The following is a 60948-nucleotide window of genomic DNA, read 5'->3' as shown; positions in this document are numbered from 1 at the left end:
GTCTCTGGCCTCCCATGTCCCTTGGTGCCTGCAGGCTAGTAGCATAAAAGGCCCCACGCGTCCCACCCATCCCACTTTACACTCGTGTTAAATTCCATTATTAAACGACTTCACGTTTCCAGAATATATGCTATTTTAGCACTCTCTGCCTTGGTGAATCGCGCCTCTGCTCCGACTGCCTTGCTGACGTTCTAATTATTGGTTTTTATTTGTTTTTTAAATATATCTTTATTGATTTCAGAGAAAGGAAAGGAGAGGGAGAGAGAGAGGCAGAAACATCAATGATGAGAGAGTCATTGATCGAGCCCGCAACCCGGGGCTTGTGCCCTGACTGGGAACCGAACCCTGATCGCCTGGACCCCAGGTCGACGCTCAACCGCTGAGCCACGCCCGGCTGGGCTAATTATTGGTTTTTCAAGAAACTAGACTGATGTGTCCCAAGGGACCCATCTTCTTTGGGAAGCTTCCCTTCGTGCCATGTTCTCTCCTCTATCCTTGCTTTACTGTCACTGTGTAGCTTTGATTTGTTTGTAGGTGTCTCCCTGTCCTGGGCCAGACCCTTGAGGCCAGCACAATGCCTACCACACAGTGAATGCTCAATAACTGTACAACTTCTGAAATATTTAAATTACATGAAAATGCTATTATATCTCAAATTTTAAAGTTCAAAGTCCACATCCAAGAGAATCTTATCCAGATGAAACTCAGAAAAGAAAGAGCTCAACACAAGCGCCTCTGGAGTCTCTTTCATGACCAATACTCAGTATTTGCAAGTACTCAGTACAGCAACCTAACAACCAAATGCACAACTGAATGCTGAACAGGATTAGACTTCAAAGCATAGTAACAAAGGACACTGCAATTAGAGAAAATGGAAATGGATTACGTTAGGTGATATTACTGAAATAACGTTCAGCTTCCTAGGGATGGTGATGGCACTGCAGTCAGATAGAATGCCCTTTCTCTTAGGCAGGAAAAGCTTTATGCGGTAACTCACTTTTAAAGGACTCATTTTGTTTTTTTAAATATATCTTTATTGATTTCAGAGAGAAGAAGGGAGAGACAGAGAGAGAGAGAGAGAGAGAGAGAAATATCAATGATGAGAGAGTCATTGACCGGCTGCCTCCTGCACACCCTCGACTGGGGACCGAGCCCGCGGCCCGGGCATGTGCCCTGACCGGGAGTCGAACCGTGATCTCCTGGATCCTGAACCACACCTGGCCGGGCTAAAGGACTCATTTTAAAAGAGCGTAATATACAGAGAGATGCAGCAAATGTGGCAAAGCGATAATTGATCAAAAATGCAAGTATTCTTTGTACTAGTTGAACAGTTGTTCAACTCTGCATATTTGAAAATTTTCAAAATAAAACATTCGGGGGAAATGCTAAGAACACAACCAAAAATAAAATAAATCTTTTGAAATCTGAAAGGCAGTCATCCCTTACAAATTTGCTCTCCTAGGTGGCCAACCATCACAACCGTTCGTTTCTATTTGCCCAAATGGTTATCAGACCGCACTTGAGAACCTTAAGCAAATAAAAGTGTGCTTCCTAACCGGTACATGTAATTCCTCGCCGTCAACCACTGGAGATTTTCACCTGGGAAAACCTGCGGTGGTAAGGAAGCAACCAACATTGGTGGAAGTAGTCTTGCTTTAATCCTTTCAGAATTGCCAGGTCCCTAGCAAGAGCTAGTTTTACTGCTGTGCAGGTGATAAGAATTTAGCTCTTCTCTTAAATGTCTATTATATTCAGAGGGAAATTAAGAAAAAAGCATTTATCACCTTTATTTAAAAGTTAATGAACCTAGGTATGTACCCAAGAGAACTGAAAATATATAGCTACATAAAAACAGGTACGCGGCTGTTCACAGCAGCATTATTCATAGCAGCCAGAAAGTAGAAACAATACAAACGTTCATCAGCTGATGGATAAACAAAATATGGTCTAGCTATGCAATGGGATATTAGTCATGAAAAGGAATTAAGTACTGATAAATGACACGACATGGACGGAAACATTATGCCAAGTTAAAGAAGCCAGATACAAAGGCCACATAATGTATAATTTCATTTATATAAAATATCCAGAATAGGCAAATCCATAGAGACACACAGTTTATTACTGACTGCCTGGGGCTGGGGGCAGAGAGGTCAGGAATAGGGAATGATTTCTAATGGGTACCGGGTTCTCTTTGGGGTGATTAAAATGTTCTGGATTTAGATGCTGGTAAAACTTTGTGAATATACTAAAAACCACTGAATTGTACACTTTAAATGGATGAATACTATGGTATGGGAATTCTATCACAATTGTATATTTTTAAAAAGTTAACAAAAAACAAACAGTTAACAAAACAACAAAAAGTTAACAGTCAGAAGGGGGACCCAGGGCCATGCTGGGTTTGATTGTGCCTTTGGTCTCCAAGTCACCACGGGTCAGAGTAAAGAGGGGCCCCAGACTCTGTCCATTCTCTCCTCCACAGCCCCACAGGAGCGTCTGTGGGGCCAATCGAAGCGTACCCCACGTCCCTGATCACCACCAGGATCCCAGTACAGGGCTCACGCGCATCTCTTCTTCACTGTCCTCCACAGTGCTCACCATCTTTTTATTTATCTCCCTCCAAAACTTGGTTTTGTTCATTGCTTTATCTCACCTGTACCCAAACAGTGTCGAGCTAATAGTAGGTGCTCAATACATTTCTGGTGGGTGAATAAGCTTGGAAGAAAAGTTTACACAGAAGTTTGCACTGAATATGAATTAAAATACGAAGCTCTATTCTTTAAAATATGTGTTTCTCCCATAAGACTTCCCCCTTCATTAAAATATGTATCTAATCTTTAAGAAATCTTGCACAAATGGTATTTTATTATAGATAATCTAATTTAAGATTTGTAAATCTTTATATACTTTAAAACATTCAGGCATCATAAACATAAAAACATCAATATGCAAAATTCAAATTTACAACAAGAAACTTATTTTTGGACTGTGGTTATTGCTGCACTACCTTTATAATTCCTTATTCAGAGTCCAAAAATGTAGGCAAGCCCTAGGAACATAGCAGAAGCATTTCCGCACACTGGTGTCCATAATCTAGTTTGTGCAGAAGTGTTTCCGCTAGATTCAAAGAGCACTCTTTGGAAGAAAGAGGCCAGGACTGGTCATTTGGTTGCCCTTCGGACCTTCTGCAACTCTTCAATGGGCTTCCATTGTTGGTTGATCGTTATAAGCTTAAATAAAAAAGCAAAATAAAATGTTTCATTAGGATCTGTCCTTCATCCTTTCATCCCTTATGGGATTTGTCCACACTCCTCTTTAGAAAAAGCATCACCATAGCATTTGTAATCAAACAATCACCTCCTCTTCGCATCTCTAAAACATGAACAAAACAGTAATATGGGCTGGTTTCTATCGCGCTGTCCCTCCAAAAAGCCCTTGAGTTCCTGAGTATTATAGGATCAGAGAGAAAGGTCTTACACGTTTGCCACACCTTCACTTAACAGGACTAGATTTCAAATTCCCCATGGTTTTATGTGAACTATAAGTTTAAAAAGTGAGTTTGGCCCTGACCAGTGTGGCTCAGTTGGTTGGGCGCTGTCCCATACAGCGAAACAAACGTTGCCAGTTCGATTCCCAGTCAGCGGACATGCCTGGGTCTCAGACTCAATCCCTGGTGGGGGGCTTGCAGGAGGCAGCCCATCAATGTTGATATTTCTCTTTCTCTCCCCCTTCCTCTCTCTAAAAAAACAATTAAAAAAATCTTTTTTTTTTTTTAAAGTCAGTCTGCTCCCTGTGTGTGGATGTATAATGCTCCTAGCACAGAGTGTGGCAAAATTTACAATAATTGAATTGTAATTACTCAATAAAAGTACAAATGATCTAAGTTATACAATAAGGGAAAAGGGACAGAGCTATGAACAGTCCTTGACTCCCAAAGAACTCACATTCAGAGATCCTCATTTACCCTCACAAGATTTCTGTTACCCTAGGACCTAGGAGATGTAGCTGGTTTTTAAAGATCCTAAATGTTGGCCCCACCGGTGTGGCTCAGTGGTTGAGCATTGACCGTCTACCCATGAACCAGGAGGTCAGGGCTCAATTACTGATCAGGGCACATGCTTGGGATTCCGCACGATCCCCAGTAGGGGGCGTGCAGGAGGCAGCCGACCAATCATGGCTCTCTCATCATTGATGTTTCTATCCCTCTCCCTTCCTCTCTCTGAGATCAATACAAATATTTTTTTAAAAAAAGAAATTAAAAAAAAGAGATCCTAAATGTCCTCACCAGGTCAATCTGTGTTATTTGAAAGTTTTGTTTAAAAAAAAATAGCTTTCCTGACAGACCTAAGTAGTGTTCAGTCTAACAGACTAAATGTTTCTTACTTCCAAAATATTTAAAACATAAAAAGTCTTTGCAATCGTCTCAAAAAGATAAGTGAATATTAGCTACTTTCACTTCAAGTGAATGCAACTTCTGTTTTCAGGAACTCCTGTACTGGGTCACAACAGACCTTATATTAACTTTAGATAAACAATGGAAAAAATGAGATAATGTATTACAATAATGATAAAAGTTAATATTTGAGTGCTTACTATGGGCCAGGCATGGTGCTAAACGATTCTATGTATTTTATCTTCTTTAATCCTCTTAATCCTATTATTGTGCCCATTTTATAGATTCTGAGAGCCTCAGAGAGGCCAAGTTGTCTAAACCACCTATGAATAATGGAGCAAGGATAGGAACTAGATCTCTACACTCTATAGCACTCTCTTTAACACTACGCCAAATGGCACCCTAAAAGGGAAAGGCATTAAGTCTATCTTGCTGACAATGATACTAAGGCTTGGGCTAAATGTAAGTCACTTTTTAATTCAACAATACCTTTCTAGGTACACTAGGATCCACATCTTCCCAAGGTTCTGGATGTCTTTTTCGATCAATGCTAAAAGTAAAAGGAAGGTGATTAAATGTTAAAGTAGGTGAATTTAAACCAACTCTGATTTTAATTAGGTCTATAAACGCACTAAGGACAGATCCCTAACTGCATGCTAAGGCTTTCATCTATTAGTCAACTGCAATTGATGGGAGATTCCTTAAAGGAGCTTCACGGTTTAGCTCAAACATTGGGGATTAACTCCTCTGCAGGGTAGGGGGTCTGAATTCCATTTATTGAGCTAGATTGGAGAATGATCTCATAAGCTGAATAGCACCAGGGGTGGAAGTCCAGGGTAAGAGGAAGCAAAAAATGTTCTTGCCCTGGAACCAACAGAAGGGCTGGGCTCAAGCACCGCAGGGCCCTAGGCCCCTCTGCCAGAGCTGCCCTTTGTTGCCCTGCACTGGCCAAACTCAGTTTCAACTTTCTCTCTTCCTCATATTCCAGGATACACAGTATTTTAACTTATTATATCCACAGCTGAGATTAGATTCATTGTAAACAACTAAATCTACAAACTCTACCACATTAGGAAAGATCTTTCTAGTAAACTGAAATTTTAAAATTTCATTAAAAATGATTATCTAAACTGGATGATGTATATCCCAAAGACCAGTTAAGAATTTTAAATGTCAAAACTTAAGTTAAAAAAAAATCAAACTTTACTTTGCTGCAGGAGAAGAGGGGGCCCAATGGATGAGAGGATATTTAGAATTAAGGAACAAACTAATTTTATGAATGTCATAATTTAAGTCCTCTGATATCAGGATGCTTTCTAGCCCTGACTCCACCCTCACAATCTGACGTTCTTGTCCTGGGGGAAATACTAGGAAATTGATATCATACACTTCCTAAACTGAAGGTCATCCTAACATTGCTAAAAACATTTTTATAAATGACGTCTACTTACATCACATCGGATTTTTTAAGGGAATATATAGCAAAAGACGAAGCTCCAGTTGCTGCCAGCGTTATGAACATCACCAAAGGGATAAGCTAACAGAGAACAGGTGAAGGGTAAATATTCCAATGTTTCAGTGTGAAATATCTGAAATATAACACTGCCCGTTCATCTTTAAATATCAAAAATTTTAGTCAAGATTTTCAATTGCTTTCACCACATGTGAGGACACAAAACAAGTCTCTAACAAGTTCAAGAAGGTTGAAATCATATCAAGCATCTTCTCAGACATTTATACCAGGGAACACTATGCAGCTGTAAAGAAGGATTTCTTACTCTTTGAGACAGCATTGGGGGGACCTGGAGAGTATTATGCTAAGTGAAATAAACCAGGCAGGGAAAGACAAGTGTCACGTGATCTCACTCATATGTGGACTCTAATGAACAAAATAAGCCGATGAACAAAATAGATCCAGAGACACAGAAGCACCAAACAGACTGAGGGATCTCAGAGGGAAGGCAGGGGTGGGTGGGTGGGGAGTGATGAACCAAAGAGCTTACAATGTATATATGCATAGCCCATGTGGTGAAGGCCTGCGGGCGGGGTGCAGGGGGAAGGGATCAATGGGGGGAGGGGACATTTGTAATACTTTCAACAGTATAAATAAATATATAAATAAATATATATATATATATTTTCAATTGCTTTAAATACTTACTTCCTTCTTTTTCTTCAGCATTTGGAAAAAGTTCATGGTGACCTCCGTGTAGAATGCCAAACCTAGAGTAGAAAACCCAAGATATTGATCAAAACTTCGGCCGCTAGAACCCACCCTGGAGGGCGTCAGGGGGCGCAGGCACTGGGACAGGCGGCCGGGGGCGCTCCCAGCGCCTTCCCCTCGGGCGGCTCACCTGGGGGCGGGGCGGCGGAGCGGCGCGGCGCGCGGAGGATGCTAACGACCGCGGCGAGGCCGGCCCCGCCCCTTATATACTGACCGCGACCGCGCCCGCGCCGGAAGGACAGGGCCCGGGCGTTCTGGTCACGGGTCCCGCGGGGGACGTGCTGGACCTGACTCGCTTTCCCGGCTCGGCCCCCGGCGCCAGGGCGCCCCCTGCAGGACGCCGGGTGCGGGTGCGGGCGCGCGCGCCCCCTGCCGCTCGCCGCGGTTCTTACCCGCCGCCGGGCGCGAGGCCAGGCTGGGCGTTGGTGCCCCGGGGGCTCCGGGGGGGCTCCGGGGGCCCCGGGCATCCCAGCCGCCTGCAGGGGGTGGAGTGAGCCCCCGCGAGCGCTGACGGCCAAGGCCTGGGCGAAAACCAGCGCCTCTAAAGGAAGCCCGGGAAAGGGGCTGCAGAGCCAGGGCCCCCGGGGTAGGCTCCCCGCCCAGGCCGCTACATTAGAACTAATCCAATCACAGCAAAGCTCCAAATGGGGTACCGCGCACTCGGGGAGACAGTTACGTTGTCACGTTCCTTTCGGAATAATTTCCATGTCTTGATTTTTTTATTTTTATTTTTCCAGTAAAAACGTCAGGGTTGAAGAAGAGCAACCCAAAAGAATGCGCTGGAATGGTTTCCAGAACAGTGCCCATCTCGGAGATGACCCGGCCGCTGGCTCCGTCTGGGGGTCCCTTTTCAGCGCACCCCTAAGCGCGCCTCGCCCTGCACAGAGCGTGCCGGCGGCTGCAAAACCGGGGGAATGATGTCGACAACAGCTCCATCAGAACGGGAGCTGTGTGCGAGACTTGAAGCCAGAATCCCAGAATCTCCTCGGCGTGTTTGCAAGTGTGTCATGTAGGCTCGGAGATGCCCGGGTCGCACCCCCAGGGGGCGGCAGAGGGGCCCTGGGCTCCGAGGCCCGCCTGGCGCTCGACGCCGCTGTTCTTTCCGCGCCCGCTCGTCGGGGCTGCGGTTAGGCTGAGCGCGCAAGCTCGGTTACTTAGTTACTTAAAAACACTTACTTTAAAACTGAAGCTCAAGCTCTGAGTTAAGGTGAAAACGGAAACATCTTAACACTCTCCGGAAAGGGCTGGAGGCAGCTCTCTTTCAACCCCGTTTTACTTCTAGACCTGGGCTTTGCATTCAAACGGGCCTGAGTGTAGAGCCCGGCTCTGCCACGCTTTTCTTAAGCTGACTGACTTCAAGGAAACGACCTAACCTTAATTATTAGTCTCAGTTTGTGTATCTGTAAACTGGGGACAAACCTAGCTCAGGAGAAAGTTGGGGGGGAAATGTGAGAATGTATGTAAAGCACGTGGCATTCTGCCTTGCCTATAGTAGGCATTCAATTAAACAGTAACTATTATTTGCAAAGATTTGTTTGATATAAGGCAGGTCATTCATGTAGCTTCTCGCCCACTTATTCTTTCAAGGGTTCTTACAGTGGAACCTCAGAGCTGTAACTAGAGACATTAGCTGATTGGTTAGATTCACATCAGGTACTTGAGAAAATTTAGAATTAATTCTCTCCGTGTATTGAATAGTTAGAGAAGCCGTTTAGTGCTCCTTCTCCAGGATTTCGAAAGCAACTTTTGTCCGAAGGTTCTAAAAAAAAAAAAAGCTTCGTTTTGTTAATTACAGGTAAGTTTTTCTAGGAAGGGTAGAAGGAAGAGAGGAAGAAACTTAGAATGTATCATGGCCTGAAAATTAAAATTAAAATGTGTAGTCCTTGCCTAGTAAATGACCTTAAACTCAGAACCCTGTTTTGCTGATATCATTTCTTTTCAAAATGCAATACAGTTTGGTAGTAGTCTAGGCATTATTGTGAGAATGGAGGCACTGTAAATTCAAAAGATTAGTAAGACACAAGTCTCTTACTTCAAGGTTTTACAATTTATTGCCCATAAATAATTCTAACCCCGGGCAATTATCTGGTGCCAAAAACAGATTAATTCTGACTAAGGGGGTCTGAGAAAACTTACCAAAGGTGAAGGTATTTATTTGAGCAAATAGACAAACCAACTGTAAAAGGCATTTTGGGAGAAATTAGGGAAACTTTAAATATAGACCAGATATAAAATAATATTAAAGGAGTTTTGTTAATTTTGTTGGGTGTGATAAAGGTATTTTGGTTATGTAAAAAAATAAAACCCCTTTTCAGGACTGAATATATGTAGAAATAGTTAAGGGAGAAATATCATGATGTCTATGATTTACTTTAAAATACTTCGTTAAAAAACAAACGAAGCAAATTTAGTAAAATATTATTCAACCTGGATGTTAGGTATGTGGGAGTTATTCTATTCTACTTTTATGCATGTTTGAAAATGTTCAGAAAATGTTGTAAAAATGCACATATTAGATGTAGTTACAGATATAATGTGCACATATAACCTTTAAGATCTGCTTATTTCTATGGCAGCAATGAGAACTACACCCAGACAGCTACTTTTCCTTTCAGTTAATGCCCAATTGTTGAACTTGTGGGAGATGCAAGGTCAGTATGGAATTTTGTCTTTCCCAGGGTGACCAGCAGGCACAGCTCCCACCTTTCAAACCCCAAAGGAACCCACTCAGGACCCTTCTTCCTCTGTGGCTGCCCCAAGTCCATAGTCACTTGGGGGAGCTTCCCCTCCCCACCCCAATTGCCAGAAACTTCTGGAACCTTCTCTAACTGCTGCAACCCAGGCTTTCAGGGACATGGAGCCATGACCGCTTGGTTTCCACACCAGCAATTTAAATTTAGATTTTCGTCAGTCCAGCTCAGGCTTGATAAGAAAAATATTCTTTTATTAAATACTTTCTGTTGAAATTCTTTCTGCCCATCCTTCAGTGGCTACCTAGTTATGAGGTTTAGCAAATACTGGATTTGCTCAATTTTGGCAGGTCTGTGGGTATCCTACTATATTGTTTAAGGCTGTTAATGTGGCTCAAAAAGTTTGCGCTCACCCTAGTGGGTTTGGCTCAGTGGTTAAAGCGGTGGCCTCCGGACTGAAGGGTCCCGGGTTGGTTTCCGGCCAAGGGCACGTACCTCGGTTGCAGGCTCCATCCCCAGCCCTGGTCAATGTTTCTCTCTCCCTCTCCCTCCCTTCCACTGTCTCTGAAAAGCAATGGAAAAAATATCCTCAGGCGAGGATTAAAAAAAAAAAGTTTGCACTCGAGGTATAGGGAAAGGTATTCATACTTCCCTGGTGCTTAGAAACTGAAGTGTTTGAATCTTCTCACTAATTAAGAATAGCTTTTGGAAGTTGCCAGAGCTGTCCTCAAATCAGATTGAAACTGAGTCAGAGCCAGCAGACTGGTGGTTACCAAAGGGGAGTGAGGTGGGGGAGGGCGGGGCGGGTAAAGGGGACAAATGTACGTGACAGGAGACTAGGCTTCGGTGGGGAGCCGCCATACAGGCGTTGTATTGTAAGGCTGTACACCTGACACTTGTTATAACCAATGTCACCCCAACAAACTTTAACCTTAAAAAATAAATGGGGGGCAAAAACTGAAATCCTTAGTCTGACTTCATTTATTGAGTTTTAATGAGAGAAAACACATGGTTTTTGTCCTCGGGGGGCTTCCAAAGTTCTGATGAGAAGTTATAGTTACAATTTCAAAAGACATTTTCAAATCAAAATTCAGCCTCTCACCAAATGTGGGTACTAGATTTCCAGCCTGACCCCTAGAAACTTTTTCTAGGAAAAAAGGGGCCTACAGCTAGTGTCTGAGTGAAGGGGTTCAGGCTGGGGTGCCTCCAGCCCAGGGATGGCAAGGGCTTAATGGCCGCCTTGTTCTAGAAAATCAACTGAGAGAGAACGTGAATGAAAGCTGTCAGGAGTCTAAGAAATTTTCTAGGTATTTTCCCCACTATTAAAAAGCGAGAGGTCAGGTTGTCAGAATAACTTTATTTTTAAAATTATTTTATTATTTTTTTAATCCTCACCTGAGGATATTTTTTCCATTGCTTTTCAGAGGGAGTGGAAGGGAGACAGAGAGAAACATCGATGTGAGAGACATGGACTGGTTGCCTCCCTCCCGCACGAGCCACGACCAGGGCCAGGGATTGTACCTGCAACCAAGGTGCGTGCCCTTGGCCAGAATCGAACCGGGGACCCTCCAAACCACTGTTTTGGCTGATGCTCTAACCACTGAGCCAAACCGGCCAGGACTAGAATAATTTTAGATGAATTATGTTATACCTATAAATAATTATTCCCCAAATAGGTTTTGCTCAATCAATGAGTCCTGGCTGGTCAGAAATAGAATACTCCCCACCAACATTTATGATTTCATATACAGGGTGTCCCCCCAAAAAATGTATATACACACTTTGAATAATTATAAACGCAGTGTTAATTAAAATACATTTCGCTTTCAAAATTGAGCTATCAGGTGCTTGCTTGCCTGATTTGGGTAGTTCTGCACCATTCTGCAGAAGTAAAGTTTGCCTTGCTGAGTTAAAAAACAAACAAACAAACAAACAAACAAAATCAAGCTATCAGCTGTTAAAGTGTGTATACATTTTTGGGGGACACCCTGTATTTTACGCACTATGCTCTGACCAGACTCTTAACTCCATTTGGTTGTATGCAGTTCACAGCATGACTTGTCTGAGACCCGTGCTCCTAGCTGAACTATTAGTGCCATGCCTGTCTCCTTCACTTATAGCTGAGTGAAGAAAGACTCAGTGAGATGCTTACCAAATATTGTTAGGTGAGAAAAACAAGCTACCTAGCACCATGTCTTATCTATACATGCATAAGGGGCTGGAAGGTTAAATACCCAAGTGTTTTCTTTGTGTTTATCTGTATTTTCTAGCATTCTAAATATTTTTGTAATAATGGAAACTAAAAACTTACATATCATCTATATCCTTAAAAATACTCATAATCACAAAAGGAAAAACAGTAGCTATACAGTGGAGAAACTAGACAATTCCATAAACAAGTGATCAAAATTAATGTGACCAATAATATACAGACACCACGTGCCTCTAGCGGTGATCTCTGAGGACGACGGTACTTATGTACTGCTCCACTGGTAATGCAGAAGCTGAATCTATCACGGTGCGATATCAGACGAACACAGATCAGGAACCATCATTCTGTAAAACAATTTGTACTCTTCAAAAATGTCAAGACCAAGAAAGACTGAGGAACTCTTTCAGATTAAAAGAACCTAAAGAGGAGAGACAGGCCAACTACATGGAGTACAGGATCCTAGATTGGACCCTGTAGTGGGAAAAAAATGACTACCGGCACAAAGGATGAACATCATGGGATGATAGAGTAATATATTGTGTCAATGTTTAATTTCCTGAATTTGATAAGTGCACTGTAGTCATATAAGAAAGTAACCTTATTTGTAAGCAATATACACTTAAGTATTAAGGGGATGAGAGGGAATTAGGTATAATATTGATTCTACCTCAGAGATACTTGGGTTCGGTTCCAGACCACTGCTATAAAGCAAGTATCACAATAACCAGAGTTGTAATCTTTTTGCTGGTGGAGGGTCTTGCCTTCAATTTGTGAAAAAATGCAACATCTTGGGGGCACAATAAAGTGGGGCACAATAAAACGAGGTATGTCTGTTCACCATATGGCAAAATGTTAAAAATTGGTGAATATGGGTTAAGAATATATGAGTTCTTTGTACCATTCTTGCAACTTTTCTGTAAGTATGAAATTATTTCAAAGTAGTTAAAAAAGCAATCAACCAAAACAGAGCAAACAAAAACCACCACTCCCACTACAAAATCAACACACATACATATACTTTTTTCCTAAATTATGGTATTTTAATATACTTTTTAGAAATAAGATGAACCTTAGCTTATCAGCCACAAGTTTGGTTTATTTACAAGAAATAACATATACAAACTCTAAAAGTGAACTTGCAAACTATAGTGCAAGTTCACATTTCAGTTAATCCTTGAGCAGGTATGTAATCTTTAAATATCCTCTAAGTTAAAAAATCCTTGTTTCTGAAATAAGTTTTTATATAAAGTCAAATCCTTGTGACTTAAGGATGGTTTTACAGTCTTAAGTGATTTTAGAAAGTGCTCTTGTTTCACTGTGGTTGCTTCTAGTCCATCTTCTTGCAGAGCCAGCAAGGCAGCCTATGAAAGACAGAAAGAAATAATTCGCTTCATTTTTGTTTTATAATATATAAAGCTTGAATGCAAAAATCTCAGTCTCACTTCACAGAATTCCAAATTCATGACAATAAAAACATTAAACTGCCTTATTGGGCACGTGTGGGAGGCAACCAAAGTGTCTCTCGCACATGGTCTACAAAAATCAATGGAAAAAAATATCAAGTGAGGATTAACAACAAAAAAAAATACAAGAACATTAAGCTAAAAAGTCAGTGATTAAAAGTCCTCTTAGTAGAACTTTTCTTCTACATTAAACTCTGGCCTTAAACGGGAAAAAGGAAAAAGCAAGTTGCAGAATAATATATACATTATGAGCCCATATACGTATTTAAAGATACGTATCTTCCTGACCTCAGACTAGGAGTTTCTAAACAGGTCACAGCACTGACCATAAAGAAACAGATCAAACGCATACTTTATGACCCAGCAATTCTCTGTAGATATATACATACATGAAACAGACACACATACACATGTACACCAATACACATGCACAAGCTTGTTCATAGCAGCATAGTTCATAAGAGCAAAAGGGTAGTAACCCGAACTTCAGGAGTGGTTTCCTTAGGGATAGAGAGTGCGGAGGTCCAAGGGAGGCTTCTGGGGTGTTGATAATATTCTTTCTCAACCCAAGTGGTGGATATACAAGTGATCATTTTATGTTAATTCAATGAACTGTAGCCTTATGATTTGATCTGTGCATTTTTCTGAATGTTATATTTTATAGAAGTTTATGGAAAGAATATATGCACTCCTATGTCCCTTACAGAATTATTTACAACAGCCAAGATATGGAAGCAACCCAAGTGCCCATCAATAGAATGATTGGATAAAAAAGCTATGGTGCATATATACAATGGGATATTACTTAGTCCTAAAAAAGAATGAAATCTTACCTTTTGTGACAGCATGGATGGACTAGAGGGCATTATGCTAAGTGAAATAAGTCAGATAGAGAAAGACAAATACCATACGATTTCACTTATGTTGAATCTAAAGAACAAACAAAATTGATACAGACTCATAGATACAGAGAGTAGACTGATGGCTGCCAGAGGAGAAGGTTGGGGGACTGGGTGAAAAAGGTGAAGTAATTAAAAAGTACAAATTGGTAGTTACAGATTAGTCACAGGGATGTAAAGTACAGCATAAGGAACAGTCAGTAATAAGTATGTGTGGTGCCAGGTGTGTTCTGAAAATTTCAGGGAGACCACTTTGTAAAGTAGCATTGTCTAACCACTATGCTGTACACCTGAAATGAATAGAAAATAATATTGAATGTAAACTGTAATTGAAAAAATAAAAGAATAAAAATAAAATTTACTTAGCCCAGCAGGGCATGGCTCAGCAGCTGAGCATCGACCTATGATCCAAGCGATCAGTGTTCGATTCCCGGTCAGGGCACATGCCCGGGTTTCGGGCTCAATCCCCACTGGGGGGCGTGCACAAGGCAGCCGATCAATGACTCTCTCATCACTGATGTTTCTCTCTCTCTCTCCCTCTCCTTTCCTCTCTCTGAAATCAATATATATTTAAAAATAAATAAATAAAATAAAATTTACTTAAACTAAAAAAACAAAAAAAAACCCGTTTAGGGAAAGGGAAAACTGGACAATGGCTTCTTTTGCCCTCAAAATAAAGTCTAAAGGCCTTAGTTTACAAGGACCTGAGTGATCTGGCTATTGTCCACCTCTTCAATAATGTCATGTCATTTCCTATCTCCAACAGTCTATATATTTTATCCCCTCTGCCTTGAACACTCCCCTCCTTAGCCTGCTAACTCCCCTCATCACCCCCCAATTTCATTTTACACACACCCTCCCTTTATGACATCCAAGTCCAGGTTGGTGTTCTTCCTTGGTGTTTCCATACACAGCACCCTAAACTTCCCCGACTCACTACGTATTTTCAGTTGCCAATTCAGTATTATGATTCACCTCTCTGCACGCTCCCCATCAACCTGTAAGTTCTACAAGGGAAGGGGCTGCATCTGTCTCTTTCACCTCACTGGGTGCCTGCCACACAGACGTCTTTCAGTAAATACCGCCAAGTGAATGAAGATCTGAATAAAGGAAGAAATGTTCTGAACCACAGATTTCTTCACTAATTAACTTACTTCTTTACATAGGTTTCTAAGATCAGCTCCAGAGAAAAAACAGGTTTCTGCTGCTAGGTTTTCTAAAGAAACATCAGGTCCCACTGGCATGTTTTTTGTACAGACTTTCAAAACAGAAAGCCTGCCCTGGAACAAAATATAATTAATATGTTTATAACCCTGTAACATTTATGTTTGACACACACTATGTTAAAACATTTCAAGTTATCGTTTCCTATCATATTACATAGAAAGTACATATACTTAAAAATCAAACAGTAAGAATCACTTCTGAAGAGGTAAGAAAGATTAACTCATCAATGGCTCATATGACAATGGTAATAATAATGACATCATGATAAAATTTTAACATTTTTATAGTTGATTTTTAAAATAGCTAACTATAGGTAGATCTCTTTAAGAGACATGATCAATCTCTCTTTCAGGTACAAATAGTACCACCAGATATGTTTAAAAGTAAATACATGAACTATCAGACACAATTTAAAAATATAATAGACATTTAAAAAATTTTTTCATCCCTTCAAAACTTGACAAAAGCCCAAGGAAGGAAAAAATTCATTCTCTGTCTTTCACCACTCCCGCCAGAGGCCCTGGATGTTAAGGGCAAAGAAATCACTGATTCGTTGGCTGTGGATACATTATGTAATCTCTAAAATCTCAGATTTCTCCACTGTAAAGTAAGGATGTTAACCCCAAAGCCTTTTAACACTTTAGGATTCCTCCATTCTAGTTGCAAAATAATGGCGAATAGACTCAACCAACTCAGTAACTCACTGAAATAACTACCTTACTTTTAGGCTTATGTTTCTCTTAAAATAGGGCCAGAGTCCCAGGAAAAACAGACGGAAATGATGATTTATGAAGAGTCTCCAGGCAGGAAGAATGCAGAACCCATTGTACAGCACACACCACGTACACCCACCTCCCGCTTAGGATTCAGTTCTGCCAGGCTCCTTAGAGTTCAGTCACTTATGTGCTATTGACAACGTTCACCCAGAGTGTGTGCAATGATTACCTTTTCATCTGGAGGTGGGATATAAATAATCTTATCTAATCTTCCAGGCCGTAACAAGGCATCATCTAACACATCGGGTCTATTTGTTGCCGCAACAATCATGACATTTCGATTAAAAATTTCTTGAAACTCCAACTGAGGAAAAATACACGACACAGAATGATGTCAATAAATTGCTAATTATTAAATGTATTTTTAAAATTACAAATCACAAGGTCTACTAGTTTTTAAATAGGGATACTTCTTTCTTGGGTCTAGGATGCTTATACCTCACATCCAGACTACCTTCTTGATAACAAGGTACCCCAGAAACAAATTATTAATCAAAGAGCCACTTGTGCACATGAGGAAGGGAGTGGCCAATAGGGAGGGAGCATCTCTCCATGAAAAGTCTGACTTCATAAAAGAAAACATGTAACTGGTGTCTGAGGCACCTGAGCCTCAGCGAATATTTACATTTAAAAGAATGGCTTGAAAAGATAGAAGCATGTGACAAACGCATGTAGATGTATGGCTATGAAAAGTCTTGGCTCTCGTCCTTAAAGAGGGAGATTTACTTTACTTTTTATTTTTCTTTCCAGAGGCAGAAATATGAACACCTAAGATGCAGGTATTTAAATCCTGGATACAGATATCTAAAAGCAACCAGGGCAAGGCCTTCCACACTAAGCATGCAAAATTGTGTGTGAATAATCATAGTTCCCCAGTAATGTGATCTCTCAAAGCAGTGAGTTCCCTGTATCTGTAAGTACTTTAGCTGAGGCTGGATAAACACCTGCAAGATGCTACAGAATAGTTCCTGCATTATGAGGAGATCTGATTAGAAAACTTCATGGGTCCCTTCAAATTCTAACACCTCTAAGAAGGTGTTAAGATTCTCCTTCCATGGAACAATTTTAAAAGTGGGACGTAAGTAATAATAAGAAAAGAATAACAGATAAGAAAAATTACCTGTCAGGGATTATTTGATTATTTAAGATGCCAAACTCTATCTGGAGAAGACTCAGAAGAGGGGGAAGGAGACTCCCAAAAGTCATTTCAAATTCATTATAACCAAGGAAATCCCTTCCTCAAGGAAACTGGAAATTTTCAGTTACTAAATTTATTGAAAATAATAATGTTTTGCTTCACAAAAAATAAATTTAGCCCAGCTAGTGTAGCTCAGGGGTTGAGCATCGACCTATGATCTAGGAGATCGCGGTTCAATTCCTGGTCAGGGCACATGCCCAGGTTGCGGGCTCAATCCCCAGTATGGGGCATGCAGGAGGTGGCTGCTCAATGACTCTCTCTCATCACTGATGTTTCTATCTCTCTCTCACTCCCTCTCCCTTCCTCTCTCTGAAATCAATAGACATATTAAAAAATTTTTTAATTACATTAATAAATGAATATATAAAGGGATGGACACTGGTTTTTTCAGGATATAGAAATAAAAAGAAACTCCCTTCTCCATTAACAATATGTAAAGTTATATTTCTAAATCTTAGAATAAATAAAACATTCATATATAGCTAACTTATAAAATTTGCCTCACCTTTTCCAGCTAAATCACAATTTTACCAGGTTTGTAAGTATCCTAACAGAGTCCAACTGAAATGATATAATTCTTCCTATGAGATGAATCCAACTCAGGAAAAGCTAGTGTAGATGCATTCTATTTAATGTGGGCCTGGAGTTTTGGTGGAATCTGGCTAATAAATACCTCTTCATTTTTTTTCAGCTCCTTGTATTTACCCTGTTGATCTGATTTACTTCCTCTTCTCTCAATAGTTTTCAGTCCAATACCATCTAATTCATTCAGGAGAACAGAAAGAACACGCTCTTGAACATTACATCCTGTTTTGCTGATTGATCGAGAGCCCAAGATTGAATCAATTTCATCCAAAAACACAATTGCTGGAGTATTTGCTCTTGCTTGTCGAAATACCTTTTGTTAAGAAAATAAAAATATTAAAAATTCAAAAAGCTATATATTATACTGTATTCATGTGAATTTATGTTTTCTACATTACTATTTTTACAATGTAGAAAGAAGAGAAAGATCCTAAATGTCTAAAAATTGGGGAACAAATAAATAAAACTAGAAACAATGCAGTTTTATGTAGGAGTTAAAAATCATGTTTTCAAATAATTTTTAATATTATGGAATTTTAAAAGTGATAATGTTAAGTAAAAAAAAAATCACAATAAAGATACATATATATCGCCTGCTCAAGGAAACAGAAAGACAAAAGAAACTCACTAAAATGTTAATGTAGGTAGAGGGATTATGAAGCATTTCTTATTTATATTTTTCTATATTTTCTAAATTTTCTATAAACAAATATGTATAACTTATCTAATAGGAAAAATAAGCCATTATATTTTTAAAAATAAGGTTTATCCTTAAGGCATGAAATAAAAATTCAAAAGTAAACTTAACTACATGGAGAAAAATAAACAAACAAACCTGAGACAAGAGTTTTTCTGAATCTCCAACAAAAGGTGAAAAGAGATCAGCTCCACTCACTGAAACAAAAGAGCAATGGCAGCTTGTGGCCAGAGCCCTCACCAGGGTGGTCTTAGCACATCCAGGAGGGCCATAGAGGAGAACTCCCTTTGGCTGTGTCAGGCCCATCCTAACAAATTCACGAGGGAATTTCAGAGGCCATTCAATGCTCTGTAAGCACACAAAAAGAGACAGTCCTTTTAGTATAACAATAAAACATCAAATAATTCAGTAAACTTATTTGTTCATTCCACAATTCTCAGGTACCCGTTATGAGCTGGAAATGCAGTCCTTTCCCACACAGCAGCCAGCGATGTTAGAACCTAACTCAGGACATATCACTGGCTTCTTAAATCCTTCAATGACTTGCCATCAGAATTAGAATAAATTCCAATCCAAACCCCTTACTTACCACTGCTTACAAGGTCTTCCATAACCTGACACCCACACCCCAGCTTGTTCCTTCTCAGGGCCTTACCTGCTATTCTCTCTCTGCCTGAACACCCCCTCAAGATCTTTGTGTGGCCACCCCTCATCATTCAGGTCTCAGCTCAGTGTCATTTCCCTGGAGAGGTCTTCCCTAACCACTCTAGTTAAAGCAGACCCTCCTCCTCCTAGTCACTCTATGCTACTGCCCTCTTTTACTTTTGGAGCACTTATTCATGCACTATCTGAAATATTATTTTTCCATGTTGGGTTTGTCATTCTGCTCCTGCTAGAACGTAAGCCAATTTCACCTGTGAATCCCTGGCACCTAGAATGATACCCTCACAAAGCAGGCACTCAATAAATGTTAAATGAAGAGTAAATAAATCTTACCTACCCCTTAGGTAGATAGTTTTATCATCATAATTTTACAGATGTTGAAACTCAGGCTTAGAAAAGTTAAATAATTTGCCCAGGGCTTATTGCTAGTGAGGTGGTAGAACTGAGACTGACCCCAGGCAGTGCAGATCAAGAATATAAGCTTTTAACTACTGATATATTGCCTCTCTCCAAAAAAGGGGTAAGACAAGACCTCTGGATCTTGGCAAGTCATATTTCAGTTGGGGAAACAGGCTTGTAAACTAACAACTAGGCCAGAGAAGGGCATTCCATGAAGAAGAAACAATACATACAGAGAGCCCAGCCTGGCGTGGCTCACTAGTTGAGCACTGACCCATGAACCTGGAGGTCACGGTTGGATTCCTAGTCAGGGCACATGCCAGGGTTGCTGGCTCGATCCCCAGTAGGGGGCGTGTGGGAGGCAGCAGGTCAATGACTCTCTCAGCATTGATGTTTCTCTCTCTCTCCCCCTTCCTGAACTCTCTGAAATCCAAAAAAAATATTTAAAAAATTAAACATACAGAGGGACACAACAACAAAAAAACAGAGAGACACAAAACCAACTAACTCATCCCGCCAACAGTATGCAGGAGCAGAGGGGAGGAAGAGGGAAGCAAGGAGCAATAGAGTTGAAATGGAAAGAAGAGTCAGATCACAATGAGCTTTAAAAGTTTTAGTCAACAATGAGGAAGTGGTATGGACAATGGACTGGAAGGAAATGAAGCTAGAGGTAGGGAAACCAGTTAAAATTCTCTTGTAATGATTCATACTACAAAAATAATAAGGCTGGATGTGTCACAGGCAGTGGAGATGGCAGGGAAGGGATGGATTTGGAACGTAAAATACAATTGTATTTTACACAGGGACGAAGTTCTAAACCCAGATGGGAAGTTATGTGCACACATATGGCCCTGTGCATTCAGAAGACATGTCTGACTTGGGGAAGGCGCGGCTGACTGTCTGCACTGAGGCAGGAAGTCACTGAGGCAGGTGTGGAGGTGGAGCTGATGAGCTGAACTGAACAAGCTGAGTTTTAGATCCCTGGAAGTGTTGGGTAGGCAGGTGGCTAAGTAGTTCTAAAAATCAAAAGAACTGTGTGTACAGGATATAAAGATTTTTGAGTTAACAGTTTTCGGGGGACAGTTGGAGCCTTGGACATCGAGATCATGGACTCACTCACAGAATGCAAAAAGAGGACTCCCAGGAGCTTGGAGCACTAACATTTAAGATATGGAAGAGGAGTGTTCAGGAAGGCAGAAAAGCTTAACATCTCAGAGCTAGAGTTTTCAACAGGAAAGTACAGCTAATCTCTCACATATTTTATGAAGATTAAATGTGACAATGCATGTAAACAAACAGGGTATATTATAAATATGCTTATCCATGGACACAGGGATGTCCAGGTTCACTGTAGATCTATAGCTCCTAGTTAAGATGAATAAACAATAATGGATACTTATAAATCAGGCTTTTGTGTGTGTGGTTAGAGAAACCTAGTTCCTTATGGCAGGATCACTGGAAGGTAAGCTGGCAAAATCAATTTCTGAAACTGCAATGCAGGCAAGAGGATCTGGAGAGTTGTGTCCCTCAGCATCCACTGTGAGAACCAGTATCAAGTAACCATCCAGCCATACAGACTATTTATTATAATGTTGTGCTTTTACCAGTCCTGGAGCAAAGTAAGGCCCACCACCTAAGTATTTTTGTACAGCTCGTGAACTAAATCATTTTTACATTTTTTAATGCTCAGAAAAAAAATCAAAACAATAATATATTTCATGATGAGAAAACTATATGACTTCAGTGTCCTAAAATAGTTTCAACAGAATACAAGTACCCATTACATATTGCCTGTGGCTGCTTTTGTGGTACAACGGCAGTTGAGTGGTTTACAGCAGACTAGCCCACAAAGCCTAAAATATTTACTCTGGCCCTTTACAGAAAAAAGTTTACTGAGCCCTGTTCTAGATTATCAACTCTTTAAAGCAAAAAACAAACAAAAAGAGGATGAGCTAGGGAAGTATGAAAAATAGTATTTAATGCTTATAGAAGTCCAATTAAATAGGGACCGAAAAGTGATCACTGGACTTAAATATTAGGATCAAATTAGTGATGACAGCAAGAGCCATTTCGGCATAGCTTGTTTTCATCATGAATGCATTGCACCTAAATTATAATATTCTACTGGCTTAGGCAGATTATCTGTCTCACCTGTTTTAACTTCAGTTTTACATCTTCAAGGCCACCAATCTGTTCCCAACCAACAGGCTTGATGTCCATCAGCCCAATGACACTTCGAAATGATGAAGGTTGAATCTTTTTAAAAGCTTCAAGAAAGTCTGTTTCATTAATCGTCGGATTCTCCTGATTCTGAAGTACACCCAAAAAAGCAAAATCAAACCAAAAATGAGGTGAGACTTTTTTGCATAATTGGTTTACCCTCTTTTGAATTTATAAATCTATTTTGTTATCACTATAAAGAAATTTATACACATGGTACAAAAAAACCTTAAACCCCTCCCCCCAACATTCATCCCTGAGGATGTCAACAATTTCCTGTATATTTTCCCAGCATGCTTTATAATAAAAGCATGTGTATATCCTTTCAAACACATAACACAAATGGGGGACCACACCATACACATTAATTTGTACTTTATTTTTTTTATGTTTTTATTGATTTCAGAGAGAGGAAAGGAAAGGGAGAGAGACAGAAACATCAATGATGAGAGAGTCATTGATCAGCTGCCTCCTGCACGCCCCCTACTGGGGACGGAGCCTGCAACCGGGGCATGTGCCCTGACGGGGAATAGAACTGGTGACCTCCTGGTTCACAGGTCGAAGCTCAACCACCGAGTCATGCCGGCAGGGCATTAATTTGTGCTTTTTAAAAAACTTATCTCAGGAATCTTTTCATGTCAACTAATATAACTCTACCTCACTCCTTTTTTTCTACCTCACTTTATATAATGCCAGGTACTTTATATAATTTCCTCAAAGCAGAATGACAGGGTTTAAGAGTGTGTAAGTGTACAGTTGTGACAGCTACTACCAAGCTGTCCTCAAAGCTGCACCAATGAAGGCAGAGCTGCTATTCTCTCCACACATCTCTACTGGACATTACCAAACTTTTCAATTTCTCCCAATGTGACGGAGGAAATGGGACTCACTACTGTGTTAATTAAATTTCTTCAATCAAGAGTGAGATAGAGGGAGTAAAGGAATTAGAAAATCACTTTTTGGAACCATCATAGTAAAGGCTTTTTTGAGCAAGAATCATTAATAGAGTCTAATCGAGGGGAAGGAAAGTTGATGAGGAGCAGGATATCTGCATGATCTCAAAGGGTCTCCTCATGGATGTATTAATTGCAAAGCAAAAGACAGCTATACACTGAGAAACTGGACAAAACCTTGACTGGATGATCACATCAGTCACCACTTAGGGGCAGCACCCATAAGGGACTGTGGCCATCTTGTGGCTCCACATGTGACACCCTAAGAAGGACACACTATCACTTCTGTAGTATTCCTAACAGGCACGCATAATCTGAATCTATGAAGCAACGTTAGGCAAACCCAAACTGAGAGGCAGTCTATGAAACCACTGACCTGCATCCTTAAAAATGAAATGTCGATGTCAAATATCTCACCAAAAAAAAAAAGCTATGGAGTGTTCAAGATTAAAAGTAAGTGTAATATATTATTCTGAACTAGATTCTGTACTGAGAGAAAAAAAATAGTTAAAAATATTGAAACCATTACCCAAATCAGTATATGGACTATAGATGTGATAACATTTTGTATCAGTATTAAATTTCTTGAATATAATGATTATACTAACCAACCATACTGTGCTCATGTATGAGAGTATCCTTGCTATGAGGAAATACACATTAAAATATTAAGGGATAATGGGTTATCCATCCTCAAATGATTCAGAAAAAATAACATGTATATACATACATGCATAGAGAAAATGATAAAGCTAATTTGGCAACATGTTAAAAATTGGTGGATTTGGATAAAGGATTTAGCAGGAGTTCCCTGTCTTACAACTCTCCCTAAAGTTTTACTTATTTCAAAATAGAAAGTTAAGAATTGAAAGAGACTAATCTTTAAGGAGAATTTTTCACGTTTATTGGCCGTTTGTAATTTTGGTCATACCTTATTACCCATTTTCTCTTGGACTTTTTGTCTTTTTTTACTGATATGCGAGAGTTCTTTCCCTACAAGGTAACTGCTCTTTCTGTCAAGGGCTAAAAGCATTTTTCCCCAGTCTATCTCATGTCTTATCTTTGCTTATAGTATTGTTTTGCCATTCCAAAATGGTCAAATTAGTAAATCTTTTCCTTTTTGGCTATTAGGTTTTTTTGTTGTTGTTTTCAAATGTTTTTATTGATTTTAGAGAGAGGAAGGGAGAGGGAGAGAGAGATAGAAATATCAATGATGAGAGAGTCATTGATTGGCTGCCTCCTGGCCCGGCTGGCTATTAGGTTTTCTGTTATGCTAAGAAAGTCCATCTTCACGCTAAGATTATATTTTGGAGAATCCTTCTAGCAATTTCCTTAATCATTCTAATGAAGCAAATTTTTTGTTAGAGTTAAAAACTCTTATTTCTATTTGTAATACCTGTATTATATTTAAGTATTTGCCCTTTTATATCAAACTCTAAACATTCACTTGTCCAAAAATTCCCATTTTCAATACTAAACTATTTTAGCCCATTTATGTAAGATTATATAAGTGAATATATATGTATAGAGTAATTCTGAACAGCATTCCTTAAAAAAAATGTTAATAATTATAATGTCTGGGAAAGATTTCAAGCAATTTTTACTTTCTTTATAATTTTTTATCTTATTTAATTTCTTACAATGAACACTTAAATAAGTTTTTAAGTAACGTTTTTGTTTTTTTTAACTGGCTGGCAGTATTAGATGCTGGGTACCTGAATACTAATTAATTTTTAGGTAACTCCTACTAACATTTGAACATCCCATCTCTATTGCAAGATCCCTCGTGTGTGCATTACTTCACTGGATTCTCATATAATTCTTTCCCTTCCGTATGTATATGTGTATGTGTTAAACTGTATTTCTCACCCTTTAATAGGAATACTTTACAAAAAGGTGAACAAACTTTAATGGGCCCCTTGTCTGCCCTGGCACACAAAGAGGCAGTAGCAGCCCCTCAGCTGCCTGGAGTGGGAAGGAAGGAAAAGATGGAGCCAGTACCTCTCCAGATGCCTCTGTCCCTTCTTCCTTTTTGCCTTCCTTTCTTCCACTTCCCCTGGTTGCTTATGAACTCAGCCATCGCCTGCGGTAACTATGCCTGGGCAGGCCCCTCCTCAAGTAGCACCGGGCTCCACCCTAGGATGGCAGCAGCTGGCTGGTCCCCCTAAGCCAAGGTGCTCAAGGTCAAACCTGGAACTTCAAAGCAGAGGGAATCCTAAATGTGAATCTCATTTTCCATCCCCTGGTACTCTCGTCATTCCCTCAAAAGGCATATACTCCTACACCTTTACACGTGGGATTTGTCATTAAATCTTCAAGCAGTTTTGGTTCTAAACCCAGAAGATGAGGACTTAAGTTCATCTAACTTCTTCCCCACCTTCAGTGTAAGAGTAAAAATAAATGAAAAGGAAATAAGGAGGGATACAAATTATCTAGGTAAAGAGGTTTTCAAAATTTAGGATAAATCATCCTTTAATAGTTTAAACAAACTTAAAATTGGGCTTTAGAAATTATAAGATCAAAGGACAATGTTAACATTACAACAGAGATTAAAAACTTTGTCCCCAAATCCTCAGCATGCTGAATTTTTTTCTAAAGGGGTTTAGGAATTCAGGGTTACTTATTATGTACAAAGTGAACAGATTTTCCAATCCACAGTGTTGGAAAACTATTATATTTAAGCTAATATTCTAAACATTTTTAAGAAAGGTAGTCATGAATTAAAGATCTGAACATCAAAGTCAAATTTAAATAAAATTACAGGCGCGCAATTTTTTCCTGAGTTAGCAAAGGCTATTTTCCCTATAAGATACATATTAATAATAAAGGGAAATAGTATCATGACAATAGAGAAATCTCAGAGATTGGATAAGGTGGTAACCTTACTCAAGAAATAAGTTAATAGGACAAAGATACCGTTTGCTCACTAATCGATACAATGAGAGCACAGGATCATTTTAGATACTCCTGCCAAAAAGGCAAAACACGAATCAAATTATGAGGAAACATCGGTCAAACCCAACTGAGGAATATTTTACAGAATAATTGACCTGTACTCTTAAAATGTCAAAGTCGTTAAAAAAAGGCTGAAGAATGGTTCTAGGCTTTAAAAGATTAAGAAATCATGACAACTAAATGCAGTGTGTAATCCTGGATTAAAAAGAACATTTTCTCTTTTCCTTTTTAAATGTTTGCTCTAAATGAAATTAGTGGGACAAATGGTGAGATTTGGACAAGGTCTACATAGATTAGGTAAAAGTATTGTGTCAATGTTAATTTCCTCATCTGGATCACTGTACCGTGGTTAAAGTCCTAGTTTTTAGGAAACATACACTTAAGTTTTCAAGGCTAAAGGGGCATCACGGCTGCAGTATATTCTCAAATGTTTCAAACGTAAAAATATATGTAAGAAACAGCTGTGGAGGGTATCAAAAGGTCCAAGAAAATGTACTTACCGCTTTTTTCAATCCCCCAAATTAATTTGTTGCCTTAATAAAAAAATTAATACACATGCCCATAAATCAGCGTTTCCTACCTTCTCACTGTGAAGCAAAGCGTGCAGGGCAGCCTCCCTACAGAGTGCGGTCAGGTCTGCGCCAACATAGCCAACTGTCATTTCTGCAAAGAGGCTCAAGTCAACTTGACTAGAGATGGGCATCTTTGAGGTAATCACCTGTAGAATCTCCTTTCTTTGTTTAAGTGTGGGAGTCCCAATGACAACCTATATGCAAAGCAAAAAATAATAACTTACTGTTTAAAATATTATTATCTTTAATCGTCACCCAAAAATTTATTTATTTTAGAGAGAGACAGACATCGATCCGTTGCCTTCCGTGTGCGCCCAGACTGGGATCAAACCAGAAACCTAGGTATGTGCCCTGACAGGGAATCCAACCCACCACCTTTTTGGTGTAGGGGACAAAGCTCAACCAACTGAGCCACCAGCCCGGGCTAAAATATTATTTTTTATCCTCACGAATATGTACAATAATTTAGTGAGCAAATTAGGAATTATTACTATGTCCTCTTAAGCCTACCTTAGATTCTGAACATACGAAAATCCTAATTTTCCAGAAGAGCAACACTGGCTAAAAAGCTGCACAATGAAAATTACGTATGTTATTTAATAAGTCTTGATTTGTTACTTTTGAGACCGGACCAAATTCTAGGAGCCAGTAAACCAGATAGTCTAGGTCCCAGTCCTTAGGGAGCCGATTCAGGAGACTGGCACTGGATGCTGCAAGGGAAAAATCCACTCAAGTTCCGAGCAGGTTAAGCTAAAAGTGTGCAATTATCGTGTCCCTTTAGAATCCTACCACAAAGTTCAAACATCACTTAAACTAAACTGTTCAAACTATTTTAACAGAAACCAAGAATCCACTGAAGACTGACGCTTATAAACAGGACAGCTTTTGAATCCTCAAGCTTCCCGGGACTCAGGGAGCGCAGGTGGGACAGGATGCGGGCCTCCGCGCGCGCGAGAAGGAATCCCGGAGAGTTTATGTCGCTCCCATTAACGCCACCCTATTATCCATTTAAGTTTAATGCACTTGTAGCAAACCTACTTCCCCTAAACATTAACATTACTGGTTGTAGGTTTCTTCTTCAAGACCTGTACAACAAAACCAACCCCTAACGGACACTCGCTGCTCAGGACACTTAGACGCTGGAGAAAACGAATCCCGGCTCGCGGATCGTTTGGAAAGGGAACAGACGTGTTCTTCGCGCTCTTACAAAGGGCCCACTCCAGCCCCACCGGGGTCCAAACCTAAGTGGCAACGCCTCGGGGAGGCCAACCTGGGCAGAAGGAGGCGAGGGTGCAGGGGTCACGGGGGACCCGCCCCGGCCGCTTACCTCTCGGTCGAATCTCCCGGGTCTGCGCAGCGCCGGGTCCAGCGCGTCCGGCCGGTTGGTGGACCCCACCACCACCACCTCGCGGTCCCCGCGGGCGCCGTCCAGCAGCGTCAACACCTGGGCCACCACGCGGCCCTCGGGGGCCCGGTGCGCGCCGCCCCGCCGGGGACACAGCGCGTCCACCTCGTCCAGGAAGAGCAGGGTGGGCGCGCGGCCCGCCAGCTCCCGCGCGCGCTGGAAGACGCGCCGCACGTTCTCCTCCGTCTCCCCGGGCCGCGCGCCCTGCAGCGCGGGCGCGCTCACGGCCAGCAGCTCCGCGCCCGCCTCGCGGACCACCGCCCGCACTAGCTGGGTCTTGCCCACTCCCGGGGGCCCCGCCAGGAGCACCCCGCGGGGCACGGCTAGTCCCAGCGCGGCCAAGGCGCGCGGGTAGCGGAGCGGCAGGCGGAGAAGCTCTCGCAGGGAGTCCGCCGCCTCCGAGAGGCCCCCCAGGGGCACCTCGGGCCGCGGAGACGCTGCCGACGGAGGCTCCCCGCTGAGACCGATGAGGGTGTGAGGGGTGACCAGCCCGGCCGGCTCCGGGCTGGGCACTCCGCTGACGATGTGCAGGGCGGCCACCGGGCCGGGGACGCCCGGCGGAGCGGCCACCACGTGGCCCCTGGAGACTGGCCGGTTCCGCAGCAGCTCCTGCGCTGCCTCCAGCACCGCGGCTGGACTCGGGGCCCCGGGCGCCCCCGCCCGCTCCCGCAACTCCGGCCACACGGTGAGGCGCCGGAGGGGCGGGCAGGGCACCAGGCGGAGGCGGCTCAGGCTGAGGCTCCCCCGGGACCCCGGCGCCCCCACTGCGTACCCGGGGCTCGCGCACTGCGGATCCAGTTGCACAAACCCGTCCGCTCCGTCCCGCCGCGGCCAGGCGGTGCAAAGGCAGGAGCCGCCGTCCGGCAGGGAGATCTTCACCGCCGAGCCCAAGTGCGCGCCCAAGGCATGGAAGGCTGCCGGGCCCAGGCGACAGCGCTGGGTGCCCCGGTCCCTAGTGTCTAAGGGAAGGAGCTTTAGGACAGGCCCTTCGGGCAGGGGACCTGAGTCCGGAGCCATTGCACACGGTGGAACCTAGGCCGAGGAAAGTGGGGGTAGGGATTCCACCCGGGCCGGAAAGGCCGTTACACCGAGCACCCGGCCGGAAGCAGGTGAGGCGCACGCGCCAGGCAAGAGTCACTAGCGTCTGAGTGGAGGCCAGAAGGGCCAATCGGGGAGATAGACGGTGCCCTGGCCCTGGGGATAGCTGGTTGTGGCGTCGGCTTTGATGAAATACTGGCCGATTCCTGAGCTTTCCGGACAAAACCTTCTTTACGGGCGCCGGGAGGCAGCGGAAGCTAACTTCCCTGGCCCGATGGCCTGGGGGTTGGAGAGCCGCCGGCGTGGCGGAGCCTTCGCCCGGCTCCGGGACCCGGCGTCGCCACCGGCGCGGTGGAAGGTCGGCCGGGAGTGCGCTGTTTGTGAGGAAACCCACACGGTCCCCATGGGCACAGTGTTTTCGCAGTGCTTTGTTGCTATGTCTTAGGTGAGCTGGAGCAGCTGCGTAATAACAGCCTTGGCGCCTTCGATAACCCGGGCTCCGGCCCGCGTGGGAGGTTCGGGCGCGGAAAAGCGCCGGCGGAGCCGGCGGCGCGCTGCGCGGCCTGGAACGCCCGGGGAGCGGGGGGGAGGAGACCCGGGCTCCCGGCGTTCGCGGCGCGCCAGCGCGTTCTGCGCAGATTCCCGCTTTCCTCCTTTTAATGTTCTTTGGCATCTTAATCATAACCTCTTCTGTTCGTGGGATAAGTGATTGTTGTCTCTGTGGGGCACGGTGCTAAGTCCTGTGTTAGAGGCGATGCCTGTCTACATCAAACTGCTGTTCTCTTTTCCACTTCTCCTCTCCTCTGGCCGCAGGGAATTATTCTTACCAGCTGGAACACATTTCCTGTCTTTTTAAATGCTGCTCATCAAAAAGAGCTACAGGTATTCAAAGTAAAAAATATGCCTCATTTTTGTCTTACCCACATCCTTCTACCTCTATCCCCCCCCCCCCCCCCCCCCCCCCCCCCCGCCTTCACCGCAACCCCAGTTTGTGAGATCTCAAAATCGAGGTTGCAGATGGAGTGCTTAAGTCACTGGGGGCTTGGTTTTTTTCCTACTTATGCAAATAGTTGACCCTTGAAAAACACTAGAGTTAAGGGTGCCAGCCAACACTCACCCAGTCAAAAACAGCATATAACTTTTGACTCCCCTAAAACTTAACTGCTAATAGCCTGATGTTGGCCGGAAGTCTTACCAATAACATGGACACTTGATTAACACATATTTTGTAGAGAAAAGAAAATGTTATTGAAATAATAAGAGAAAATTGTTACATTTACAGTGCTGTATATATTTATTGAAAAAAATCCTGATATAAGTGGACCCGAGTGTTCAAACCGGTGTAGTTCAAAGGTCAGCCGCAGACTCTATAGCAGTATCTTCTCAATGGAAAGTATGGTCAGATCTGGGATCTTGAGATCAATGCCAGTTCCTGGCCTCATTCTACCCAAACCTCAGGGCAGTCACTGTGACTGGCTTCTGGAATCCACAGTCACTTACCTGGTCTCTGCTGTATGTTTCCAGATCCAGTGCTGGAACAACTTAAAAGGAATTAGAAAATAGCAAACCAAGAGGAGGTCTTGAAATGGCTAAGTCACCCATTATATCCTATTTTCTTCTTTCTGTTAATCTCATTGGCTTCTGTTCTCTTTGGAGAACAAATACTCCAAACTCAGACTTTTCAAGAACAGTTTTGTGTTTTCTGAAATAAAAAAACAATGTTTTTACTGACTCCTGAAGGTGTAAATAAAAATAAAAATGCCCACCAAGTTATTCTGTAATGGAGGTTCTTTTATTCTGATTCCAAGAAGCTTTGAGGATAAAAAAAAAAAAAAGGTTAAGAAGACTTAATGCAGACATAACTGTCTTAAATATGTATAGGACTGTCATATAAAAGAGTTGATATACTTATGTATATCTAAAGTACAGAACTGGCCAGGAAGTGAAAGTTTAGTGGAGTAAACATAAAAATCCTCCTCATTTGTGGTATGGTCATATGGAAGAGATAGGAGATATTTTATAAGATATAGCCAAAAGCATAACCAAAAAAGCCAAGACAAGGAGACAAAGTTAAACCAAACTCAGAGTTTTCTGCATTTGGTTTAAACAGATGTAAAGACTGTTATTAGGAGTAGGATGTGGAAGAAACTACATGTTGCTTTGGGTTGGTCTGAAAGGTTGATTTTATACAAGGTCAAACTAGAATTCTCTAGGTCAAACTATGTATTCTTGTAGGATACATATACCCAAGAAATAGTCACTTCACCCTTTCCCTAAAAGCTCCAGTTCTCACCTTAAAGCAACCAAGAATCCTGTTCCAGGGCCTTTGGCTCTTATTCACACACTCTCAGCAGAACTACAACTGGCTTTTCCAGTCAGCTAGTGAAATCCACTGTGTCTCTTTAAGTCAAACCATTTGCAACACTATTATTTCAACCATCTTAATATCCACATTTATCATACCATTCACTAGCATAGTCTTCTCCTTATGGAAAACCATTCTTTTTTCTTTTTTTAAATGTATCTTTATTGATTTCAGAGAGAGGAAAGGAGAGGGATAGAGAGATAGAAACATCAATGATGAGAGAGTCATTGATCGGCTGCCTCCTGCACGCCCCGGACTGAGGATTGGCAACCCGGGCATGTGCCCTGACCGGGAATTGAACCACTCTTTCCTGGACCCTAGGCCGACGCTCAGCCACTGAGCCACGCCTGGCAGGGCGGAAAATCATTCCAATAGGAGTTGTGTGGTTCTTTTTTAAAACTTGTTTTTAATGTAACCCAAAATTTGATGAGTCTATGACTTGAGAAGTACTAATTAAAGCACCAAAAGGTTGAACCACTAGAGGGAGTCCAGAACATATAAATCAGAAGGCTACAGGATTTTTGAGTTGGAAGTGTTCCCGACTGTGGCCTCTATTAGATTTTCCCAAGAGTTACACTGGGAGTATGAGATGGTCTGTTGTCTATATAGTTACTTATTTCCACATTAATTTCTACATTTCTCAGGCCATGCAGAACTCACTTTCAAAGTTATAATTTAACTGCTGTATTGAATACCAAAATGAGACTCTTTCCCCAATCCAAAATGCAGTGATAGATCAATATCCAAACAAACTGAATTTATCTCGCTATAGCCTAGAAATAATTACAGCCTTTAACTGTTTCAATTATCCTTGCTAAACAATCTTTTGTGAGATTTTCCTAAAGAGAGGCTTTTAACAGTTTCTCTCGATTTCAGTTGCTAGATTCAAGGTTATAATCTGTATAAATATTAGATTAACTGTAAAGATTCTTAATTATCAGTAAGTCTAAAAGTAAAAAGAAATCTTTGAAACCTGTTTATAAAATATATATATATATATATATATATATATTTTTATTGATTTCCAAGAGAGGAAGAGAGAGAGAAACATCAATGATGAAAGAGTCATTGATCGGCTGCCTCCTGCACGCCCCCCACTGGGGATTGAGCCCGAAACCCAGGCATGTGCCCTGACCGGGAATTGAACCTCAATCTCCTGGATCCTAGGTTGATGCTCAACTGCTGAGCCACACCCAACTGGGCGGAACCTGTTTCTTTTTAGAATAATGATTGTACATTATTTGCTCCTTCAGCATCAATAATATTACATATTAAATATTGTATTTCAGGATGTGAAATATACCATAATTGTGAAAAATCTAAAGAAAATGGTTAAGCCAGTAGCACGAGACATCTATAGATCCATGAATGATCATCTTTCTTATGCTTCAATTTTCATGTTATGTTCAACCCTAATATATTTGAACAGTAGCAATGATTATGAGTTGTAATAGATAAGTATAGCGATTCATTCAACTACACTTGAAAGGAATGACTTGCAAATGCTTTATCTCAATATGTTCATGCAGACATATCAAGGGATTTATTGCCACAGATACCTAATATGCCAAACAGATATTCTTAGAGTAAATAAGAAAATCCCATAAAATAGGACATTGTTAAAATTATTCTTTAAATTTTTCCAGTTTTAGTTTTCCTCATATATCAAGGTTAGAGTTATTCTTTACAAGACACAGAGTCAGGAAGGTGGGCAATTAAAGCCATCAGAAATCTTTGCTGAATTATAAATGACCCATGGACTATATTTCACAGAACGTCATTTTGACAGTCTGTTCTTACAGATTTTCAGGAAACTTATTGTTTCATCATTTTTTAGAAGTTAAGTCTTTAAGATAATTATCCCCCATGATACTGGTTCAAACTGTTCAACTAGTTAGAGTAGTAATAGTTATGTATTTATTAAACATATTTATTGAACATCTACTTTATGCTACTTACTCTACCAGTATCTGAGTATATGGTGGTTTTTCAAAAGATGTGATTCTTGCCTTCACAAAGTTTATAGTTTAGTAAGGAAGTCAGACAGTAAAGGACTCAGTAAGTGAGTAAACCAGATAATTAAAGGTGATGAAGAAAACAAAACAGAAAAGGGCTTCTTTACATAGGGAAACAGGGAAGGCCTCTATGAGAGAGTGACATTTAAGCTCAAACCTGAAGGATGAGAAGGAGCCAAGAAGGAGAATTGGGGGGGGGGGGGCAGAGTACCAGTCAGAGGGAAAGGTGGAACCTGGTTGCTGTGTTTAAGAAATTAAAAGAAGGCCAGCTTTGTCTTTACCATACGGCACTTATATTCACACTTTTTTCTAATTGTTTTACACATAAAACAAGATGTATATTTTGTTACTCTGCATAAATAGTTGTTTAAAGATAGAAACTTAAAATATCTATGGTATACTTTACAGGAATCTACTAGTGTGCTGGATTATAGTTGTGCTCAATAAATACTTGTTGGATTGAAATTAGGGAGTAGGGTGTGGTGGCCCGTGCTATGCGAGTTGTTAGATCTTGTTCTATCCAGACACATCAGATGCTATTCAAGGCAGACTCAGGTAGACCTCAAGGGTAATCTTCAAGAGGGATGTCCCTGCTCCTGACTGAGGCCACTCTTCCTGTCACTTGTTATTCGTCTCTCCCTCTTTCAACATTTTAAAATTTCAGTTAAATCAATCATTATAAATGTCTGTTAAAATTCAGTATTGTCACCATAATCATTGCCGATGTTCAAATACTGTGTCTTAAGGTTGACTGTAATATGCAATTGGAAACCCATGTGCTGTTGACTTATCTAAACATTCATCTTTCCTTTTCTCTTCCTACTATCAATAGGAATCCTTATCACTTTTATTGAATTACTGCAGCAGCCTCCTAACCAGACTCCCTCTCTCCAGTCTCTCCTCACGTTGCTACTATATTAACCCATCCAGGAAACTGCTGTACTTTGACTGGTTATATCTATCTCAATAAATCTTAGATCTTTCAAATACTCAAGCTTATCTCAGAGTGGACACAATATTATGTGAGATCTTATCTAGGAAACCGAGCCAGAAAGAAGTCCATCATATATTTATACTCTTATACATCTAGTTGCATTCTGTTTCTGGTGTTAGGCAGTTACTTAATGTGACTTCGTATTATCTCTCCAATGAGATTATTAAGTGAATTTGTACCACTCTTTTCTAATATTTTATAATTTTTGCTCCCCACCTCCAATATTGAGCAAAATACTACGTGCTTAGTAATTAAATATGTCTGTTCTCTCTATTACTAGAGATTTGATTTGAACTTAGGGGAATGAGCTTGCATCTCAGAAAAATCTGGTTTGAATATTACATTTGAGATACACTAAGTCTGAGAATTCTAGTCTATTATAACAAATCCTAGAGATTTCACATTCTCAAACATGTCTAGTAGTAACCTAATATTATATAAGATCTAGTCTTGGGGACTGAGCCAGATCTACAGTAGGCCAGTCTACAGAACTGGGGAAGACAGCATTTGAAAATAGTTTATTGATAGTAATTCACTGGTATTTACTTCATCAAACTTCCCTCTAGTTCTTTGCTACACCCCTTCCAAGAATAGAATGAAATCTTTCATTTCTATTTTCCAAGGCACCAAGGTCCGGCAGAGGAGATGGAGATATCTTTGCTGTGCCATTATCTCAGTGATCGGCAGGATCTTGCTGGAAGAATACAAGCCCTGAGAGAGAATAGAGAGAGAGGACTCATAACCCTTTGGCCTCAAAATGGGAGGACTGACTCCAGAAGAAATTGATCCACTAGGTTTCAAAGTAGCAAAACTGAAGGTAAAGGGAGGAGGGTACATGTTCTGAATCCTCTCAAGTAGAAAGGGAACTTTCTTTAGAATAATCGCCCTGTTCACATTATCCTTGGTACTGAATACTTTATTTGTCCATTGAAATGAAGGTCACTGTTTCCTTCCCACATCCAAAAATGTGTGGGAGTGGCCATGAATGCCTAGGCATTTTTCAGGGTTTTGTTTTTTGTTTTTATGTCAACTTTTTTTTTCATGTTGCTCTGCTACTCCCAGACCTTCAGACTTCTCCAACTCCAAGTAAACTCAGTGTTTCATTACCATGAAAAGTGTCTGACCTGCTTTGGTGCCATTGGGATGGATTCTAGGCAAACATAGCTACCTCTAGACAAGACAATTCATTGATTCTCACTTGGGCTTTCCTCAGCATGTAACCACCCCTTTTAGCATATGGCTTCCTTCTGCCTTGAATGAGCTAGTCATTTTCTTGTCTTCCCTCTACTCCCTCCAGGTTTTTAGAGTTGACACTGTGTGTTAGTCATCTGTAATCTCTCATTCTACCTTCTCCCAACAGGGGCTACTGACCGACTTGTGTGATTTTGAGCAATTCACTTAACCTTGCTAAGCCTGACTCTTATAATCTATAAAATGGATTGTTGTGAGGATTGAGTGACATACTATTATATTAATTGTAATGATTATTGCCTGCCTTACAAGGATATCATGAGGTAACTTATGGAAATTTCTTTTGAAAAGTAGAATGCTCTATTGATATGTAATATAAAGCTCTACTAAACAGTAATAGCTATACTGTGTCAGGCACAGTTCCAAAGTGCTTTACATGTATCATCTCATTTAATCTGCCAAAACTTGGGAGATTTAAATTATTTCTAATTTACAGATGAAGAAGTTGAGGGACAGAAAAGTTAACTAACTTCTCCAAGGTCACATAGCTAGTAAGTGCCCTGCTGTACTCTGCTTTGCTGCTCTAAGAATCCACCCTATGTTTGCCATACCCAATTCTGTGAGAGTCAACAGTATTTGCTAGATTGCAAAGGAGATTTTTTTATCTCCCTAGCTTGCTGATAATCAAGTGAGATGATATATCTGAAATCCCTTTGAAATACTAAACACACACACACCAAGTGAAGACTTTCATACAAGAGTGTTGTAGTCGTGTACTACAGAGAATGCTCAGTGCAGGAAGCAGATGTGGAAAGTGCTGTCTTCCCCATTTCTGAGCTTGCTCTCAGCGTCTTTTTATTTCTCAATGTGGCCAAGCTTGCCTTCCTGTCCTGACTAGTTCCCCTTCTCCTCATTTCAGTTCCTAGTCATAATAATAACAGCAGCAGCTAATTTGTAATGAGTGCTGTTGTAAGTGCTTTACATATATTCATTTAATCATCGTAACTATGAGTTAGGTACTAGTATTATCCCTATTCCATTCGAGAAAGCTGAGATACAGGGGGGTTAAATAACTTCACAAGGTCATACAGCTAGTAAGTGAGAGTCAAGCTTCGAACCTGGGAGGAGAGCTCTATAGCCTACTCTTTACCACGATGCTGTGCTGCATCTCGCTCGGCCATAGCGCCTGCCACTGACCTAAATACATATTTACCAAGGTAAAAATTTTCAGACAGCAGTCACCACTTTTTCTTTTTACCTTTTGAAGTCAACTTTAATATAATATTTGTTTTACCCACTTATGGTAAATTTAGAATCTTACCAACTGTTAATAATTTGTGTTATAGCCCAGCCGGGCATGGCTCAGCTGTTGAGCATCCACCTAGGATCCAGGCGATCAGGGTTCGATTCCCAGTCAGGGCACATGCCCGGGTTGCGGGTTCGATCAGTGACTCTCTCATCATTGATGTTTCTATCTCTCTCTCCCTCTCCTTTCCTCTCTCTGAAATCAATAAAGATATATTTAAAAAAAAAAAAAGTTTGTGTTATAAACTTTGCATTTTAGTCATTACCTCGGGAAAAGGAGATTTAGCAATAACTGAGCATAATATTAGCTAAACCACTAGCTAGCGTACAGCCACAGTAGAATATTTTGTAAGAAATGAGATCAAAATCCCAGCTATTTTTCCTGATACTTGATATGAGATAACATTCAAGCTGCTACTTGCTCAAGGGTTAGGCACAAAGTTGGCAGAATCGACTTTCTTAAAGACATTATAAACAGGGATAAGCAAAGTTTTAAAATGTACACAAAGTATCTTTCTGAGATACCAGAATCTCCGGACTTGAAGAAACCTTGAGATGAACTAGTTTGTACAGCTAAGGCCTGCAGAGGTTAAGGGACTTGTCCAAGTAATTAATGTTATCCAAGTGGTGACTGATCAAGCAGGGGCTAGGATTCAGGTCTCCAGACCATCACAGTCTTCTTTCCTCAGCACTGCATTTCTGACTAGCGCTATCTCAGGCCGCTGTCTTGCACACAATGACATGAAAGACTTCTCACAGTCAAGAAACTATTAGTTGCCCTAATAAAGACACTACATTTAATTAACTCAGGAATCATGATGTCTTATATTTAAATAAGTAGAGTATATATCAACTTAGCTTAATTAGGATGCAGCTAAAAGTTTGGTTCCTGTGGCTTAGATCTTGAAGGACAGTCAGGCCTACCTTCTGTTCGTTTGTAGCAGTAGAAACAGTCACGTAAAATGTACATTAGTGCTGTCCTAAAATCCTCAAGTGTAATTTTAGAATAAGAAGCCTCAAGCTCTAGAAGTGCACCTTCTCTCCACAGAACTGTCCTTTACATAGAACTAGCTTATTGTCTTTTTTATGTGGTCTGGGTACTTCTTTTCAACACCAAAGGAACCATGGCGTTAACGAAGTTTTTGCCTCAAAAGCAGTTCTCTTAAGGAAGAGAAACCTCTCCCCTTCCTTTGGCTTATATTAGAAGAATGATGCATTTATTTTTGTCACCTAGCCCCTTCTTTTCCTGAGTTTTGGCTGTGCTTAGTGAATGATCCATATCTATTCAAAGTTCTTTGCAGAGAAAAAACTCTGCCCTGTTCCAGGAACTCCCTGGTCTCAGAAAGCCCTGTAAACTATAAAAGTTTGGTACGTGGGGCTCCCTGGGTCCTTGCTACTCAAAGAGTGTGGTCTGTGGACGAGCAGTGCAGGCACCACCTGGGAGGTTGTTAGAAATGCAGAGTCTCAGGCGTGAATCAGAATCTACCTTGTAACAACCTCCCCTCGTGAGTTGTATGTGCCGTCCTGGGTGCTTTTGTATGAACACCTATTGCTTCTCTCTGGTCTAGAGTAAGGCTGAGATCACTGTACCCCCAATCCCGAGGTAAAACCATAGGTGGACAACAATAAGGCTTTTGTTTTTTGAGGACATAGTTGCATTAATTTTGCCTGACAATTGTTAAACTTGGATTGGAAAAAACTTTAGGTAAAACTTTAGGCAAAAGCATATGATACAGCTTAGGAAGGCAGCCATAAGAATGGGATAAATTTATATATTACAAAGCTTTTAGTGATTAAAGGAATAAACTTCAGTTATCTAGAAAGTTTATTGATATGAAATGTTTCAGCCATGGTGGTGTCCCCAAAGAAGTGTTTATCTCTTAAATCCATATTCCAATACCATATATTTATTTTCTATCTGCTCAAACTCACTTAAACAATTATAATTTTAGTTTGACTTCCTATAAATTAAAGCAATTGCTCTTACCTATTAAACTAAAATTTTTATAAATAAAAGGAAGAGAAGAGATAAAATCCCCTTACATAATAATTCTAAATAATATATGAAGATAAACCTCTCTCCCCTTCCAGACTGGTCCGAGGGTCTCACTTCCAAAGAACAGAGAATGGAAAGGAAAAATACTAACTTTACAGTGGAGAAACCTGACAAATGCCATTTTAACCAAATGATCAGGGTTAAATTGACATCACCAGTAGTATCATGGGGATGTCACTTACCTCCTGATATAAGTGATGAGAAGGGCACTTTGTATCTATGGCATTCTTTCCCATAACACCCATAACCCCAGTCTAGTCACAAAGAAAACAGAAGACTTCAAGGCACCATCTACAAAATACCCAAACAGCACGCCTCAAAACTGTGATGGTCATGAAAAACTAAGACTAAGAACTGGTCACAGGCCAGAGGCCAGAGAAGACATGACAACTAGATGGAATGTGGAATCCTGGAATAGAAGAACATTAGTGGACAACTAGAGCAATCTGAATAAAGTCTGAAGTTTAGTTAATAGTAATAATGCACAGTGTTGTTTCCTCAGTTTTGACAAACATAGCATGGTAGTTAATATAAGGTGGTAACATTGCAGGAAACTGAAACTGGGCCACAGACATACAGGAACTCTGTCCTATCTTTGTAAGTTTCCTATAAATCTGAAACGTGTAATGGAGAATAAAATAAAACTTCCCACAAGCCCGTACAAATGTTTCAACATTAAAGTGAGATTTCTCTTGACACATAGATGCTACAAGTTTTCTAAACCTGGAAGTTAAACCTGGAAGTTGAATTCTCAGAATCTAAAATCCAGGTCCATTTTCCTAAAGCTCACTTAACTCTTGAAAACAGAATTGCACTGAGAAGTGATCTCAGCAACGTGTGATGAATTTGGATGGGTTATTTGGCCTTTCTGAGCCACAGTTATCTCATCTACAAAATGAGGTCCCCCAGTTCTAAAATTCTATAAATAGTCCTTTCTCAAATATTTGAAACATTGTTTTAAGGTGTGGTATCAATTCTGAGGGGGGAAAAATAGTAACATAGTGATTAGTTGATTAATTCTACAAACATTTATTAAGCGGTGATCCCTATGGTAGGTGCAAGTGCTTGCCCTCCAGAGGTCTCAGTCTGGAGGAAAGGGACAGATCTGTATATAAGCCGTTACAGCCAGGTGATAAGTGCCATATGAGAGGTGTTAACAAGGTGCACTGGTGCACAGGGAGGAATTGCTTCCCTCTGCCTACAGAGGCCAGGGAAGGCTTTGGACCTAAGAAACTAGGAAGACCATGAAATATGACTATTTAATCTAAACAGAGTCAGTGTGGAGTCAACCATATAGCAGTAAACATTTATTACAACTGGCTGTATATGAAAATCTGGGATTACTGGATTTTCCCATCTATGAATTGGCTGCTGAGTCAGAAGTGTGGTTGCTACAGAGCTGGGCCAGAAAAGCACAGGTGTCTCATTTTGCAGATTCACTCTCTTGGGGATGTGGAAATGCATGGAATCTGTTCCCTGCAGTGACTTAACTGTTGCCACATGAACAACATGCTAGAAAAGGCCGTGTGTTGGCTGTCATTTCTAAATCAAGCCTTCATAAAAAATGCATGCCTCTCCCATCATTCCATTTCCATCTTACGACTGAATATTTGTGGCTCCAGCCTTGCAATCTTCAGTCTTAGTATATAGTTTTGCTTTTAAATTCTGAACAGCACAGTAGAAACAGAAATTTAGGATTCTTAAGTGAAAGTTCAAAATTGGCTCCACCTTTGACCCTAAGCTTGCAAATTCTTAATTCTATTTGGGGGGAACTTTCTTTAGTGAGGAGAACATGACTGGTGGGAGGTGCCACTTAAATGATCTTGGGGGGGGGGGGGGCTGTGAATGCTTTCTCCTGGGATGTTGCCCAAGCAAAGAAAGAATGCTGGAGAAGGGTACAGAAAACTGGCAGATGTTATTTCTCCATTTCCCAGGGCCCAACTAGAGAAGTTCCTTTTGCTAGGAGTGATAATTCTGGAAAATTCCTCACAGCAACAAGTGGGATAGGCAGAATTGAAATAGCAAGCACAGACCTGAGAGAACTGGGCAGAGTGCAGGAGAGACAGAAGTGCATTCCCACACTAATCTCCCCATCCTGCCAGATCGTGGCGTGTGTGGACACGAGAGCAGCCAGGTGGCTTTGGGAGGTTTTCTCCCAGAACAGTGTCTACAGTTTTCTTGGGGCATAGCTGCGAGGGAAAACATCTGTGACAACAAGAGAGTTCTTGTAGGTATAAACAGAACCCTTTGCTTCTTAAAAAAAAAAAATCGCATTTATGTTTCTTTTTCTGATTGTAAATGTAATAACGGCTCATAGAGAAAACGATACAAGTTGCAGAAAGAAGAATATATCTTATCCAAATAGGCACTATTAAAATTGTAGTGAATTTCTACCCTAGCTGATTTGGCTCAGTGGTTAGAGCATCGGCCCACGTACTGAAGGGTCGCAGGTTTGATTCCTGTCAAGGGCACATACCCCGGTTGCAGGCTTGATTCCTGGCCCCTTGAGTGGGAGGCAACCAATCAGTGTGTCTCTCTCTCTCCCTCTCCCCTCCCCTCTCCCTTCCACTCTCTCTAAAAAAAAAAAAAAAAAAAAAATCATGGAAAAAATATCCTTGTGTGAGGATTAACAACAACAAAAATTAGTGAATTTCTTTCCAGGGTTTTATTATGCATAGATATTCAACATGGTTGAGAGACTGCCGTATATGTACAATTTCATATTCTCTTCCTAACAGCATGACATAAGAACTGTCCCAGGTTATTAAAACTCTTTTTAAACATTCTTATTAGTGGCTGCATGTTTTAGCCTTCAGTGAAGTTATTCTAAATCCTAAATGCATTCATTTAGTTCAGAAATACTCATTAAAATTTTTTTATTTGTTCAGTTAAGGGCCAAATGCTGACTGCGTGGTAATTTCCTTACCCATTCTCTACTTGTTGGTTATTTAATTGCTTCTCATTTCATAACATTTTTTTGAGGACCTGGGCCAGAAGTGAAAATAGTGGGTCATATTGGAGAGGGTTGAAAAAGTCCTGGGGGAGGAATTTGGGCTGAAAGAATGAGACGAGGAAGAGGGTCCAGTGAGAGCCACCGTCCCACCACTAAGGGCATCCAAAGGATATTTACTGTAAAACCCAAAATTGTTCACAGGCAAAGAAATCTCTGTGGTACTGACATTATGTAACATAATCATGGAGATTCACTAACCTCTGCATCACTTCTAGAATTGGCCCATATGCCTTCCTCTCTCTCGGGTGCTGACTAGAGAGGTGACCCACCCCTGGGCAAGCACCGCCAGTGCTCGTGGCTGTTGGGTTAGGAAATGAAGGGCCAGCCTATGTGAGGCACAACTTTTCCAGCAAGGTGAGTGGAGCTCTCTTGGCCCCTGCTGAAAGTCTTAAGGTTGGACTTGAGCGAGAATGAATCCGTAGTCTCCTCCCAGAAGCGATGGGACAGCCCCTTGGGTTCCTGCCCTTCCTGATGTTCTCCGTTCTTTGGCTGTAGTGCACGGGGCAACACTACACCTGTGTTAAAATGCCCTCCCTTCTGTGCTTGTTTGTCAGTCTCATACCATGTCCTGGTCTTTATCTTCAGCTATGTCTGACCTATAGACATAGCTAAATTTAAAAAGTTTAATTTGTCAAAGACCCATTGCCACACAGTCTTACAGGTACAGTGTTATCCTGAGAAGGGAACGATCTGATACATAGCTCCTGGAAGAAACACTCAGAGATATCCTGGGGGGTGATGGGAGCATGTGACACAGCCTGAAGCAGCTCACAGGACAGTGTCAGACATTAGGAGCAGCTGGACTACATGTATACCTCGTGTTATGCAACAGCTATTTCCCTGAGAATTTGTGAGAAAATCAAGAGGTATAGAAATGAAGGGCATACAGGCTGGGTTTGAATTTGGCTGTGTCAACTGACGTATTCAGAGGAAAGATGGGGTGGGGGCGGGAAGGGACTGACCAATGAACTTACATACATCTACTGTATGCATAACCCATGGGCGGACAATAGTTCAGGGAAGGCCTGGGGGGGCAGGAGCAGGTTGGGGGGGTCAATGGAGAGGGGGAAAGGGGACATCTGTAATACTTTCAACAATAAAGATAAATGTTTTTTAAAAGAGGGTAATTGTATAAACTGAAAGTATAAATAAAATGTGTGGAATTTAGAATTAAAAAAATAATTTGGCTGTGTCAGCTACTTGGCAGCTGTTTAACTCTGGACAATTTATTTGACCTCTCTAAGGCTCGGTCTCCTCATCTACATGAAATTATTGTAAGAACACGTCCCCATAGATGAGTAAATGAGATAACATATATGAAGCTCTCATCTGGCACATGGTAAGCACTCAGTAAACAGTAGCTATTATTGTTAAGTAGAGTGGAGGTGACTTTAAAATTAAAGTCAGCAAATATTAATTGAGCACCATTAAGGCCAGGGCCATGTGATAGACCACCCCCCACAAACATGAACAAAAATACTTTATCTTTTCTATATGGGTTTATTTATATTAAAATACCTTTTTCAAAACAGTAGATTTATTACATTATCTACTAAATTCTAAGCAAGCCTCCTCCAAAAGAAACATTGGTAATAATGTCTCTTATGAGCCCATTGTTTAATTCTTTAAGAGTAAACTGTATTCACTACCTATTTACTCTAAAAGAGAAATTTCCTCTCAATCATTTAACTCTGAGCTTACCTTTCATAATTTTTTAAAGATAAAGGGTGTTTTTAAACAGAGTCCTATGCAATCTATTTAAGTATTCTCACTGTATTTTTAAACAACTATTGATTTTGCCTCACGTGAAGGAAGGATGTCAGTTCCTGTAAATGGCCATCAGTCCCTCCCTATACAAAGGCGTTTCAATTTGGACCTCTCAAGACTGAGGAGACCCGAAGAAGATGTACAAAATGGTCAATAGGCATATGAACAGATTCTCAACATCATTAGGCATTAGGGGGATGCAGATGAGATCCACGATGACATACCATGTCACAACCACTAGGATATAATAAAAATGATGGGTTCCAAGTGTTGGTGAGGAATTGGAGCCCTCACACATTGCTTGTGGGAATGAGAAACTGGTGTAGCTACGTGGGAAAACACTGCCAGTTCCTCAAAATGTTAAACATGGAGTTACCGTATGATGCAGCGATTCCAATCCTAGGTATATATCAATGAGAAATGAAAACATACATCAACACAAAAATCAACCTATTGCCAATGAGGAAGAAGCAGCCCAGAGTTCACAGTCTATGCCATTTCATCTGGGGGAAGAAAAAAAAAGCAGCAATTAAAGACCAGGGAGTTCCCAGGTACCACCCATCAATAACTTTACAGATTTGGCCCAGCATTAGACAAACAAGCCAGTATGGAATACTTGTGCTTCTAATTGATGAAGTCAATCTAAAAATGGTTACAGATTTTTTTTTTTTTTTTCCAAGAGCAAAAAATAAATAAGATAGAAGAGGGAGTGAGGAAAGTGCTTTGAATTGCCTTTATAGTAGTAGAACTGGCTTGGTGGCTCTATCCACAAACTTTCCCCTGGATTCTAGGAGGTACGTGTATGTCCTATGGTTATAATAAGAGGTTTTTTTAATGTAAAACCTAATGACACCCTAGCCTCGTGATTTCCAGGTACTCCCAATTCTTACATCTGCAGAATTAAAAGATTGTTTTTAATGAGTGCCATGAGGAGGCCTCAGATCCCAGAAACAGTATAAAATAATGTCAATACCATTTGTTATGTGTACTGACTGTACTCTGAAATTTCTTTATTGAGGAGCACATCTCTGGCCACCCAAAGTCCACTGAGAGAATTAGACCTTGGAAATTACTGCATTTAATTGTTTGGAGAAGGCACTCTGTAAATTTTAAGAAATAGGAATTTCCCAAAACCTTCACTAGAAGGTAAAGGAAACTAGCTCCAGGTCAGACAGCAGGTTAGTAGTAGAGCTAAGATATAAACCTAGACTTACTGACTCCTTTCACCCTATTATCACATTTGGAGGCCTCCTTATTGTTATATCTGGTAAAATATTACCTCATATTCACATAACTCAAGCGCAACACCAAGTTCGCTGCCTACAGACTCTCCTTTTGGCCCCTCAACGACCCTGTGTGCTTGGGACAATAAATGCAATTGTTTTCCCTCCCAGGATAAGAAGGTTGCGACTCAAGAAGACACATAGTAGTCTATAGAGAGGCAAGATTAGAACCCTGCTCCCCCCACTGCCTCTGCACGGATCTTCCCACCATGGCATCCTGGTTGGGGCCTTCCATCAGTGAACTTTGGAAAACAAGTTCGAGACACCAGAATTTAAAAGACAGCTCATTAAAAATAAATAATTACATATTTTGTAAGTGGAGCAAATGAAGTACTCAAAGCTCTCTGTCCCCTCTCCTGCTAGGAGCTTAAACGTCAAACTGAATTCTCTAGTTTTGCACAAATCCACAGCCATTAAGACTTTGCACTGTTAGGGAACTCCTTTCCTAACAAATGTAGCCTTATCAAATTGAAACAAAACTTTAACTACATGAAACGGAAGGGAAGAAACTGTCCGTAGTCCTCCCTTACTTCTGACCCACATTTGTATCTATTTTCATGATTTGAGTTTCTCAAGCCAGGGGCACAGGGCCAAAGACCGTTTGGAACGGCAAGGATTCCAAAGAACACCTACCGGGCTAGTGGGCGGAAAGCGCCCCCCGGGGGAGAGGAACGCCCCGATCCCAGCCTGAGCGCCCCAGCCTCACTCCCGGTGCTCCCTCCGCAGCCACCTAACCTGTCGGTGGTTTCGTTCACAGCAGTACGAGGGAACTGGGTCAGTGCGCACCGATGAAGTTAGACGCGTGACTGTACTCAGTCTGGCATGCTTAAAGTCACAGACGTGAACTTAAAACAGTAGCTGTATATACTGTTGCGTTGACTTGGTCGGAAGTCGCGGCCCCCTCCCCTCCCCTGGGACACTCGCGGGCCTCCCTGGGTGCAGCCGGCGGCGCTCCTGAGCGCAGCGCGAGCCCGCGGGCTGGTCGCCCGCCTGCCGGCCTCAAAAAGGGCAGGCGGGGGGCGCTGGACCCTGCGCCCCGGGCAGTCCCTGGCCTCTCCTGATTCCGGAGGCCCCGCCACCTGTTCCCAGCAGCCAATGGGCGAGAAGGGGGCGGCCGGAGCGGGGCGAGGCTACTAAAGGCCGCGGGCCGCGCGCCCCGACACCCAGCTGCGGGCGCGCTCTCGGGACGCCGGGCGGACGCGGCGCGGCGCAGGGACCATTCGGCTCGCGGACCAGGCGGGCGCGGCGCGATGCTGCGGGTGCGGTGTCTGCGCGGCGGGAGCCGCGGCGCGGAGGCGGTGCACTACATCGGGTCTCGGGTGCGTGCGCCCCCGGCCTCGCTCCCTCGCTTTTTCCCCAACCAGCATTACAAGATCTGGTCCCTTCTGGCCCCCCCCCCCTTGGAAGCGCGGCTTCAGGAGGCTTTGCTGGCAGCGGGGAGCTTGGCGGTGTCCCCGGGGACAGGGGGCATTCATTGGGGTCCCGCCCCGTGGGCACATTAGGTCTCTGCGCGCCCTCCGCGCAGGGGACGCCGCCCTCCCCAGCCGGACCCCCTGCGCTCCTCGGGGGTGGAGGCCCAGAGTGAGGGATGGGGCGGCACCTAATACCTCTTAGTAAAAAGGTGTTGTTATTCGGGTTCGTTGCCTTCGGGGGTCCTAGAGTTGGGCATGCGTGTGGGGTGGGCGGGAGGAGAGGCAAAGTGGGGGTTGAGGGCCGAGGGCGAGCGAGCAGGCCCACTCCAAGGGTCACACCGAGCCCTGAGTCGCGACGAGAAGTTGGAGCGAGTTCAGTCCGCCCGGCCCGCGCGCCCGCCGCTGCCCTGGTGTGTGAGTGCGCGCGGCTGACCCTCCCCAGCTCCTCAAACCCGAATATCAAGGCAGTTTGGCTGCCCCCCGTCACCCCCTACCCCAGCGATTGCTTCTAGAACAGCTGCCGCGCTCCTTGCTTCGGTCCCCCCACGGCTCCCCCTCGCGCCCTTCCTAAGGCTTTAACAGAGTGGGACGGCGGTTTGGGGCTCGAGGTTTGCCCTGTGGATGAGGGACTCTCCCTGCTCTTGATTTCTACAGGCCCTGCATTTTCAAAAGGCCTCTTGTGACCTTCTGAGATCTGCTTTCTAGCTGTTCCATGTGTGCCTGGGCGGATCCCTGTCCTGGCCAGGGGGGCCTGGGCCGTCCCTAAACCAGAGGAGATGGCAGGCGCTTGGTCATTTTCAGAATCCAAGTGCCAAAGAATGTGAAATGTGTGTCAGCAATGGAAAAAATGTGGTTTGAAACAGATTGTTTTGAAAGATAAAGCCCTTTACGTATTTTCACTTGTGGGGGAGAAAAAGGTCTCATCTTTGACACTGAGAAGGGAAGGAGACTCCCTCCTCCCAGCTGGCCTTGGCAGGGAGACAGGGGGCAGCTTTCTGCGGCTTTCTGGGGAGAGGGGGCCCAGCATCCGCAGATGAGCTGCTTAGTTTGATTAAAGCTTGATCGCAGAAAACCATTCTGAGATATAATTGGGGTGTACGGTGGTCGGGACAGAATCCTCTGAGGGGTTTTAGAGAGTTACACCGGTTAACATAACAGATAAGATAATGTGTAGGTAAACAGGGGGGCGAAACTCACCTGTAACCACCTGTAAACTAACACCTGGGCTTACACTCTCCAGAAAGTTTAAACGTCTCATCCCACCTCTCCTTCCCCTCCCCCAAGTGCTTACTGTACAGTACTTCACCATAATCTTTCCTTTTTTCTTGGAAGCTTGGACGAACCTTAACGGGATGGGTGCAGCGAACTTTCCAGAGCACCCAGGCAGCTGCGGCTTCCTCCCGGAATTCCTGTGCCGCCGAGGACAAGGCCACTGACCCCCTGCCCAAGGACTGCCCGGTCTCCTCCTACAATGAGTGGGACCCCTTAGAGGAAGTGATAGTGGGCAGAGCGGAAAACGCCTGTGTCCCACCATTCACGGTGGAGGTGAAGGTAAGGAAGGGTGTTGTCGTGTCTGAAGCGGGGTCACGCCTCACCTTCGGCAGCCTGGCTCCCGCTCCCGCTCCCGCTCCCCTAACTGCAGTTTCGGGCATTCCTGTGTACTCAGGCTAAAACACGAAAGAATCATCTTTGGTTTCCATGTCAGCCACACCCTCCTCGTACATTCTCCAAGATCTAACAAGCCCTTTGTCAAAACGAACCTTGCGTCCACCCCTGTGCTGCTGGCTCAGGTCAGGTGGTCATCTCCTGCCTGGACTGTTGCCGTTAACTCCTAACGGATCCCCTTCCCCCATTTGCTCTTTTTTTTAAACCAAAATTCAGTCATGTTCCTCATGCTGGTCTTACTCATCCCCCGTGTATTTTCTACCTCTTCGCTTAGGATCAGGTCCTCATGGTATTCAAGGTCCTTCACAATCTGGCTCTTGTCTGCCTTTCCAGGACTCCCCGTTTCACTCACTGACTCATCTTAGAGATGTGTTCGTATGGCAGGTTAGCAGATGTGCCTTCCTATTGGGTCTCTCTCACCTGTAATATTCCACTCTGGTTTCCAGCAGACTTTTAAAGATAACCATATAAGCAGCCAAACCAGCCTACTCACGAATGCCCTAACAAGCCTCACGCCTTCGCTCCCACCTAGGTCTCTTCCACGCTTCTTCCAGCACCCCTCTTACTACCACCTAGCTCCAGTGGCACCTTCCACAAAGCTTAGGATTTCCCTGTAACAAGTAATACCTCCCTTTTAAAAAACTCCTAGTGTTCTTCATCTGTGATATTCTATGGCCAGGGCCTCCGTGGTTTGATGTTCAGGTTACATACGGCATAAAGGTCCCATATCTGAGGGAGTGCCATCTACGCTGTAGACACAGCCTGTGCTCCCATTAATCATGGGTTACAAATATATCTGCAGTGTATTTAAGTTCTTCCTGAGTATTGACATTTGTATTTGTAATGTGGGTTGAGGAAATAAGTTGTTTTACACCGTTGTCGTCATCATCAGAAGTGCTGCCTATAGCCGGGCCGGCGTGGCTCAGCGGTTGAGCATCAACCTGTGATCCAGGAGATCAAGGTTCGATTCCCGGTCAGGGCACAGGCCCAGGCTGCGGGCTCGATCCCCAGTAGGTGGCGTGCAGGAGGCAGCTGATCATTGACTCATCATTGATGTTTCTATCTCTCTCTCTCTCCCTTTCTCCTTTCCTCCCTCTCAAATCAATAAAGATATATTTTTAAAAAAAGAAAAGAAAGAAATGTTGCCTACATTGTACCAGGCCCCCAAAGGTATTAGCAGAAAATAACTTATATTTGGAGAGATACTATGTTCACATAGAAATGAAGACTAATACTAAGTATCTTAGGCCAACCAACTGGCAAGGCAGTTGGACTGAAGTTGCCGGAGAGCTAAAGAAAAAACAATGACCAGGTACTGGATAGCTGGAAAGAAAATGATTCTTGACTTAGACCTTGAAGTCAGAGTAATAGAAAAAGTAATAACTTCTAATTGTTCTGAAACTACTTGTGGTTCTGATGTTTGAAAAAGATTTTAAATATGTTAGGGTTTTGTTTCCCATTGATTTCAGAGGGAGGAAGGGAGAGGGAGAGAGAGCCATTGATTGGCTGCCTCTGCATGCCCCCTACTGGGGATCACGCCGGAAACCCCGGCATGTGCCCTGACCGGAATCGAACCTTCTGGTTTATAGGTTGACACTCAACCACTGAGCCATGCCGGCAGGGTTGATACTTGAAATTTGATGAACAGATTAATTTATATACCGTCTGCATGTTTTAATTTTTTTTTTAATTCTCACCTGAGGACATTTTTCATTGATTTTTAGAGAGAGGGGAAGGGCGGGAGGGAGAGAGAGAGGTGGGGGGGGGGAGAGAGCACCAGCGAAAAGCATCAGCGTGAGGAACACTGATCAGTTGCCTCTCCCATGGGCCTGGACCTGGGCCGGGGGATTGAACCTGAAACCTAGGCATCTGCCCTCACCGGGAATTGAACCCATGACCTTTCAGTGTACAGAATGACGCTCCTACCAACTGAGCCACACCGGCCAGGGCCACATGTTTTAAAAGGCATGATCTTTTTAAAGTCTTTTCTTGGAAAGATGTCCCATCCCCTAACCATTTTAATTAAGTGAAATTAAATTTCAGTTTCAGGCATTAGTTTATCCTTCTACTTGTCTTTAAAATTATTGATACTGTGTGATCTTATGTAATCAGAATTCTCAGACATTATTTTGAGTTTTATGTCACTTGATTTATAACTTTGAACTTCGTAATTTCATGGGACTGTGGGAAGTGAACCAGGCTGAACTCGGGAGACAGGATTGAATTGGGTATTTGATAAAAGCCTGATAACTAGTCTCAGTGAATCAGCTGTTTGACCTTGTGCAAGTTTACACAAAATTTCTGGGCCTCCGTAAAATCAAGATATTAAGAAGCTTGCTACCTACCTAACACAATTAAATCTGAAGGTAAAAGGTTACATGTTGAGTATTTTAAAGGACAAAGCCATAACTCATTGTAGTTGTATGGATCCAGTTTGCTAATTATATTACGAAAGTAGATTGGGGGGTAATGGCTATAGATAGTAGTAGCATTAGCAGTACTGGTTTCATTTCTTTGCCTGGATATTTCTGCTTTATGCCACGTACTAAAAAATAGGTATTGAGGGAGAGGAAAGCAAGCCTAAGACATTCATGACCCCTGGGGGCAGGGCCTTACCTTTTAATTGGAGGAAAATGACACAGATGTATTAATCAGCTGTGGGGACAATGAAAGATAAAACAATGTAGTGAACAGTTTACATGCAATTAGAGCTTAAGACGCGTGGGAAGATATAAGTGCTAGAGAAACTTTAGGGGAGTGAGGAACATTGTTGTCAGGAAGCACAATTTTTAAAAGCTATATGGCTTTTTAATTCTGCAAAACATAATGAATACTTTCCACCAAATATGTGCTTTTTGTTTTGCTTTTGTCTTTTTTTATAAAGCCCTTGGTAAAGGACGTTTTATGAAATTCAAAATCAATCAAAATTAATGTAATAGGTTTGCACCTGGATAATTAAGAAATTTCTATTGAGATTTCCTATTGATCCTTTCAAAGATCGTTTTAAAATCCACTTGGCCACCGTGCTGAAAGATTTTAGGCTCTGAAAGACTACAGAGTTTCTAGGAATGCAGCCACATCTCTATAATCTTATTAAAAACAGTATTTTAGTGTGTGTGGTTTTTTTTATCTTGCAGACACTTGGTAAATGATTGCTAACTCATTTAGCAGGGTTATAAAGGAAGTGTAAATCGTTTCCAGCTATCTCTTGGAAAATGTAATGTACCCTGATCACTTGGACTTTGTCCAACCTTAGCCACTTGTTCAAACAACTTTTTTCTCCCCGGGGAAGTTTACTTTATGTAGGCAAGCTTCGCTCGGCACAAATAGTGACACAGGCTACCCCGGAATGTGCCTGGCGAGGCGACAGGCTGTGCACCTGCCATGACCCAGTGTTAACTTTTCAAAGGCTTCTTGTCCCGCAGTGGATTATAAAAGATGTGCCTGGCATGAGAAGGAGGAAGCGGTGAATGGGTGCAGTACCGGGATGTGTCTGAGAGGAATATAAAGAGTCATTATTACCCTCTGCTGTGGTTGCTGCTGCAGGACCTCCTAGGCGTAGAAAACCGTGGAGTGCTTTTGTTTTGTTTTTTTAAGAGTAGATTGATCTTAAAAAGTACATGGCTACATGGAACAGACTGGCGGGTGCCAAAGGGGAGGAGGGGAGGGTGACTGGATAAAGAAGGTAGAAGGATTAGCTAAAGAATATATTTATATACCAATGAACATGGACAGCAGTGCAGTGAAGGCCAAGGGAGGGGGGAGACAGGGTGGGTGGAGGTGGGCAAAGCGGGGAAAATGGGGGGCATCTGCAACAGTGTCAACATTAAAAAGTTTTTTTCCCATTGCTTTTTCAGAAAGAGTGGAAGGAGGAGAGAGAGAGAGGAACATGGATGTGAGAGAGACACATCGAGTGGTTGCCTCCCACTCGAGCCCCGACTGGGGCCGAGCCTGCCACCGAGGTACGTGCCTTTGGCTGGAATCAAACCCAGGACCCTTTGGTCCGCGGGCCGATGCTCTAACCACTGAGCCAAACTGGCAAGGGCAGCATTAAAAATTTTTCATAAAAAACAGAAGTACTAAAAATTTTAATATTGATAACATTTTTCATGGGCCAGATATTGAGTCTGTTGTTTGCCTATTGATCTTCAAAAGTAAAGCAACTAACTAATAATTTAGACAGGGGTTGGCAAACTTTTCTATATAGGATCAGATAATAAATATTTCATACTTTGCAGATCATAGGTCTCTGTCGCAACTACTCAACTGTCAACTCTGCCATTGTAGTGCAGAACAACCATGGACAGTACGTAAATGAATGTGTCTCTGTTCCCTTAAAGCTTTATCTACAAAAACAGGCAGAGAGGGCAGATTTAGCCCATGGACTTTAGTTTGCCAGCCTCTGTTTTAGAGCTTCACTGGCATTCTTTGTGTTTGCTAAAGACCTGTTTTTCAGATTCTTTCAGAGAGAGGAAGGGAGAGGGAGAGATAGAAACATCAATTCATTGATGACAGAGAATCGTCAATGGACCACCTCTTGCACGCCCCCTACTGGGGATCGAGCCCAAAACCCCAGGCATGTGCCCTGACCAGGAATCAAACTGTGACCTCCTGGTTCATAGGTCGACACTCAACCTCTGAGCCACACTGGCCGGGCTGTTTTTCAGCTCCTTACCCCTTCTCCAGCAGGCTCAGCTCCAGCCTAACTGATGTGAACCTAGATACTGAACTAACAAGGGTCAGGTCTGCTTCCATATGTTCGATATTTATTAGGCTGAGGTGAAAATAGAACTATAGACAGAAAATCTGGAAAAGACATTATCTTTGACATTAAAGAGCTAGACATTTAGACTAACTATATTTCATTACTCAGTTTTCTCTTCCTGATAGCACTTACCGCTATCTGAAATTGTCTTATCTGACAGGATCAGGACTGGTAGTTGGTCATTTAATCAATGATATATGGAAATGTTTTTTAAATACCTGCTTTAAACATTTTTTTAAAACTTAAAATATATAAATGTACATTGTTTTGCCAACCTTTTGATGAAGGTCCAAGGCTTTTTCTTATTTGGATTTTCTGACTGGAATTCTGCTTCATCTGTCTTGGTAAATTATATCCATATGCATCACCTACATTTCCCAATGTATTTCTTTAAATTGACTGGGAACTTAGCCACACGCAAAACAATCCCAATAAAGAATCCTCTCAATTTTTATACTTTTGAAAATCGATATTGTACAGTTGTACCTATCCTAATTTAACAGTAATTTTTAGCAAATTAAGCTTTTTTAAAAGCATTCGACTGTTTTCCATTCAGTTGTCTTTTAAAATGCATATAATCCTTGGTCACTTTATAAATGTTAAGCTTTTTTTAGCTACTAAAAAATGTGTGAATTTGTTTATTATATCACTTTCTTCTATGGCAAAAGGACCTGAAGCAATGCGAGCTTGAATGGCTTGGGGAGAGGAGAGGCGTGGTGGGGTGAGGCATGTCGGCAGGGCGGGTAGGAAGCACCGGAGGCAGACTTGCACTGCAGCCCAATTGTGCAAAGTGGTAATTCTGCTGGATGGGAAATCACTAATGGATTTTAAAGAGAAACAAAGCATATGTGAGAGTATGTCCCTAACCTTGAAGAGAGCGGCTCTCTATTTCCCTACAAAATATCTTTAAGTGATTTTCTAGATGGATAGCCCGTAGGTGTCCTTTTATTGTCTTACACCCTGTCATTTGTGCTCTTCTTTGATTTCATTGAGACTGTCTAACGGGACCACTTATGTCCTGTTTTGTCTACGAAGCGTGTACAAACTGGCCCAAGAGGGTTCCAAGCCAGTGTGAGGGCAGACATGCTGTGAATAGTATCAGACAAAAGAAACAAAAGGTCTTAAAACAGCAAGGGCATTTAGAACTTCCTCACTCAGCAAATACCGAGTGTCTTCCCAGGGACACTGCTCCGTCCTGGGGCTCGACGCTGGACAAGATGTGGCCTCAGTCTCTTTCCGTTAAGCTATACGAGTCACGGCTCACCACCCGCAAACCTATCGTGAGTCGTGTTTTCTTCTGCTTCTAGGCCAACACATATGAAAAGTACTGGCCGTTTTACCAGAAGCATGGAGGCCATTATTTTCCCAAAGATCATTTGAAAAAGGCTGTTGCTGAAATTGAAGAAATGTGCAATATTTTAAAAATGGAAGGAGTGACAGTGAGGAGGCCTGACCCCATTGACTGGTCGTTAAAGTATAAAACTCCTGATTTTGAGTCTACGGGTAAGTGATGTCAGATCCCTAAACTGCTAGTGTGTTAATTCTGAATTTCTTTCTTAATGTGTAAGGAGAAAACTCTGATTATTTCTCAGAGATTCCTTTGTTTTAATAATTCTTCAAAACTTTAAAGATTATTTAGGAACAGTTCGGTTCTTTTTGATATGATTAAGATGTACACGTTCAAAACTACATTGTAAATCTGGAATCTCCTTGAAAGAATCAGTTTTTCTTAACTTTATGGTAATTTTGTTACATAAGAACAGTGGATTCTATTTAATTTTCCTCAAGAATAGAAGTTAAGAGAGGAAAAGAAACATTCCCATTTTATTTTTAACCAACTCTGCTACAAGATTGCTCATGTGCCTGAGTTCAGTGTTCTGCTTTACAGTTCTAGAAGTGATCCTTGGCCCAGCTTTTATCTTGTGGCACTGATATATTCCCTGAACAACTCTGTTTCTGTGTAGGAAAAAAAAGAGCTTAGAAAAGGTGAAAACTTGGTGGTTCAGGACCTCTTTGACCAAGGACCCTACTGCTTCCATTTTTTTCTTTTGTCTTTTTTTTGTTTGGCTTCACCATCTTCACACAGAATTCATGTTAACAATCTAGTATTTATCATCCCATATTTTTTCCATTTGCATATAATTATACATTCACACATACAGATTTTCTGTACATTTCTTTAACCAAAAAATGGAATCGTAGTATGTAGACTTCTCTGTCTTGGCGATTAGCGTTACTGAGGCTGTCGCGGGTCTTTCTGGTCCGACAGGTTTATATGGTGCGATGCCTCGAGACATCCTGATAGTCGTGGGGAATGAGATTATCGAGGCTCCCATGGCCTGGCGCGCTCGCTTCTTTGAGTACCGCGCATACCGATCAATTATCAAAGATTACTTCCACCGCGGTGCCAAGTGGACCACGGCTCCTAAGCCCACAATGGCTGATGAGCTTTATGACCAGGTAAGTCCCTGACTACAGGTGCCCGTATTAGTAACTTTTCTAAATCATCCACAGAGAGTAAAATGGAGATTCTCTGACACCTTGAATTTGTTACGCATTTTTTGATAAAAAATAAGAGTAAATGATATTGTGATAATAACAGTAATAATGGCTGATACTTATTTGGTGCTTACCATATACCAGGTCTTGAGCTAAGTGTGTTATTTACATGCTTAGTCCTGTTTACACTTCACAATCACCCCATGAGGAAACAGTATCATGCTATTACAGGGAGCAGCAGAGTTTGCCTGAAGGCACACAGCTAGTCATTGGTGGAGAGAGAATTCACCAGACTCTATTCTCTTCTAGAAAAAAAATTTGGCCAAAGAATTTGGTCTACAGGCCAAATTCACAGTAAAAGAAAGTATATGTCCCTTATTAGGTCACTTACTATTTGATCATTTATAGAAAGAATTTAAAAAAAACAAAATTTCTTCTAGAGGTTTAAAGACAGAAATAAATAATAAGTTCATTCCACCACACCCAAAGAAATTTGGCAGGGGAAACATGGCATCTCATTTTATGGTAAGAGGTAGGCTCAGGACCAAATTCCTTTTCCAAAAGAACAGAATGACTTCATCCTGTTGACTTTCAATGTTGTAGGTAGTGACATAAATCAATGTATGGGGCCATGGGATATTTTCAGAATCATTCCTGCCTCTGTACCACTTGCTTCTAAGTATCAGGGAATTGCCGTTGTACCATTTTTTGTTGTTAGTTGGTTTTTTTGGTTTGGTCAGTATAGCCCAGCATCTTGCATGTTTTAGTCTAGAACAGGGTGGCAATATTTTGGGAAATGATGATGATAGACTAATTTTCTTAGTAATGAATGTCCTATAAATAATTTTCTCATGAACCAGTGCATTGTGTGTGTTCATTCTTGTTCCAATCAGGATTACCCCATTCATTCTGTAGAAGACAGACACAAATTGGCTGCTCAGGGAAAATTTGTGACGACTGAATTCGAGCCGTGCTTCGATGCTGCTGACTTCATTCGAGCTGGAAGAGATATTTTTGCACAGAGAAGCCAGGTTGATAAAGGCTGCCTCTGAAATTTCACACTTTAATATTGTATTTTTCAGTTTACAAATTCAGATATTTTCACCCTATTTTTAGTTTTCTGATCATAGAACCAAATCTTTATAGATTTATGTCTTCCTTTTGTTTTCAGGTTACAAACTACATGGGCATTGAATGGATGCGCAGGCATCTTGCTCCAGACTACAGAGTGCATATCCTCTCCTTTAAAGATCCCAATCCAATGCATATTGATGCCACCTTCAATATCATTGGACCTGGTCTTGTGCTTTCCAACCCGGACCGACCGTGTCACCAGGTAAGGAAGTTGTGAGGACTCTGGAAAAGTAACAGAGTGTAGCAGTTGAAGTCATTGCCGCTTTTAACTTTAAACACTTCCGTGATTCCTAATGGTTCCAAATGACAAATTCAGCAATGTTCAACATTATTATGACCAAATTGGATTGCTTATGTTATATTTACTACAAGAAGTCCGGCACTCGGACACATACAGTGTAGTGTCATCAGATTTTGGCTGCTTGCTGCTGTGAGAGCCTCGGGTTTGTGCCTATGTGTATGTTTCTATTGAACAGAGTGATATTACAGTAGTTCCCCTTCATCCACGGGGCATATGTCCCAAGATTCCCCCATGGATGCCTAAAAATATGGATAGTTCAAACTCTATTTATACTAAGTTTTTTCCTATACATACATACCTATGATAAAGTTTAATTTATAAATTAGGCACAGTAAGAAATTAACAACAATAATAATGAAATAGAACACTTATAACAATATACTGTAATAAAAGTTATGTGAATGTGGTCTCTCTCTCTCTCTCTCTTTCTCAAAATACCTGGAATTTCCCATTTAATATTTTTGGACCATGGTTGACCACGGGTAACTGAAACCTTGGAAAGCAAAACCATGGATAAGGGGGGCTGCTATATATCATAACTTGCAGCCGAGGTTCCAGTTGCAGCTGCACTGCAAACAAGATGATCCCTGCCTATCTGGGCAATGCCACTGCCCAGGGGCAATGGGTGTCTTCTTCCCTCTCTTGTGGGTCAGGCCTCCTTCCGCCAGCCCTACCCCAGAGGGAGGCTGGTCCTATGCTTCCTACTTCTGCTCCCCACTTCCAGTTGGGTGGTGAGCAATTTTGTTCTTTGTTAGGCTGTAGTACATGTTTTTAAAATCACTATTTTACCATATCACTCTTCATTTTATCCCATAAACTTAGATCCAATGACGAAGATTAATTATACATTTCATTTTAATATAATTTATTGCTGTGCTAAGTGAACATAGGGACGGCTGAGCTATAATAAATAGGTCCCTAAGGACAATTAGTGTTCTTTGGTAGTACAGCCCTAACATTGTCTTTATACCATGGTCATAGATACAAAGTGACGGACTATGAAGTGGATGGACTATGGTTTGACACAGTCACATTTTCTCATAACTAAATAGTTAGGAAACATTTTCTATTTCTTTAAAGAGGATTTCTCAAAAAAAAAGTGTCTGGTATTTTAAAATGTCTGAAACCTGAGAGAAGCACAAGAATATTTTTAAAAGTTTTAACATTTCTGTTACTTTTAAACTTTAATCTGGTGATCTGGGGATTTTATGTACATTTTAAATTAGGATTCAGACAAAATCATACAAATGGCTTGAAAATTTAATTTCTTTATATTGACAATTGAGAAGATAGATTCTCAAAAATAATTATTAATCATAAGGACTACCAGAGACCAAAAATGATGAGAATAGTATATATAGATTTATGCCTCTCGGGTTTTTTTGGTCTTGCAGATTGATCTTTTCAAGAAAGCAGGATGGACCATAGTTACTCCTCCAATACCAGTCATCCCAGATGGTAGGTTTACTTTTATATACCCTCAGACTAAAATGATTACTTCACTGACCAAGAATCTTTCACTTACAGACAGCAGCCCAAATTTTAGACATTTAGAGAAAACATTTCCCTAGTAAGGAGTGAATGGCACTTGGGACTATGGAGACTAGAACAAGACTGCACTTGTGTTCACAACCTCTCCTTCCATAGAAAATGAGAGTGAAAAGATGGGGGAAATCAGTATAAAATAACATCTTGTAAAGCAAGAAATGACTTTGTAAATAAAGTGAAATCCACATGTGTAATGAGTATAGCTTGATTCATAACATTTATAAATTGTCTTAAGATAAAAATTTTGCAGGGAAAGTGAACTCTGAAAATTGAACTGTCACTTTAATATTCTTCACTTTCAAATCCTTGCCTTAAACAAAAACGATAGCAGACTTGATTTAAAGTCGTTGCTACTTTTAGCCCAGCCGGGCGTGGCTCAGCGGTTAGAGCCTCCACCTGGCATCCAGGCAGTTGGGGTTAGATTCCTGGTCAGGGCACATGCCCGGGGTTGCTGGCTCGATAAATGACTCTCTCATCATTGATGTTTCTATCTCTCTCTCTCTCTCCCTCTCCTTTCCTCTCTCTGAAATCAATAAAGATATATTAATAAATAAATAAATAAATAAAAGTTGTGGCTACTTTTAGATCACCCGCTCTGGATGTCTTCCAAATGGCTTTCCATGAATGTCCTGATGCTCGATGAAAAGCGCGTTATGGTGGATGCCAATGAAGTCCCGATTCAAAAGATGTTTGAAAAGCTGGGTATGTACAATATATGAGGCATGTTGTCATGTATGAAGAACTGAGGAAATGACATGCTAGGTTTCATCTATGCTTTGTCTAATTCCTTTTCTGTTCCTTTTAGAGGTACCAACTTACTATTTTGTAGATGGACAATATTTTTGTTTTCAACAATCATAACCTCGAAAGGTTGGCAGTCCATCCCGGGCCCCTCAGTCACTCCCTTAGCAATAACTTCGCCCATCCTCTGTGACTTACATAACCTCCTGGTGCCCATGTGTGGAGAACTACCCCTTTGTAGTTGAGCATATACATTAGTCAGCCCTTCCTCAAACGAGAAATTGCCGAGCGTCCTTTAAAGGAATGTGTCGTTACATATTGTAAATGACACGAGGGTACCGACACGTAAGTGACTTAAATGTGTGATAAGCACAGTGAACAAAGTAATGAAATGCAATAGAGGATGTCAGTGAATCATTCAACTTTAGACTAAAGAGCAGAACTGATGTTCACTTGGGTTGGAGTTTGCTTATCCTGATATTCAAAATTTAGACCAGATATTCTAATACTAGGGAGGAAAGTGTCGAAAGAAAGGATTTGCATATAGCTGTTATATAGAGCGCAGAAGTATGTGTGTTGACCACTCCTAACATACGTGACGTATCCTGGGTGTCAAATAAAGCCAGGTAAGTAAACTTGTTGTAATTGAGTCATGTTTTTATTTATTTCAGGTGTACTACCCAGAAAAAAATTACTTGCCCCTTTCACACATCCCTTCTTAAAGCAGCATTAGTATGAAAGGATTCGCCTGTCAGAGTCAGGTTGAGCCCAGTCTAATGATTTAACCCCGAATGTTACTCCACTTCTTTCCCTGGCTTTCATTAGGTAACCCAATTGCTCGGGTTCAGTTTCTTCAGCCAGTACAACTTTATTGTTTCTCAACTTAAAATATTATCGAGTACCAAAGATCTGATTTATCATTTTATTTGTAAAAAAGTCTCTTTAGACCCAGGGAACTTGTTAAAGCAAACCTTTTCAAGTAACTGAATTCTCTCCAACTCAGGATTAATATGGATCTAGCAGTCTGAATAGGACAGATTCATCTGTCTATCAGGAAATAATGCTTGCATTTGAAAGCTCATCCCTTATCCCAAGCCCACTCCTTACCTCTGTCCCACCTCCTCTTACTCTTCAGAGCCCTGCTCAGTCTCACTTTCTCAGGTAAGTCTTTCCAGATGACTCCTGCCGCCTTCCCCTCCCTGACGATACCAATGGAACCTTTAGTGACTCTATAGCTTATCTTTCTCCTCAAAATAATGGGTTCTTGAGGGAGGAGAACAGATTTTCTTTTTAAAACCCCATTATGCCAACCACAACGGATTCTTCCTAAATACCACTGGTTGATTGGGCATCTCGTGGCCAAGTCAACACAAGTGGTACCAGATTACACTAATTAATTGTCTCAGTAGCTTCAGTACCAGTATGACCATACAACCCAGATATTAAAATATGAGCTCTGTTCCGTTGTTTCCTTAAGGTGGCCTGGTAACGTTAATTCTATCAGATCAACTTTGCTTGTATGTGAGTAAGTACAGTCAACCTTTCAGGTGGGGAAAATTATACTTTTCCTACTCAGTGGACACGATGAAATTAGAAACAGTCTGACGACATAGTTAAAGCATAATTCTAAACGGCCTTGACAGTTTAGTGCTTGATCGTTTTGAACATTTGACAGACGAGTGCGCTCATCCTGCCTATTGGCTTGTGGATAGTCAGTGGCACAAAATAGACTTCAGGGTCTCTGCTGACTTTTTGGTGAATGTTTTATATCAGAAGTGGAACAGAGCAGATGAAATATAACTGGTGAGGATAATATTGAAAGACTCCCCTGGGTTGGGTGTAGACTTAAGGATCAGAACCACAGGATTCCCGCCCGTCTTTAGGCTCACTTTCTGTAGGAGCATCTTCATGTGGGCCCATCTAACTGGCCACATCTCTCTCATTCGATGCAGGTATCAGTACCATTAAGGTTAACATTCGTAGCGCCAATTCCCTGGGAGGAGGCTTCCACTGCTGGACCTGCGATGTCCGGCGCCGAGGCACCCTACAGTCCTACTTTGACTGACCACGCCTGACGGGGCTTGTGGCTTGGCCTCAAGCAAACCTGGGAAGCCCTAGGAAGCATAGGGACAGAGTTCAACCTCCTGCTTTAAGAAGTGCATGAACTGTAGTGCTTTAAACAATCATATCCTTAACAGGGGTCTTAAGCCTGGTTTATTTTTATTCCTTTTCTTTGTTACAAGGAAAATAACTTGTGCTAGGTCTTACTCTCTACTCCTAAACTTATTTGCTGTTTGGTTTCAAGCATAAAAATTTGGTGAA

General features: G+C 41.8%; 3 protein-coding genes across 4 annotated transcripts in view; 1 reads left to right on the top strand and 2 right to left on the bottom strand.

The window, feature by feature from the left end:
* Window positions 1-1771: 1771 nt before the first annotated feature.
* On the bottom strand, window positions 1772-6934 carry LOC308555594 (normal mucosa of esophagus-specific gene 1 protein). The gene is made up of 5 exons (XM_081134004.1): window positions 6751-6934; window positions 6558-6619; window positions 5848-5933; window positions 4886-4946; window positions 1772-3233 (listed from the first exon to the last, which is right to left on the bottom strand). Exons 2-5 carry the CDS (start codon window positions 6591-6593, stop codon window positions 3165-3167), a joined length of 252 nt encoding a protein of 83 aa, XP_080990130.1. The 5' UTR covers window positions 6594-6619; window positions 6751-6934; the 3' UTR covers window positions 1772-3164.
* Window positions 6935-12546: 5612 nt separating this feature from the next.
* AFG2B (AFG2 AAA ATPase homolog B) lies at window positions 12547-28601 on the bottom strand. Of its 2 annotated transcripts, none has more exons than XM_081136403.1 (8): window positions 27457-28601; window positions 26138-26323; window positions 21581-21739; window positions 18506-18715; window positions 17759-17983; window positions 16057-16191; window positions 15039-15164; window positions 12547-12883 (listed from the first exon to the last, which is right to left on the bottom strand). In XM_081136403.1, exons 1-8 carry the CDS (start codon window positions 28549-28551, stop codon window positions 12716-12718), a joined length of 2304 nt encoding a protein of 767 aa, XP_080992529.1. In that variant the 5' UTR covers window positions 28552-28601; the 3' UTR covers window positions 12547-12715. The 2 variants fall into 2 exon arrangements, 1 of the variants encoding a protein (XP_080992529.1); XR_013998760.1 differs by having other exon boundaries at window positions 12550-12883; window positions 17791-17983.
* Window positions 28602-45508: 16907 nt separating this feature from the next.
* Window positions 45509-60948, top strand: part of GATM (glycine amidinotransferase) — a 16123-nt gene continuing 683 nt past the window's right edge. The window contains exons 1-9 of the mRNA XM_081131917.1: window positions 45509-45880; window positions 47306-47524; window positions 53711-53906; window positions 54673-54863; window positions 55796-55933; window positions 56074-56238; window positions 57732-57795; window positions 58471-58587; window positions 60579-60948. The exon at window positions 60579-60948 is cut by the window's right edge and continues 683 nt beyond it. Of these exons, the coding sequence (XP_080988043.1) occupies window positions 45812-45880; window positions 47306-47524; window positions 53711-53906; window positions 54673-54863; window positions 55796-55933; window positions 56074-56238; window positions 57732-57795; window positions 58471-58587; window positions 60579-60691 (1272 nt within the window). The 5' untranslated portion in view covers window positions 45509-45811 and the 3' untranslated portion in view covers window positions 60692-60948. The remainder of the gene's footprint in view (window positions 45881-47305; window positions 47525-53710; window positions 53907-54672; window positions 54864-55795; window positions 55934-56073; window positions 56239-57731; window positions 57796-58470; window positions 58588-60578) is intronic.

Source organism: Miniopterus schreibersii, assembly GCF_964146895.1.
Source record: "Miniopterus schreibersii genome assembly, chromosome: 1".
In the NCBI taxonomy this organism is placed as follows: domain Eukaryota; kingdom Metazoa; phylum Chordata; class Mammalia; order Chiroptera; family Miniopteridae; genus Miniopterus; species Miniopterus schreibersii.
Note: the sequence above shows the minus strand (reverse complement) of the source record. Positions and strands in the feature narration are given on the sequence as shown.

Bases quoted from the DNA above. Each gene is read 5' to 3' on its own strand.
- LOC308555594 (XM_081134004.1), bottom strand. From the start codon at position 6,593: ATGAACTTTTTCCAAATGCTGAAGAAAAAGAAGGAA. The intron at 4,947-5,847 runs GTAAGTAGACGT...TTTTACTTTTAG, and splicing joins CTTAAAAAATCCGATGTGAT to CATTGATCGAAAAAGACATC. The intron at 3,234-4,885 runs GTATTGTTGAAT...TTTTTATTTAAG, and splicing joins ATCCTAGTGTACCTAGAAAG to CTTATAACGATCAACCAACA.
- AFG2B (XM_081136403.1), bottom strand. From the start codon at position 28,551: ATGGCTCCGGACTCAGGTCCCCTGCCCGAAGGGCCTGTCCTAAAGCTC. The intron at 17,984-18,505 runs GTTTGTTTGTTT...TCTTAACAAAAG, and splicing joins CAGAAAAACTCTTGTCTCAG to GTATTTCGACAAGCAAGAGC. The intron at 16,192-17,758 runs GTATTTATTAGC...ATTTTTCCTCAG, and splicing joins AGCTGAAAAAAAATGAAGAG to TTGGAGTTTCAAGAAATTTT.